This window comes from Neolamprologus brichardi, chromosome 1 (assembly GCF_056152115.1).
Source record: "Neolamprologus brichardi isolate AB-2024 chromosome 1, ASM5615211v1, whole genome shotgun sequence".
Lineage (NCBI taxonomy): Eukaryota > Metazoa > Chordata > Actinopteri > Cichliformes > Cichlidae > Neolamprologus > Neolamprologus brichardi.
In genome coordinates, this window is record NC_142104.1 from 16,611,455 (window position 1) to 16,683,543 (window position 72,089).

At 37.7% G+C, this 72,089-nt stretch overlaps 2 protein-coding genes across 8 annotated transcripts in view; both read left to right on the top strand.

Annotated features, from left to right (window-relative positions):
- syt9a (synaptotagmin IXa) overlaps positions 1-9,225 on the top strand; it is a 19,975-nt gene extending 10,750 nt beyond the window's left edge. The window contains exons 4-7 of the mRNA XM_006779999.3: positions 4,345-4,465; positions 4,562-4,733; positions 4,990-5,119; positions 8,591-9,225. Of these exons, the coding sequence (XP_006780062.1) occupies positions 4,345-4,465; positions 4,562-4,733; positions 4,990-5,119; positions 8,591-8,659 (492 nt within the window). The 3' untranslated portion in view covers positions 8,660-9,225. The remainder of the gene's footprint in view (positions 1-4,344; positions 4,466-4,561; positions 4,734-4,989; positions 5,120-8,590) is intronic.
- A 10,867-nt stretch (positions 9,226-20,092) lies between these two features.
- Positions 20,093-39,274, top strand: ppfibp2a (PPFIA binding protein 2a). 7 transcript variants are annotated; one of them, XM_035904813.2, is made up of 23 exons: positions 20,093-20,602; positions 22,683-22,769; positions 23,802-23,915; positions 25,562-25,693; positions 27,298-27,594; positions 27,887-27,979; positions 30,014-30,125; positions 30,319-30,351; positions 31,729-31,790; positions 32,424-32,502; positions 32,654-32,778; positions 32,904-32,971; positions 33,054-33,114; positions 33,361-33,499; positions 34,420-34,543; positions 35,842-35,970; positions 36,247-36,397; positions 36,594-36,705; positions 37,196-37,284; positions 37,466-37,588; positions 38,043-38,168; positions 38,298-38,486; positions 38,575-39,274. In XM_035904813.2, the coding sequence occupies exons 1-23, from the start codon at positions 20,555-20,557 to the stop codon at positions 38,794-38,796; spliced, it is 2,715 nt and encodes a 904-aa protein (XP_035760706.2). In that variant the 5' UTR covers positions 20,093-20,554; the 3' UTR covers positions 38,797-39,274. The 7 variants fall into 7 exon arrangements, with proteins under 7 accessions (XP_035760706.2, XP_035760708.2, XP_035760718.2 ...); XM_035904815.2 differs by lacking the exon at positions 30,319-30,351; XM_035904825.2 differs by lacking the exon at positions 27,298-27,594.
- Positions 39,275-72,089: the final 32,815 nt, after the last annotated feature.

Consider the following 72,089-nt stretch of genomic DNA (forward strand, 5'->3'; position numbering starts at 1 on the left):
TTTTCATTAAATATGGTTTTTGGAAGGAATACTAATTTAAAAAAATATGCATTTAGAACAGTGTTTAATACAATACCTTCCTTTTTCTTTAACAATCCTTGATGCTGCACATATTACAAATAGATGACACAAGTGAAGGACTGAGGCATTTTATTAGCAATTACTTTTACTGCATCTGCTCCCACCTATCTAAATTCAGTTTGCTCTGCTGGAACGACCTGTTTACCATGAGTAAATTAAATCCTTTGAGACTTTTTAAGGTCAACAGGATTACAGGCCTCTTGCCATGTTACCTTACTGACTGGGTGCTAGTAAATCTCATTTTGTTAGGACCTGTTTCTGTTAGACCTATAAAGTGAGCATACAGTTGCACAGAGAGTGTCTGTCAGTGTATGTACGTCCTTATAAGACCAAATGTGTGTGAGAGAGAAAGAAATGGAGAACAGGAGAAAAAAATATTTAAAAAAAACTGAGAAAAGACATACGTGCCATTTTTCTTTCTTACATTATTAGCTATTTAAGATCTTTATAATATTTTTCACTATTCCTGCTCATCTACTTTAGAGGTGAAAGATTTCAGACACTACAATACAGCACTGGTATTTATATGTTGGCCTGTTTTATTTACAGGCATTTCATTTATTGAGCTGAAACAGCTGTAACATGCAACTGATCCCTATATTCTGTTTGCAGTTGATTGCAGGAAACAGTTTAGGCAACAGAACTCAATAAAAAAGATCAGTAAAGCACAGCTGTGTAAAGGAAAACTATTGGTTGAATTTAGATGAGATCAATTCCCAGTCACTATGTTAGTTATGATTTTACTTGTGTAAGGGTATAAATCTTAGTTAAAACATTGCAACATTGCTTAATAAGCAATAAGACAGTCCAACAGGAACAGCCGTGGTGAGTCAGTCTGGAAACTGTAATAAATGTTTACTGTGGAACATAGTTAACCTTCTCAGCAAAAATATTTTAATAAGATGTGGAGTGTCTTTGCAACTGGGCTTACTTTAGCAGTGCTGCAGCTTTCTGAAATCTTTCAGCACAGTGTTGCTATAACCGAATGTACTGCGCTTTTCTTTAAAACAATATTTTGACCACTGCCGACCTTTAAGAATGAACTGTTTTACAGACTCATCTCATCTCAGTTAATTCTTCTCATCTTAAGAATTGACTTTTGAGCAAAACATGAAGCCAGTTCAACAGCAGACAAAAAAAAGCATGGCAGTATTTGACCGAGCAGCTGTATGTCTATGTTGTGCATATGTCTGTCTCTTGTTTATCTAATAAGCAAATCATCGTCTGCCTCTGTTGGTGTCCAGGCTTGTCTGCTACATCGCTACATCTTTTGCAAATGTCTGCACTGCAGCCATATCAGTTTTAATAAGGAGAGCACATTAGTTAGCAGAGTTTGTGTGCCTGATGCACTGGCCATTAGTAATGTAAAACAAATTGTTATGCTTTCATCTTTAATATAAGGAGCTTCATCGCTGGATTTAGATTTTCATTTCACAATTATACTTTCATTCAGATTAAGAACAGTAATACAGATGGGAGACAATCAACTAAATATTAAATCGAACACCACGCACTTGTTGTGGTTGTTTTTATTTGTTTGTTTTTTAATGCTCATTCTTTGTTAGAACTTCATTACATGCAACTGAAGATTGCATTATCACACATATTTGTTTATTCACAACAGCAATATGTAATTAAGTGCGTATTACTGCATATATACTTATAATCCCTGGTATTATTTCAAAAAAGCATGCTTTTATATTCTTCTCATCAAGGCTGCCACATTTATCCATGCATTTTATTGTCTATGGTAAAGGCACAGTAATCAGTTTTCTTTTGCCTTTTTGATCTTGTCTGTTTCACCTCATCGAAATTTAGATATGTGGTGTAATTTTGTGCTTTTTATTGCTGTGTCAGTTTAAATTATGACAACGCAGAGCTCAAATTTGTGGCATAGTCCACGCCTGTCTAATTTGCAGGCTACTGATAGCAGCTAAGGTTTTAGTGCATAAAGTCTCACATACAGTGTGCCAAAGACCATTAACGGCTTCCTACTCATGGCCTCTAAAAATACTGACAGAATCTGTCTCTTCTTTCTGTCTTTACTCTGTCTCTCTCTCTTTATCTATCTCTGCCTGCCTTTTATTTCTCAACATGTCTCGGTCTTTCTTCATCACACGCACAAATGCATAAACAGACACGGACGCACCTGTTTTAACCAGGCTGTGACGAAGTCATCAGCTGTGTCCAACTTTTAGTACGCAAACAAATTGTTTAAAGTAAAACAAAAAAGAAGTAGCTTACTCAGAAAAAGTAATTAGATGAGAATGCATATTACACGCATTCTGAATGTAGTGCTAATGGGTTCTATAGAGTGCTCAGAATGGCTGAGATATTCACAGACAGTAAAATAACAGCTTTTGAGGCAGAAGATACTGGAAAACATAAAAGTGAGAAATGAAGAGGGGGGAGGAGATGCAGAGAAAACAGCATGACGATACACTAGCATGCCAGATCGAGCCTTCAGGGGAAAATGCTCACAAAAAGTATTGGGATTGTTTTGATCCATCAACATATGGATGTTTACTGGATCAGTGCACTTTTGCCCTGTTTAACTGATTGCTAATCAATGTTGCCTGGCTGGAACAGAATGGTGTGTGACGGCTGGTTGATGGGAACCAGTGATTAACGGAATCTGGAATTCTCACATTTTCACACTGTTCAGTTTTTGTCAGTTTCACAGCACTCAGCTAATGCACACAAACAGAAAAAAAAAACACAGAGTACACACAGACTCTTACACTTGTACAAATGCTTTTTCTCAGAGATTGGTACAGATGCCCCACACATATATCCTCATAAATGAGCTAATTATCTTTGGACACCAGTACATAGACATGATATTCTGTAACCAGTGCAGAGAGCTTATTTGATAGAAAATAAAGAATTATCATTAAGTCTTGATTTCCAGTGGGACTGGCCATATTGATGTGTCATTGCCAGATTTTAGCTTGTTTAGCTCTGCTATAGAAGCAGATTGTAGATTAATGAAGAACATGTGTTATTTTTACTGGATTTAAGAATGACAGTCTCAGTATAAAAAAAGCTGTATAATACATTTGATGGTTTGAGTTTTTAAATACAGAATATACTTGTGGCATACCAGCCTGATTATCAGAAACGCTGAGCATGACATTCAACCTGCAGATGTTACATGCTATTTGATGCCTAAGAGGTTTTGCGGAGCACGTAAAACACAGTGCTAATCTCTTTCCCACCTGTATCACAACTATTAGACCATGAAGCATGTAAAACAGATAGTTCTGGGATGTGGGATGCATTTTCTGGAGGGTTTTTTGAGTTAATTCATCCTTCACATTTAAAAGCCTTGATGAGTACTTGATCATGATTGTAGTAAAATATACAAGTGCAATTCATGGGTGATCTCTCTCTCTGTCTCTCTCTCTCTCAGAAAAAAACAAAAAACAACACAGAAATACACACTCACAAAATGCCAAATCACAGAGTTTCTCTAGCTTAACCAAAAATAATAATAATAACTCAATAGTGTCCAAGTGTGTGTGACATTCCTAAGACATGCTGTAGAAATTGTTGCCAATTGTATGGATGTCCCTCTTGATAGATTTCCGCATCTCCCTTTTCACAGATACTTCTAAAACTAGCACTTAACATACATTATACTTTGGACACCAAATTAGTTATTTTGAATATCTTAATTTAAAAGGCAACTTAGGATACATAAGAGTTGTTTTGAGTTGTTTTCTTTTCATTGCCCTGCTGCTGCAAAAAACATTCCTACTTGGTCTTTGTTACTTTTAGTATGAGAGTTTCATGACAATATGGGGCAAATCTCAGTGCAGTTGAGTAATATGATGTCATTATCACAATTAATGGAGCAGCAAAGTCAGTTGATCCTAAGTTTTCAGTGTTGTTGTTTTTGCACTTCAGTTGAATTTACTGAGCTTACAGATAATGATGAGTTGATGACACGTGCTTTGAAATACCAGCACAATCTCACCAACATAGCAGCAGATCAGCAAGAGATTCTACTGTAGGTGTCTTTACCACACATATCTGTGTGCTTTCCTGGTTCGCACTTCTTTTGTGGAGTTATTTTAAGCACTAGCGATAAGTGAGCAGCAGCTGAACTGAAGCCTCTGTGCCGGGTGAAATATGGGAGGCTTTAATTGGAGCAATATGAAAGAAAATAGTATTTGTAGGAAAGTTGTACACTGTAAATAAATGACCAGAATAATACACAATCAAACTCATTTTAGAGTAAATATTTTTTGTGTCTTTTAGGATAATGTGGACCTTGGGGATCTGATGTTTTCACTTTGTTACTTGCCTACTGCGGGCAGATTGACCATTACCATGATAAAGGCTCGCAACCTCAAGGCCATGGATATCACTGGTGCATCTGGTAATTAAAATCTGATACTGACTGTGACTGCAGCACCCCACTGGTATCCCAAATGTAAATCAAGTTCATTTTTCTTGTTTGTGTCATTTTTTATAGATCCATATGTGAAAGTTTCACTGATGTGTGACGGTCGCAGATTGAAGAAGAGGAAGACGTCAACAAAGAGGAACACTCTGAATCCAGTCTATAATGAGGCCATTGTATTTGATGTCCCTCCAGAAAATATAGAGCAGATCAGCCTTTTGATTGCTGTGATGGATTATGACCGGTTCGAGAGTTTCTATAGAGTAGTTTCTACATCTTTTGCATGGGTCAATGTTTAACTTATACTTGCTGCATGGCAAAAGCGGATAAAATATATTCAAAGAACATTTGCAAATATTTCCTCAAACTCTTTGTCTCTGTAACATATTGTCTTGGGTGGTTTGCTTTTCACACACAATATGTAAGACATTATTATTTTTGGAAAGCATGGGAGGACTTATAATATTTTTTCTTTCTCCCTTATCCTCCTGGGTCTACAGAGTAGGCCATAATGAGGTCATTGGTGTGTGTCGAGTCGGCAATGATGCTGACAGCCTCGGTCGAGATCACTGGAGTGAAATGCTTACATATCCCCGAAAACCTGTCGCCCACTGGCATCCTCTCGTTGAGGTGAGATGGCATGTGTTGACACACACACACACACACACACACACACACACACACATATATATTAGGGGTGCAACAATACACAAAATTCATGGTTTGGTTTGGTTCGATACTTTGGTGTCACGGTTCGATATTTTTTCGATACAAAAAAATGTTCATGCTTTTTAATTTGTCATTTATTAAAATTATAAGTATATATTTTAACTCAAACGTACAGTTTTTAAATTTAATGTTGCTGAAACAACAAAGTAAAAAAAATAAATCTATCTGATCGAGAAATCACTCATCTTTGGAAAATAGAGTTTATTACAGAGAAATGGCTCTTTCCAAAATAAAAGCTATACTATACGCTTCTTCTGGGCTATATTCTCAGCAGCATATTAAACATATCAGGTCCCCATAAGGAGAATCATATGCTAACGGATGACTCGGGTAAGGTTTGTAGCATGCGTGCTTGTTGTTTTTATCTGCTTCCACTTGTCTTTGCACTAGGATGATGTCGGCGTAAATGTGCAGTTATATTCGTTGTGTTCCCACTAGTGCTGTCAGCGTTAATCTCGTTAAAATGACATTAACGGCATAACGCGGCAAATCTCCGTTAACGATTTACCGCGGAAAGCCCCATGCGTGGGGCTGGACGGCGTCAACAACCTAACTGGACTAACACACTAGTTCCCACCAATTGAGCATTGCGTGGCACATCCGACATACTGTTTTACTTTTGTCCATGACGCGCTTACCATCAGGGTCATACTTCACATGAAAACCAAAATAGTTCCAAACGCCAGATCTGAATGAGGGTGGGGGAGGTTCAATTTCGGGTAGCGTTGAGGCAGTTGCCATGTTGCAATGAGCTTAGCTTCTGTCTTGCTAGGTTGCGCTGCACTCAGTGGATCTGCGCTCGACAGTGCAGCCTAGGCGGGGAAGTCGAACGCAGATCCACTGAGCGCTCGACACAGACAGCATCGTCAGAAGAAAAGTTGATAAAATAGATTAAAAAAATTTGTATTGTTCGATACATATGCGTACCGCGAAAGCACTGTATTGAACGGTTCAATATCGATACATGTATTGTTGCACCCCTAAAAAAAAAAAAAAAAAAAAAAAAAAAAAAAAAAAAAAAAAAAAATTATATATATATATATATATATATATATATATATATATATATATATATATATATATATATATATATATATATATAAATATAAAATTCCCCTCCTCTTTCTTGGGTTTCTGGTGCTTGAGGTATTCAGGTCGGTTGGGCCATCTTCCTGAAGTTTAAGCAGTATAAAATATTTATAACATAAACATAATGATAAAAAAAAACATTTATCATTAATTGAGGTTAGAGTTGACAGATGAAAGAAAAAGAAAGTGTAAGTGGGTAGGAAGCTTATCACTGTCCAGTTATTAAGGCACACTGAGCTCATTACTATTCACTGATACTGAAGTGTGTTGTTACAATGCAGCTGTGAAAAGATTTCTGGTCAGTGGTAAAGGGAATATGGTTGTAAGCTATAACAACGTAAAAAAAAGAGAGGATGTCTGCCATTTCATGGAAATCACTTTATTGCCAGAATTGACAAGAAGCCTAGAAAGCTCAAAAACATTATATATCTGATTTAATCATTTTCAGTGAAAAAGAAAGTGGCTCTCTCCAAAAAGTCCACAGATGGTGATGCTATTTTATGTGAAATTGCATATCTGTGTGTGATGGCTAAAATATAACCTGCTCCACCACAGATCAAATTGGCTGCCAAAGTTTCCATAGCAATGTAGCGCCTTCTGTAAAATTGTTTATTTTTCTACAAATACAAGCTAGTTTAGAACTTGTAGTCATCTTTGTAATTTACCAGTATGACTTGGCCTTATACCATTGTCTCTGAGATTATGATATTCCTAATATTTATCCCAAATCTTTTTTTTTAGCTGTTGAAGAGGAAAGGTAGACATAGCGGACAAAGCACTGACACAATACAGCATGTTTTGTGAATGGCAAAATAGATATCCTTCAGGTTAAAGCCACCGATAAAACTCATGCACTAATTGCCGTACTTTATTCTAGTGTGGAGTGAAACTATTGTGAGTTTGAAATGTCTCAGCTACTTCTATTTAGTGAATGGTAAGGGTGTTCAGTTTCTTATATGTGAACTTATCCATAGAACTTCATAAACCAAGATAGTTCACTACATTCATACATACATTCACACTGCAAGTTCAGTGCTCCTCTATCCAGCAATATCAAAACACCTACTGAACCCTTGTTCAAGTGGATGCACTCAACATACAAGTCCTTTACTTGGAAAGTCTCCAAGCCTCTTGAAAATGTGCAGGAGCCATTGTGGGGCAGTAGGTTCAATTTTGACAAAAATATCTCCAGGCTTTATATTTTTCCTTCTTTGTTTCACTTTTGCCTCTTCTGCAGCAAAGGTAAGTATTCATGTACCCATCACTTTCTGCACACTGAACCTTCTCTCTATGGATACACATTATTTCTTGAATAGCCTAGTGGTAAGACCTGTTTACCTTTCATAAACTGAATATGATGTAGTTGTTGAGGTTATCTGACAATATTTTCTCAGATAGTAATACTGCTTTGACAAAACTGTGTTTTACAGGTTACAAATACATACCTGAACTGGGAATCTTTGGCCAACCTCCATGCAAATGACACTCTGTGCCCTCTCCACAGGAGATAGACATTGTAGCGGAGATCAAAGGGTTATAAAAAGTTAATAAACAGCATTTAAATGTCTAATTTGCAGCATTCCCTTAGTTGGTAACAGCAAGGGGAGTAAGATTGGTTTTCCCAAGGGATGAAACTCCCCAAGTGCCAATAAGCAGATTTCTGAAATATGGTGTCTGGCAAAAATTCTATTTTTTGCTTTCGATGTAACATTTATTGCTCTTAGTTAATGATCGGTCTTCAGTTTGTTCATTTACAATGATGGTCAACCTAATAAGTATCTATGCCAAATTCACTGAATGCTAAAGAAACCATAGTTATCCTGCCCAATTTTGAGTCAGTTTATTCTCATGCTACTCACAAAACAGTACTGTACTTTTTATGCTGTGAGGTTTCAAATGCAGGTCTGTTTATGTGTTTCTATGCTAAATGAACCACTTTATCTATAAAAGCTTTTATCCTTTCACCTGGACTTGGCAAGAAAAAGGTGCCATAGAAAAAACGTCTATGCTAATAAAATTTAGTGAATGCATAAATAAACTGACCTCCCAAAAATCAAAAAATGAAATGGCAGACATACAGTGTTTGTTTCACTGCCCAATTCATCGCTCTGTAGGTGGTGAGTACATTTGTTCCAAGATAAAAAGGTAGGATTGGCTCTAGATTTATTTGATATCATCGTACATCTGTTTATATGACTAATAGAGATGGAGTTTTTTTTGTTTGTTTGTTTGTTTGTTTTACACTAACTATCATTGCAATCTTTCTGCTTTATTCTCTTGCAGTACCAGGGGACCACAGGTAGTAGCCAGGGAGGATCCTGTAATTCTCTGAAGACACCTCCTTCACCGTAGCCATGAGCAACAATTCAAATAAGCCGAAGGCTGTGCTATATGTACCTTTGGGCAGATGTGATACAGAATTTTGCTCATATATGGTCCTAGCATAAAAAAATAAACACATGCATTAATACCTATGGAAAAGAAAGACACAAACTTTGGATCAGTTGCATGTTGAATGACTGCAAAGATGGATGTTTTTTTTCTATGATGTTCCATAAGAAAAAGAACCAGCACAGGCAGATATTTTAGGTCTGAGCTGTTCCTGAGTTTATAAACTCATTGCTCTTTTTTTAAATAGTCTTGTTACTTGTTTTAATGAGATGAGTCTGTAATTGCACAATGTACTTACAACCAGTTGAACTGCCATACTGTTCTCTTTTTTTTGGTTGTGAATTGGTGCATGAGGTCATGTTTTAATGGGATATCTTCTACTTGTTTGTTGGTTTTTGTTTCTATTTTTTTTTGAATAGGATGTATTGTTCTGTCAGTTGATGTGCAGTGACAGTTCATTTTTAGGCAAAATACCTGTAAGTAAAAGTATGTTAAATGTTACGAATAAAAATTATTCCATAGAAAAATGTTCACCAGTTTCAATTCAGTTAATTTGAATGTGAATTAGAATTTCATAATATGCTAGATTTCTATCACTTTAGCAACTATAGTACACAACACTAGCTCTTCAAGATAAAGTAAGTAAGTAAGTAAAGTTTATTTATTAAGCGCTTTTCGGAGACAGGCAGTCACAAAGTGCTGTACACGAAGATTAAAATAAACAGAACATTAAGTACCAAAATAGACAATATAAACAGTACAAAAGGTTAAAAAACCAAAACAAAGAAACATCTGGTTAACATGTTAAACAACAAAATAATGAAATTAAGAGCAAAACTGTGTTAAACAGTATACAGTAAAATATATATCTTTTTTATTACTGTTTAAGATTAGTGTTTTAGAGCACTAAATATAAGACAAAAAGCTAATGCAAACACATTAAAGTTTTGCATATTATTTTATTTCTAAGGTTTTACATATCAGGAAATAATAAACAATTATCTAGTCCTCATCGGGTCTTACTAGTAGATAAAGGCAACCAACAATCAATTAGATTGTTTATTATCATTCATCATTTATAAAAACAAATTACGCCAAAATGAAGATGCAGCACATAAATTTTTTTTTTACATTGTTTATCTATTAGTAGCTTGGCTAACACACTTACCTCTCATATTTTCTTTCCTCACAAAACCGATAGATCCTCCACTTCTTTTAAGTGTCTCCCAGCGCAATTCTTAGCATATAGGTAGCATATTATTGGTTCCTGCAACTGGTCCGTCGGCTTATTGTCTCCCCAGAAACACTTCCCTTGTACTTTTGGAAATCTGTTTTTCCCCATTGACAGCTGGTATGCAGTGTTTGCGCTGATATGCTGTCTCCAATTTGGTCTCATCTGTCCAAAGAACATTGTTCCAAAGCGCTTGTAGTTTGTTCAGATGCAGCTTAAGCCATGCTATGTTCTTTGTAGATAGCTTTCCTCTATGTAAAAGTTACCATGCTAATGGATGATGTAGCTCTTAAGATCACTGCTGATTTCACCCATGATGATGACTAGAAAGCTGTCAAAACTATATAGAGGTGCACCTGACTTCTACTTTTTTCTTAATTCCTATGGAAGCACAAAGCATGTATTTAGTTTTTCACACACTGCTTCTGCATTTTGTCTTATTTCTTATTAAATAAATAATGACATGTTTCGTAGTTCATCTTTGCCAGATTTCTAACTACTATGAATCTACTGAAATCTACTGAAAATATGTTTTTCACAAAGCACATCTGATGTTGTTCGCTTTGTAGTGAAAAGCTGATTTAATTTTACAATATTCACCGGATGTGTTGTCACAATTTAGTGCCATAACTTATCGGTGAGAAGTAAACAACAGTAAACTGCATCCAGGAAGTTGCCTGACTCACTCGGTGAGCTGGAACTTGAAAATCAAAGGAAACATAATTACCAGTTTCCAGACAGTCCCTTTAAGCTCCTTTCTCATTTCATTTGCTTAAATGGCTTATGACTGGCACTGTATCCAAAGTGCTTCAGTTATTTTCTTTACTTCACTCACTGGTAAAAGGTTAGCTCTGCCAGTCAACAGAAATTACAAGAAATATTTCTAAGAGCAAATAAACAATCTTTTATTGTCTTTTATTATTATGTATCCTTATTATTACATGCACTGAATATATTCTTCAGGCTGTATAAAGCAAAACACAGTTTTAATAGAGAAATCAAAGTGGTAGGCATAATCCTCAAAGCATTTTTAATTTCAAAACAGCCAGAAGGAAAGGACATTAATATTTTATCAAAATATTACAGCCACGTGAGAAAGGGAAAAAAAAAAAAAAAAGGGGGGGGGGGGGGGGATTTTTGGTAAGTAGGTTGGTAGGTAGATGTGAGAGTGAGAGAGTGAGCATGTTTTTCTTTTTTCTCCTTTAATGAAATTCCTCTTTAAGGCCATCGTTGAAATTGTGTGTCACCTGAAGGAGGTGAAGATGACAGTGTTTTTGTGTATTTACTATTAGCTGACAATCATGAGTGGTCTTTTGAAAAGAGTTTTTCAAACCATTCCCTTAGGAGAAGCAGTAATAAAATACTACAAAAACACTTGACTACATGCAAAACTGTATTCATGGAAAATTGTGCATCGAGTATTAATAATAATAATGTTTCCCATCCGGATTAAATGGATGGTTTGCAGCACCCCTGAGAACAGTATCTCAAAAACAAAAAAAGACAGTCATACATCACAGACCAAGACAGGCCATCAAGCGTGTGGCATGGTAAACTGTCAATAACCATATCAACAGGGCAGATTCAAAATATTTCAACAGGATATCTTTCATAGATGTTAATCCAAAGGTTCTGGCTGCACCTGGTCAACTGAAGCTGTCATATTAGACATATATTGTTATTGTTTCTTTTTCAAGATGCGAGGACAGTAAATTAAAAACAAAATTCAAAAATAAATTTCAGCTTAATCTAAAGTATGGAAACCTTCACTTGAAGTCAGTCCTCCTACTCCTTCCAAATGTAAAGAGGAAGTTTAAAAAAGAAACTTAACAAGAGGCTTACAAGTGCATGTTACATACTACAAACTACTGACTAGAAAACGAGTTCAGCCTGATAGAAAACCTGATCTTTACTTATCTTCATCTGGTAAGATGCTTCATTTTGTACAAATAGATGATAACCGAGTATACACCTACACACATTAACAATGAACCTATAATGCATTCGTTTGGATTTGAGAGGAAATCGAGTAACTACACAGTGTCATCCTCCCAGTTGGTTCATGCATTTAAAAGTATGTTGTAGCAGAATAAAAAGCGATTCAGTTGAAAAATCCCATATCTGATGTTGTCTTGATTTTTAGGGTCGCTAAACTCATTTTCTATCTAGCTTCATATTTATTTTTTTATTTTTATATAATTAAAACATTTGTACAGTTTGCTTAAGTCACTTAAAAAATATACATTTAAATCACTGCGGTTCGACTCTTCAAAGCCTTCATATTCTAATCCACAAATATTCAAAAGATTGTTACATACAATCACAGCCTTTTTTCCCATCTTTATTCTATAGCTAGGCAGCTTAGCTCAGTACCGCTTGTGTCCAGTGGCAGCCTTTGATAACATTTTATGCAGTCTCTGAGCATGAAAGGGAAAGAATGTAGTACTGTGCAGCTCATTCATCCACATTTCATGTCATGCTATGGTAGAGAATCGGTGATACAGAATGAAGCAATCACAACTGACTAAAAATTTTTAACACTAAAAAAATACAGCCACAGAAAAGTAACAGCTGATCTCTCAAGTGATTAAAACACTCTAAACACAAAAATGAAAACACATACAGACACTTTCTGAACATAATTTATTAAGAGCTAAATGGAAGCCTTGAGTGTGTGCACTTTTCTTGTGTGACCCTGAATCGTATTCTGGCTCCCTAAACTGGTACTCAGACATCAAAATCTTGAGAAACTCCTGATTTTATGTGAATTTCCAAGAACAAAAGTAAATTCAAACATATAAACTGTGTATTTTGTTTGAGGACAAAGGAAACACATTAACCCTTTAATAAAAACCTTTGTTACCATAAGATCTCAAGGTGAAGATAGAAATGCATTCAGAATATGGATACACTGTATTTGTGAGAATAGAAAGACAGATACATTTATTTGTCCCCAGTAGGGAATTTGGCTTGCAAGAGAAGTCACCTGACATTCATACAACCACATAAAAACAAGCACATCAACATAAAAAGACAGGCACACAATGTGCAGAGACTTTCCCTCTCCTTGGATCTTAGGGAGGATTTTCACCAATTTGGCAACGTATGTGTCACTCACGTTCAGAAATTTGATGGCTTGTGGAATAAAAGATCATTTGAACTTGTTTTGTGAACATAGTTGAATAACAATACAATACAATACAATACAACTTTATTTGTATAGCACATTTAAAAGACCAGTGGTACACCAAAGTGCTTTACAATAAAAACAGGAAAATTAAGACAATAAATAAAAGACTATTAACAAAGTACCACATATGTCATCAGGTTAAGGGCACTAATTATACAGCAATAAAAGGGAATATAAGAACAAAGTTACTAAGAACAGATATAGCTAAAAGATAAAGTACATAAATAAGAAATTGAACCAAATATAAAATAGGGACACTAACTAGATGGAAAAGCTATGTTGAATAAATTAGTTTTTAAACGGGATTTAAAAGATAAAACAGAGTCTGACACACGGATAGCGATAGGAAGGTTGTTCCACAGATTCGGTGCAACCAGGGCAAAAGCACGGTCACCCCTAGATTTAAGTCTAGATCTAGGCTGAGCCAGGAGTAATTGGGCTGAAGACCTGAGGGCTCGCCCAGGGACAGTGCTGTGCATGTGCATATGGTAATAGTTTAGAGGAGGCAAGTGGATGTTTCACATCACTGACAGTATGGGTAAGGGATCTAAAGCTTTGGGGCAAAGATAAGGCATAAATAAAAACCCATGTTTTATAAAAGGCAACAAAGTTATTACACATTTTTTAGTTTCTAATTGTTGCAGTTTCTTTTAGAAATTTTACTTTAAAATATATGAAAAAGTTATGATTTTTTTATACATAGGAAATAACATACAATAGGAAAAAGAGATTCGAAGTCAAATTATATAATTTACAAAACTTTAAATTACCAGCCTTTTGTCACATTTTAAGAAATAAGTGTATTGTCATAGTTGTGGGAAATCTGGACCCAAAATTCAGACTCCAGGACAGGATTTAATAGACTTGAACAAACCTATATTATATGAGGCAAATTCAGTTGACTGAAAAAAGCAGGGTTCAAAAGTAATCTAAGCAGGTAATACACAAGATAAACAATTAGGCACACACAACACACACAGAACAAGAGACTATCAAAATAAGACAGGAAACTAGCACTGAGACAGAGGCTACGATACATGAGCTTGGTAGGCCAAAGTAAACAGAAAGACAAAACTGACTAAATGCAGGAGACATCACAGAAACACAGACTAAGCATGGTGAATATAGGAAGACAAGAAAAACTTAACAACTAACAAGATCAGAATGATAACTTTTTTGACAACTTTTTTTCAAGTGCATGTTGTTAATGACATTTACAGACTTTTCCATCAGTTTAAATGTACAACTTTTCAGTGCCCTTTATACTTGAAGCTTTTAAATAGTACCCGAGTGCTTATTCTACCACTGAAACTGATACAATATCAGTTTCATGACATTACTTTAAAAATAACTAGAAATTGGATTATCGATAGATAACTAGTTATTTGAAACTTTTAAACCTACCAGTCCCTTAAGAAGACAGAACAGTCCATCGATTCTCCAGCTGTTCTCCTTGACATTTCTTATCTGGTGCTTCCTGGCTCATCTCTCCTCCCCTCTTTCTTACACACGGCTGGATTTGCACAGATTTGTCACCAGGGGTGGAAACCTCTTCCTCAGAGTCACACCACAGCTGATTTGGAGCAGTAGGTTTCTCAGTCTGTCCTGATTCTGGATGCTTGGAGTCCAGGACTGATTGTAGGATTAAAACGTCATTTTAATTTTAAATCACATGTACATCATTTGTATTTTTAAATCACTGACAAAAAATAAGAAAGAGACAGGACAGACAAAATACTGCAGAAATATTGGGATTGATAACAAAAGTGGGGTAAAACATTATAAAATAGCACAGTCACAGCAATAGCAAAGAAAAAGAACATTTATGGAAAAAAAATAGATATTGCAAATGTTTTTTCATTGCAGGTTCAGTGCAGGTTATCCATATATGCAACCTACATCTAGTAAGTTATCATAGTTTCTGCTCCTTAATCCTCTTTGATCACAACTGCATTGCTGGTAAGTAATTAACATAAAGGGAGAAATATGGAACAACTGAACAGAGAAGATGACAAAAAAACAAAAACAATAAACCTGAAAGATAGAAGTTTGGATTACTGAGAGAAAATGTCATGATCTCGCCCTCAGGAAACATTTTCAGTTTTGTGTTCTGTTTGTGTTTTAAGACTGGGTTAGATACGTATAAACAAAGCTCTAGTACAAGCTTTTATTCTGTGAATTTCCCATCTTCCTCTGTGCAATAATTGTGTTCATCTCCTGGGTTAAGACCCCACAAGCTGACTACGGCTTTGTAGTTGATCTTTAAGGCAATCAATTCTCTGCACTGTGAAAGAGAAACTGAAACCTAACTGGTGTTTTTCACTTGGTTAAGTGAGTCAACAGCACAAATTCAATGCTGCAGCTCCTCTGCATCTCTTTGTCATTGTCTAATAACTGGCAAATTAAGCATAAAGTTTGGACTCAAGTCAAATTTCTGTGAAGCAATTATTGAAAACCCATTCCAGTGTTCTTGTTACCAAAGCTGGGAATAAACAATCTGTATATTCCAGGGTTTCTTATACAACTGACCTGTTAAGGCACATAGAAACCAATAATCGTTTATTATCAATGAAATCTGAAATTAATTGTTTTTAAATCTACACAGAAACATTCTGTTTGCATACCCTACAAAAAAATTTAAGATGCAGAAAACTAGAAGGTTTAGAAATGAGAAGTTTTCACTTAATTTGCTGTGAAATTACATGATAATACTTCAAAGCTCAGCAAGTGATGCCTTTGTCCTCCAAAACAAAGCTTTCTATTATTTGGCAAGGTCTTGATGCCCATTCGAAATCATGAAACAAATTACTTTTAGGTCTTTGCCTTCATAACAGATTCATAAGAAGTAAGAGTGTGATTGTAGAAATCATTAAGATCTGTGTGAAAAAACAAAATAGAAACTTAAATTTCAATTTGTTCCTTATTTCTGTATTTCTATGTGGACTTGGATGGTGTTTTTGACCAGAGGCATTAACATGGTTTGTTAGGTTTTGCAACCTAAGGCAAGTTTTTCAAATCTCCAAGCATCTAATATCTACCTGAGGTCTGGGAACTTAGAAACTATGTAGTTCTACACTGTGAATAAAAGTGTGTAGGACATGTGTTTTCTCAAGATAGATGAATAGATTAATTAGGTGGTAATAGAGGTTTGTCTGTGAGCTGAATTTGGCATTTTTGTATTGCAAATGATAAAATACACAAATTTCAGAATACTTGCAATGAGTTTAATTTCATTTATACAGCACCAGTTCACAACAATAGCTATCTGTTTTATATTTTAAAGTAAACCTCCAACAATATTTAAGAAAGAACTCCAGTGATCCAATGATCCCATGAGCAAAGATGGTGGGAAAGAAGAACTCCAGTCGAACCAGGCTCAGGGAGGGGTAGCCATCTGCTTTGTTGGAGAGAGAGTGGAAAAAGAAGCGAGCATACACAGACCATGGACAACAGACTGCAGACTGCAGGAGTGACACAAAAGTCAAAGACATGCAATTATGGTATATAAAAGCACCAAGAGTGAAAAGACAAGAGTGGCAAACAAATGCTTAGTGCATTATAGCCTATAGCAGCATAACAGGGTCAACTAATCCAGACATCACAATAAGCTTCATCACAGGGTAAGCTTTGAAAATATTCTCAAAAGTATAGAGAGTGTCTGTCTCCTGAACCCAGACTGGGAGACTTAGATCTGGATTTGTGTTACATTCAGTGCAACAACTCGTCAATTCAACCAATTCAATTTGATTTGTTATTTCAGCGTTTTATTTTTATTTTTAAGTGCTGAATGTCTCCATATAAAGATATTTTCCTTGCCTAGTGACGCACCCTGTTGGCCATTTTGTATATAGCATTGCACAGTTTAAAAACAGAAATAAAATATGAAAGGCAGGTAGTAAGTAAATCGTAGTATCTGAATAAGCTAGATTATATCAGATATAATTATGGTGGTAATGATGTAGTTACCGACCATAGACAAAAAATAGCTATGGAAGAACAACATGATTTGTGGCAATATCAAATAAAATATAATAAAATAAATGCTGCAATATATGTAATCAGTGTAATTCAGCTGTAAGAGGCTCATAAATAACTTAGAGCACTTAACTTTAACATTGTTATTTATAGAGTTTAGTAAAACTGAAACAAAGGAACATTATTTTAAAATATAAAATCGGGTCACATGCGTGCAATAGCATTCCTGCACAAAGTCATGTTTTCTTTGGGTGTGAGATGGTCATTACCCCAGTAAAACCTGTCACTTCATCATAATATATGTGGTTATGAGCACATATTTTTAACAGGCTTGTGCTGTTGATGCTGGTTTGCTAGATGAAAGCGGCAATAAATCCTAATATTACATGTCAGATATCCCATGGGACTGTCAAAACTCTCTGACATCAAATAGTTAAATAAAATATAACCAAAACTGAAACTCCAAATGGTGCAATTGCTCACTCAGCTGCTGCTTTTTCCAGATTCACTGGCTTCATTGGGCCATGTGTGTAATTGTGAATCATATCGTCTGTTATTAATGTCAATCAAAACTAGTCACTATGATCCAAATTGCTGATGTGCTCAGCTGTGGCAAAACAAAAAAACAAAAAAACAAAACAAAAAACAAACTGTTTGAATTTGAACTTATTCAAATATTGGTGATTTTATACTTTTTATAGCACGATTGAAATAATTCACAGATATCTTTTGTAGAGCAAAAATATACACAAACAAACACTGAAAACAGAGCAACGAACTATTCTAAATATGACCTCTGTCTTTTTGTGGATAGCAGAACTGACAATGGGTAAGGCTCTGGTCACAAAATGAGAGGAAAGTTTAAACCCAAAAGCCACATTCAGGAGGTTATTTACTTGGAAGTCACTCAGCCGTTTGCTGTAAAAAGATCTAAGTGCAACAAGGAAGAGGAGTAGTCTGCAGCATTCTGCCATACTGCTGATCATCTCTCACCCTCAGTCATTCCAGTCATACCAGTGAGTGAGGATCTCCTGCTTCTTTATAAGACGGCGTGTTGCCATGGCATCGAATGCCAGCCATATGTTGGAGGCTGCCCTGGAGCAAATGGATGACATTATTGCTGGTAAGAGGTCCCTACTCATGTTATCTGAAATCCAAAAGACTGCCCAGTTTGTAATTGCAGGCTTGCATAAAACCAGATATATTCACATGATTTGAGTGTGAGCTCTTCACATCTCTGCATAGTAAGTAGAAAAACAAGTTAAAGATAAAGATAAAAGAGTTTTAAAGCATTTGTAGAGCATGAGAGACAAGTCTAGAGAATGTGAAAACAGTTTGTTTTTATGAGATAACAGCTTTGCCTCTTTTTGCAATTGTCTTCTTAATTCTTTCTCATTCTTATAGTACTTTTGCAATTTTAATATTTCTCATCGGTTTGAAAATCTCACAGCATACTAAATTCAAACACCACGACTTACATTTTGGCTTCTTCCCAACTGTGTTTTCTAACAGAGGTGATACATTTGAGTCGCTGCTCTTTGTCACAGCCACAGTGGTGCTGTTGCAAAGGGTCAAAAAACAAGGCTCTATTAATAGAGGTGACGGCTCGATCATTATCATGCTTCAGCGAAAAACCATTTCACGTGCAATAACTAATAATCACACTCTGTCAGCAGAAACCAATATTTACAAAGTATACATCTGGCCATGTCCGCCATATGTCCTGATGTATTATTGCCCTTTAATTTAACTTCAGATATTATATGTGGAAAGCAACTTTCTGCAGTTTAGACATGGTGATTACACTAACTGCTACTACATGCTGAACCTCTAATTTGTGGACTTAAGAAGCCACAGTCAAAGTATGATGCTATTTACATTCAGCAAGCTGCATGAGAGCATATTAGTGCCCTCAAGAGGTCATTTCTGGAACTATTCTTACTTGCGCTTCCTAGAAACTTTGACTTAATCAGTTGTGTACTAAGACAAATACCCAAGAAGTTGTAAGAAGTTAGTAGGATGGTTAAATAATTAAGCTGTGTGAATGTTACAGTATTGATTTCATGTGTTCCTAGGGAAAATGGGGGAAGGCCTGTTCAGTGCTCGTATGCAGTTACATGTCAAAGATTATCAGTCTCCAGAATGCAGTCAACAGTTGACCCTTCCCCCACCCTTGGATCCTGCCCTCAAGGCTCTTCAGCTGACTGAGGCCCTCAGGGCAGTGCTGGAGGGGCAGGGGAATGAGGAAGGACAGGATGCTCTCAGGAAACAAGTATCTGATGATACTGCAGATATTATATTAAAATGGTTGGGAAGAGGGGGGGTGAGTATGAATGATTCCCAGGTTTGTCACCCATCTATAACAGAGTTATATAACACCTCACCTAGCATGCAAATCCATACCTCAGTATAAAATATTTACAAGCTAATGTCTAATTCTAGTCCAACAAGAGAACTGAATTGATAAATATACTAATATTTTGGCATGGACTAGCGCTACAAAGAACTTGGATTTTATTAGCTGCATGATTTGGCTGTCTTTGATCCTGGCCATCAGTACCTGGAGGGCTTTTTCCTGTCTGTGAAGAAGTAGTGAGCTGGAAGCAGGATCTTTTGCAAACAGCACTGTTAATGAGATCCAGAGCTACTGGTTAAAGCACAAGCAGCTGCTCACCGTTTTTTGGTTGTTGTTTTCTTTTTTAATTCTCTCTTATCTCCTTCATTTCCTTTTCTGCAGTAGTTGTCTGTGTTGTCCTTCAACAGTTTTTGCCCTCTTTTACTATGCTTCTGCCCAAGTTCGATATTGTAAACTTTATGCTCTTGTTCCCCTTCAGTGTCCTATAGTGCCCCCTCCCCTTCTGCTTTGCCTGTACTGACTTCTTTCTCTCCACCACATCTGACAAGCATGTGTGGCAAAAAGTTTCCTCTCCCCTGTTCCCCTTTAGGAAGCCCCACAAAATTAGCTAGGCTGGAAGGTACTTAAGACAGTGCAAGAGAATACTGGAGAGTAGCAGAGAGAAGTCTAGAGAAAGGAAGTCAGGGCAGAAAAAGATGAATGATCATACATGAGATGCAGAGGAAATGCTGAGTTGTGGTAAACACTGTAGCAGTACATGTGTTAGAGAAACAGGAGAAAGAAAGAGGGGCAGTTAAAAAGAAGTACAAAAAGGGAAAAGAAGAAAGAAAGGGAGTACAGCCAACTGGCATAGTTTGACTTATTCAGCTCAGCTCTAAAAGTCTCAGGCAGCCCAGACTCCAAACCACACGGACCTAGATCCTCTCTGCACACTCTGCAACTGCAATGTGGAGGCTCTATAAAAGTAGGAGATAGAGAGTGCAGCACAGTAAAGAGCCATTCTTTTAAAACGCTATGGATTTTATGTTCTGGTTTCTACCAGGGGCTGAATTCTTTCAGTTTTTAACATTAAAAGTCAGACCTGCAGTGTAATGGGCCTGCAGAATGGAGTATGATATTGATTTCTACAAACATTTTGCCTGGCTCAGAAAGGTAAGATGTTTTCCACTTGCATGTCCACTCTTCTTACTTTCATACTGAACCAAAATTGCAGGGTCTTGTTTGTTTATTTTCTTGCAGTGTTGTTGCTTTTACAGTATAATTGCCGTTGCCATGGTAGATAATTTGAGGGAAGATGTGTTTAGCTTTTGTGCAGAACACATGCCGTCTTAAACACACAGGTCCCTTGTGGAGCAGAAAAGGGGGCAATGACTATGAAGCATCAAAAATACCAAATGTCTTTATCTGGTATGTGATTAGAAAAATGTTTTCCATTTAGTTTAAGTGCGACTGTTAGAAAATCTTTCAATTTTTCAATGTTCCGTTTAAAAAAAGTTGGTTGCAAAAAGTGTTTTTAAGAAGCTAAAAAACACTTTTACAGAATCATTAACAGTGAAGCAAACTGAGGTTGACTAGTGAGCTTACTTCTGCATCATATGTTAAACTATTTGAGAATAATAAATGGACAACCAGGGTGAGATCATTTCCTGACTCTTTAACCTATAGAGTCTTTGGATAGCACATACCATCTTGCTTCCATTAAAGTTATTACTTATCACTGCCCCCATTTGGTGAATTCTTACTGAATTCTTATAGGAATCCTTTTCATGCCAATCCTACAAGCCAATCATATGTTTGGTATTTTTTAAGAATCTGCAAGGGGAAAATTGGTGATCTAAAAATGTTTGTATAGATATTACTAACGTTTATAATACTGTGTGAAAATGCAATGTTACTTTCAGCTTGTTTATGCATAAAAAACAACATAACATAACATTTGTATCAAAACTATGAAAACACAAAGATTCAAAAACTAGAAATGACTGCTCACTTTTGAACACTGTTAAAAGAAATGATTATTTTTCCAGTTACTCCCAAGATAGCCTCAAAAAGTCTTTTTTCTGAATGTAGTAGTAATAATGCTAAGTAATGCTATTTTTTAAAGAACATATATGGACTTTTAACACCTGGAGATAAGTTTCAATGCTGTGTATAGATCTAAACAACATGGAGACAATTCATATCATTATAGCATTATTTGTATGTTGAGGCTGTGTGCAGGCAGTAGTGATGGCAAGGAGGATCCAATGTGCAGACACTCGGAGGAAGAAAGTTAACTCAAACTCAGATTTATTGCTAGATGGTAAACAGAGAACTGCCAAAACTGAGAATACAAATACTAAACTGAAAATAACAACAACCTGAACTGGCAGACAGCTTGCTAGAACAAACAGCATGAAATGCGGGTAGATCACAACACTGACGAAGAGAAACACAAGGCTTAAATACACAGAGGGGGCAATCAGGGAATGGGAAACAGGAGGGAAACACAGCTGGGGCAAATCAGGGCTAACGAGACCAAGGAAGCAAAACCTGATACAATAACATGAGACACAGACTTTCAAAGTAAAACAGGAAACATAACACAGAGATGCAGACTTTACATGGGGATACAGCAGAAGGGGAGACAGCGACTATGGATCACAGAGAGAAAATCAGAACACTAAAACTCTAGCCAAACCCACACACAGAACCTAAACTAAGAATAATCCTATAACCCATAAGACAAAGCTAGAATATAATGAAATAAACAAAATCAAAGAACCAAAAACACAAAACACTGGGTTGATGACCCAGGCACCCTAACAATTTGTTCCTGTCCCACATATGTTAGGAGAATGACCTGAATGTCAGGGTTGTATTGTTTTAACTTAACACAATTAATCAGGCCAGGAACCAAGAAGACTGTAAGCAACATGTTATTTTGCTCTTTACTGCCCTTGTACACTAAAGGTTCTGAATTATCCCTGACTAAACAGAACTCAGACGTCAGCCAACACTTCCCCCCAGTAATCAGCTGGTAAAAAAATGTTCTACACAAATGTTAATGCTAGATAAGAACTTTTAAACCTATTACAGTCTTTGCACACATTACACACATTAGACACAATACAAAGTGTGTGTGTGTGTGTGCGTGCGTGTTGTGTGCTAGAAGACAGATTTGACCCACTGTGCTGCTACTCTCAGTTAGCAGTGTAACTAGTGAGCCTAACTGCTGCCCTGTATTCTGAAGGTAAACCTCCATTCAAACGCTAACAGTGAGTCTTACCAGGAGCGTTTGTCCCGTCTGGAAGGAGACAAAGAATCACTAATTCTACAGGTACAGGCATTTCTCTGGATGCTTTTTACTTGCTTCATGCATCTTGAACACATCTCCATTGGGTTCTGTTTATAAAATGTATATGACCTATGAAAAGGTTGTTGCACTGGCAACATATGTAACAATAAAGTTGAATCACTTCCACACTGTATGATTCTGCATAAAAAAAGAAAAGAAAATGGGCACATGATACCGCACATTCAGTAGGAAGTAAATCTAATCAGCGCTCGTATCAGATAGCAGTGTTAGAGAAGAGAGGTGAGAGAAGGAAGGTGAAAGGACAAAGGTAGGTCTCAGTATTGTGTTGGAAATGTTGCGTAATTGTGTTTTTGTTCAACTTGTGGGTGAAGTAACAGTCTCAAAGTGGGTTTGGTGCCGTTACAACACTTGAATGTCTTGTTCTGTGTGATCTGTTTGTCAGTGTATGTGTAGGTGTGTTTAGCACTCAAGACTGCTCGGCAAGTGTGTCTTAGACAGGTTGAGGCTAGCACCTTTGTGTGCTGTAGCTGTGTGTGTGAGAGAAGTCAGATGCCTTGTTTGTTTCTTCAGCCTGCGCATGAAACATTTCTTTGGAAAATCCGTTCTAGTTGGCTGGTTGGGCCAGCTTTTTGGCATATGATTAGCTATTATGTGGCCTTAATAGTTTCTCTGCAGATTTAAATTTAACCTGGTTTCTGCTGAAATTGCTGGAGTCACTGAAGTGTGGCAAGCACCTACCCCGGCACAAAAAAACCTTCATTTCTTTGAAAAGGAAATGTTTACACAGTTTGATCTGGCACAGATGTGGAAATGTCAACAAAAATGAGCAGCAGTCATTAACTGAGAAAAGCTGATATTAATAAATAGTGCACCGTGAGAAACTTTGTAGTAAAAGAGAAAATATGAATCCTGAAGAATGCTAGGCCCAGGCTGTAATTGTGTGATAAAGTTCGCATCCAAGCAATGTTAAAACCATTTCATTCTCCAGCCTTTGCTTAGAAAACACATCCTCATGTCTAATATCTTTCCATCCACCTTCACAAAAACACACAGGTGAGTGTGCTGACAGACCAGGTGGAAGCGCAGGGGGTGAAGATCAGCGATTTAGAGAGTTCTTTGATGGAGCATCGGCACAAACTCAACTCCACAGAGGAAATGTTACAGCAGGTATTCAACTGGCCTTAAATCATGCTCATTTTTGTCAAATCCTTCTCTGTACTAAATACTTGACTTTTATTGCTTGAACAAAATAAGGTATGAAAAGTTATTATTTCAATACTGTTACCACTATATAATTAACCGGGACAGGGCATCAGACTGTCCCTCTATCATTTAATTAATTTTTTCTCATAAACTTCAGAATGTTATTTGGGATGAGTTCAGCATCATGGAAAGAAATTCCTTGCTCAGATTCCAGTGCATCTGGCTGCAGATTACCCCAGCAACCAAAATATTTAGGACGCTCAGACTCATTCCAGGACAGCGTCTCAGAATGTCTGTCTGGTTCATGCAGGGCCAGACTAGTCTGGCTGGGCAGGTGATTATAGCATGAGTAGCCACACCCCTAATCTATAACCACCAGAACTGCTTGCAAACAGGCATTAAAAGAGAAAGAAAGGGAGAGGAGACGAGAGAGAGAGAAAGAGAGAGAGAGAGAGAGAGAGAGAAAACAACAGAGGGAGGGTGGAAGGGACGAAGAAAGGAACAAATGAGGAAGGAGGAACAGCTGAAAAAGGTGGAGAGATGGGCTGGAGAAAAAAGAAAATGAGGTGGTGCTCCTTTAAGAGTTACAAGTGTACAAGTGTGTATACTTTCAAGGACTTTGTTAAACAGTGCAGAGAACGCTGAATGGAATAGACGTATGAAAATTTACTGAAACCACAGCATCCATGAAAGAAATACACTTTGGTTTCCTTTACTTCATGCCGACATTGGAAAATGAACAAGGTAGTATGTTTTATTCTTATAATCCAGTGCAAGCTCCATTCTACTGTTTCAGTCAGTTCTGACAAATTTCAAGAGTGCCAGAAGTGTTTCTTAGCTACCTGATTAGCTGTGAATTTGATTTGCAATGTCTACTGTCTGTGTCATGCTGCCCGAGTGTGCAGAGTATCAAAGGGCAGCCGGGAATGGTTTCTTGGAGACATGGTCATTATGAGGCTTTGGACCTGAGCCGCAAATCTCTTTCTGGTGACAAAGCTCTAATATTTTCCATGTGCACTCTGGAAGAATTTCAGATACTTTCCAAAGTCAGCCTTTTAAATGGACGTATCCATATGTACAGTTTGCCTGCCTCCGATGATTATTTCTAGGCTTTAAGTGATTTAGCACCTGCTTGACATCAACCAAATTAGTTATACATCTGCCCGCATAGTCTGGCTTGACTCTCAAGCCTGTCAGCCATTGAGCACAGACTTTCGCAGAACCATTTAGTGGCAGCCTCTCTTAGCACTGGGTTTGATAGGCAGCTGTTTACAGGACAAAAGCACCTGTTGAAGATATTAAGTTATTTTGATGTTGTTCAAGGATGTTTGGCATGCTTTAGCCACCTCTCTCTCACACACACTCTCTCCACCAGTGCTGTGTGTTTTGAGTGAGCTGTGAAATGGGCATTATAAATAGTGGTCATGGGTTGTGTATATTTAGCCTCTCAAACAGCTTCTAAAACCAGAAGGGACTGTCATTACAGAGCTGGTAGTTCGCTGTGTCTCATGCTTAATGTTGGCTTTGTTCAGTAAGTATTAAGGGGATAATGTATTTGTGTATGTCTGTTTGTGTTGCTTCATGCTCTTGCTGAATGTTGTTGATGACAGGAACTCCTGCATAGGGCGTCACTGGAGAACCAGAAGCTGAGTCTTATGGGGGAGGTGTCCTACCTGAAACTAAAGCTGGCAGACATGGAAGAAAAACAGGGCCATGGGGGTGAAAGGCATCACAAAGCAGAGGTATGGCTTCTCACTAAATTAAACAGGAGAATTCACCAGATATCACCAGATATTTACACTCCAATTAAATGTACTTTTTTAAGTCAACACTTTGTCATTTTCTCTTGGATAATATATACCCAAAAGCAAAAAGCAGCCATATTAAGCACTACCAAAAGTTGATTCACTTGTTCAATTTAATTGGTAAGCTATCAATCATTTCACCTTGTAAATGGTGGGGACAGGAGAAATTAGATTATCTAAAATCTTCATCAGCTTCTACTTTACTTCAGTCCTTGGAAATTTGAAGTCTTCCTGGTATGACGAGGTAAACACAAAAATCTGCTTTGTGTTCTGATGGATCTAGCCTTGAAGTCTGCTGCTGATTTTATGGAAGATCGTAAACACATTCTGGACAGATGAAAGGAAACATTTAACCAAACCCCAGCTCTGTTGTTCCTGGGAAAGGTATACAGGAAAAAAAAAAGTATCCAAGGAGTTTAATGTTTTTTTTGTCAGTCTCAACTGAATCCTGTATTTGCTTAAGGCTACTGTGTTAGGTTACCAATAGACCTCTGAGCATTCAGTGTCGACTTTAGAAAGAGAAAGCAGGGAAAGCAGGACTGTTACTAGACAGGATACTGTAATGTATGTAGTTACTGTCAAAACACTCCTGGTCAAAGACTCTTTGTGTCCTCAGGTTGGAAGACTTCAGGCATGGTGGATGACAGGCCAAATATGAGTGTGTGTAGGCTTCGGCCCAGAGAATTTTATTCTTGGTGGTGTCTACTGGTTGAGTAGGTCATTCTCCCCATATTGGAAAAAAGATCATTTGAAGACTTTTGAATTTTGTAAAGGTTGTTATTTCTAAGCAGGAAAAAAAAAACCCATAGTAAAGCTCTATGTGTTTTAACAGATTGCAGTTTTTAACTAATTTACAGTTACGTTTTTAATTCTCACTTGCTTTTCTAAATCCAACTTTCCCAGCTGCTTAGAATAAATAGAGTAGAAAAAAACATACTTTAATGGTCTCCCACGTGCTGCCTCTACTACACAAACATGCCCACACATATTCATGCTTCCACACATGCCTCCTTGCTGTAGAGCCAGCTAGCTCACAGTTAAATTTAGCCATCAAGGCGCTCTGGATCATCTGTCATATCCGCTGTACTGGACCTCAAATGAGACTTCCTCTGTCCACAGTCCCAGCATAACTTGGCTGCTTGGCTGCTTTCTGAAGGAACACTGACAGGCATCACCTCTGAATTATTCACCCCTACTGAAATGTATCATTGCAAATAACATTTTTTTTTTTTTTTGAAAATGGCGATATAGTTATGATCAACATAAATAGCTGCCCATGTTCATACACAACTGCTTAGCAATGCCCGTTTGAAAAGAGACTGACACTGGGAAACCAACCAATGACGTATGTTTTTCAAAGGTTTAAACGTGTATTTATTGAAGACTACATATCTACCTGAAATACATCAAAAAATGTTGAAAAGGTTAATTTCTACTAATATATATTCACACTCAGACAGACAGATACCTGCCCCACAATGTTTCATCTTTTCTTTCTAAACATTTCTCTCAATCTTTTTCTCTCCCACTGCATCTGGCAGACTGTAGTGAATTTCATTAGTGAGCTGCAGGAGCAAATATATCAGTTTCAGAAGGAAATCAATAGCAAGATCCAGGAGAAAAAGGCCCTGGAGATCCCAAATGACAGCAGACTTCCTGTGGAGTGCCCCGCTGAGTCTTCTGAAAGCCAGGATTCAAACCTGTGGGTGCCTTGTGACAAAACCTCGGGGATAATGAACAAACTGGAGGACACTCCAAACGGGGCCGATGGAAACACAACTACCCTGGAAGAGGGCAGTTCAGATGCAGAGCAAAAGTACTACTGCGGAGGAGAAAGTGTAGGCATAGCTTACTTGCATGACTTCTGTTGTTGCATACAGCATGCGTTGTCTTACTCTGGTGTGTGGGATCCTTAGGTTTAGATGCAAATGAAACAACCGCTCACCAAACATCCTCAACAGCATTTATGTCGCTATAGAAAAACCAGCAAAACGAATAAGTGCCTGACACGGTTAAGAGCTGCATTTAGTGTGCTGTGTCTTGTGTGAAAAAAAACAAAAAAATAAATAAATAAATAAATCCTTTTTTAAAAGTTGTTTTTTTTTCATTTTCTCACACATTCTGTTACAGGGCTTGCTTAAGGAACTCAGGATTCTCAAGGACAAAGTCGAACACCTGGAGGATCAGAAGTTACAGTACGAGAAGAAACTCAAAGCAACAAAGGTAAAAGAAAGTTCAGGTTTATGTGCTGTGTGGACATTGCACTACACCATCACTGCCCAAATTCCACCACTAACTGTCCACTCAGCTTTCCTAAAAGCTGTCCAATCTGATGTTCCTGCCAGTTAAGTGAGTCATTCCTTTTTGCATATGTTCTCCCATTCTCAGACACCTATGTTTATTTGGGAACTGCAAGCTATTTTACTTTCTAAGTTAAAGCATGATAGAAATATACCTAATAATAGCTCTTTAATCATTATTGTTGTAATTTGGAGTGATTTAATGATATTAACTTTTTAGACTTTTCCCATTTTTACTTGCTCTCACCATTTGTCCTCTATTATGATAAAATCTCTACCACTCCCATTATTTTTACATCTCTCCCTGTGTTTTTTTGCTATGTATGTTTACTATTAGGGGTGCAACGATATACAAAATTCACGGTTCGGTTCGGTTCGATACTTTGGTGTCACGGTACGATATTTTTTCGATACAAAAAAGAAAATGTTCATGCCTTTTTAATTTGTCATTTATTAAAATTATAAATATATATTTTAACTCAAAAGTACAGTTTTTAAATTTAATGTTGCTGAAACAACAAAGTAATAAAAAAAAGAAATCTATCTGATCAAGAAATCACTCATCTTTGGAAAAGAGAGTTTATTACAGAGAAATGGCTCTTTCCAAAATAAAAGCTATACTATATGCTTTTTCTGGACTATATTCTCAGCAGCATATTAAACATATCAGCTCCCCATGAGGAGAATCATGTGCTAACTGCTGTCTAAATGACTCGGGCGTGCGTTGGGCTGGACGGCCAACACGTTAACGAGCTAACTGCGCTAATGCAGTAGTTCCCACCCATGTACTTGAGCATTGCGTGGCACATCCAACATACTGTTTTACTTTTGTCCATGATGCGCTTACCTTCAGGGTCATACGTCACATGAAAACCAAAATAGTTCCAAACGCCAGATCTGAATGAGGGTGGGGGACGTTCAATTTGCCATGTTGCAAGGAGAGCTTAACTTCTGTCTCGCTAGCTTGCCCTGCGCTCAGTGAATCTGCGTTCGACTACTCCGCCAAGGCTGCACTGTCGAGCGCAGATCCACTGAGTGCTGAACACAGACAGCATCGTCAAAAGAAAAGTTGATAAAAATAAATTAAAAATTTTGTATTGTTCGATACATATGCGTACCGAACCGAAAGCACTGTATCGAATGGTTCAATATCGATACGAGTATCATTGCACCCCTAATAACTATACACGTCTAAATGCTAAATATGCCTTGTTATGGTGTCAACTTGTTTGGTCTCCTTGCAAATCTGGTTTCAAAGGGCACGTCTGCTCATTCCCTTATAGATCTATTTGTTCACAACAGACAAGCTGCTGTAAATGGTAATTGGCAAGCTGTATAGTTACACCTTGACTGACTTTAGGGTATTTATTTCTCAAGGGAGGCTGACAATAATTATTATAATTTAATATACTCTCTTATTCAAAAACATATTGCAATCTGCCGAATAGCATAATGAATAAATGCTACATTTTATAGAAACATTTTTCCTTACAGTTCTCAGGTGGAATCTTTGGTTACTAGCATCAGGGCCAAATGTCCTGATCAGTATTTGAGATATGAAGTTTATTTTCCACTGCTCGTTTGCTTCCACACGCATGCTGATAGAAAACACAGGCAAACAGATCAGCTTGAGTCAATTTCATTGCCATCTGTGTGTTCCTTCTGTAACTTGCTTCAAAACAACCTATAAACTCCAGATAGCAATGACCTAACATTTGGTACTCTAAACATCAGAGAAGTGATATTTACGTGCCTTCTTGTGGGTTTTCATATATAAGCAATGGTGGAAAAAGGTTTTGGGCTTCACTCGAGGACATGTGCTGACACTTAAACTTGAAATACATACATACATCTTATTTTTATGAATGTGGAAATGTTTTTAGGTGTCAATCTTTAAAGAGCACATACAGTACACGTCATCTACTGGCATTTATTTCTCGCTGTGTGTTACCCACAGGCAGAGATCAGCAGCCTTCAGCAGCTCCTGCACAGTAAGAACGCTGAGATTGAGAGCTTGCACTCTCAGCTGCTGGCCAGACCCTCTTTAACCACAGAGAGCACAGAGAGAGGTAAGCAAAGCTGCCAGCCTCAAGCCCTCAGCCGACCTGCCAACAACAGCGTCTCACTCAAAGTTACCCAACTTGATAGGTGACACAGTTAATGACTCTTGTTTGCACTTTCAGTTAAAGTAACAACTATGGAAAAAGCCAGTCTCAGCCCTAAGTAAACTGTCTTATGAGTTTCTGTCTCTCTCTCTCTCAGAGGAGTTGTACAGGAAGAGACTAAACACCAAATGTAAGCCTGAGCAGTACATAATGAAAATTGTTCTAAACCCACTGGCCATGTCTACTTTTGATCTCTCATTTATTTCCCTTCTTCAGACATGCTTCTCTGTTTCATTATCTTTCATTTCCTTCTGCTCTGAGGGGCGGTTTTGACAATCACCAGCTTGTTTCCTCAATAACTTGATGCATCTCTCCTCCCTTTCACTTCTTTGTTGTCTTTATCGATTCCTGAAGAAATAATATTTTTGTATATATATAATATATTTTTGTCTGTCATAGATAACTGCTTCTCTGGGCTACTTGCTTGGTACAATCATGGTCATAGTCTTGTCCATATGATTGCAAACGCTGCAGCAAAAGTGCCTGTGTTTGCGTGCCCAGATGTGTCTGTGACTAATAATAACAACAACAGCAACAATAATTATATCAATAACAATTTACTTCTTAATGTGCAACATCAAAAATAAGAATAGGAAATAGTGTGATTCCAGTGTAAAAAAAATAACTTCAAATGCAACATAAAAAAACAGAAGTTGAAAGAATAAGATGCAGCAAACCACTGATTATCAAAAAAATATAAACTATATACTAACAAGAAGCTATATTTCTCCATTATTCACAAGTGGGTGACACAATGGGGGGCTCTGCAGTTTTTAATTTGGCAGAGTTTTTACACTTGATGCCTTTCTTGAACGGGACCTGAAAGGGATAAAATTTATGAAAAAGCCTTACGCTATAAATCAGTCTTTAGAAGTGATTTAAAAGAAGACACGCTTGATAGCTTTTTGTCTTTGAGCGTGTGGTGGAAACAGGTTCTGCCTGAGGATCTGAGGCTGCGCACCGGTCGGCATGGGAAGAGCAATTTGAGTATAGATTCTGGGGTCAGGCCATGAAGGGCTTTAAAGCTAATAAGTAAAATCTTAAAATCAATACTGGGCAGTAGTGTGGAGTCATTAAGACTTATGCAATATGTTCAGTTTTCTGAGGTGAAAGAGGTGTGGCTGCTGCATTTTGCACTATCTGAAGTCTTTTTAATGCTTTCTGACTGAAGCCTGTTAACAGACCAATACAGTAAAAAGATCCAAGAGGAAATAAAAACATGAATGATAGTCTGAATGTCACTAAAACTCAGTATTAATCATATTCTCACAATAGGTGGTCACAGACTCAAACTATGATTGATGGCTAAAAAAGTCTTCGATGAATTTAAAAATAAATGGTTGGGAGAACTCTCGTGATGAATAAATCATTGATTTATGTGTTTGCGCCTTTCCTCGTTTTCTAAATAACTATATGCTACTAAAAAGATCTATTCATATCAAAATCTATATGACACGAGCAGAAGCCTATACAGATTTATAATCAGCGTTGGGGTTTCTCCTTATAGATCAAGAACTGCAGAGGCTCAGGAGTGGCATGAAATCACTGGCAGCTGCCAATGATGAAAAGGTACGTTACTGGTGACCTGTAAACCTGTCCTTTCCCAGCTGTGATTATAGAGTAAAAGCTACCATCTGTATTGTCATCAGTTTACAGTCCTACTGGCCTGTATATGGATATGCTAACATCACTGCTTCTTCGAAGCTTATAGTGTAACAGTTTTTGGGCTGTGTCATTTGAAAAGGCAACACCCCTTCAACCATTTATAGCACAGAGGGGCTTTTGTATTCTCCCTCCAAGTGTATTTTCGACTTTAAAGACCCACAGACATTGACTTACATGTGGCACACCAGCGAAGACACACACGTACCCACACCCTAAGGCAGGCCATTTCAGGAAAAGCCACACTTAAGCAGGCCTCATTCTGCCAAGCCTAATTTTGGAGTGAGCTACATTAAGAGAACCATAGCAAAACCGGGCATGGGCACCACTTCAAAAAACACACACTCCATGCAGCTGGTTACCACAATCTCTATCCATTACTTTGATCTAAAGGCCACATGGTGGAGGAAAAACATTTGTGCAGTATATCGGTCAGTAACTGAATGAAGCAGGTAGTCCATATGGGTGTTTCCTAACCTTAAATAAATATCTTAATTGTGTTTTATGGACTTTGGACACTTGTTACCTTGTTTTCTGCAGGACCGGCGTATTGAAGAGCTCACTCTGCTCCTGAACCAGTGCAGACAGTTCAGAGAGGTCTCTAGTAACGCAAGGCAAGGTAATCAGCTTACTCAGTGCTTTATCATTCCCTTGCAGTGCTTATATTATGACGTGTCAGTGTGATGAAGCCCATCATGCGTTATTGTTTTAAAGAGAAATGGATTCTACTGCTTGAGTGGAATACAAAATCCTTCTCTTTGCTACTGTAGCACCATCTGCTGTCCGCACATTGTCGAATGGCAGGAGCCTGTCAAGCAGCAGTGAAGAAGAAGAGCAGGGTCTGATGAAGAATGGTGACACCTCGAGTGCAAAATCGGAGGATGTGAAGTCTGAAGTGGGTGCAAAAAAATCAATTAATCTGCTGGTCTCAAAAGAGCTGATCGATTAGTTCCTTAAATATTTCAATATAAGCCCAGCCTAATTATTTTAATTGTATATTAAAATGTTTATTAACCGCAGGCTTCGACAAACAGTTCTGCATCCCAGCAGACATCGATTTCATCAGTCCAGAAAGACAGCGATTCCAGGTAGTGCAGCAGCTTTTCATTAAAGGATCGTTCCAATATTTCTTAGGAGGACGGAATTTATCGATAGTGATTGTCTTCACAGATCAGAAGTACAGACTTTATCAAGCAGCATGAATGACATAACAAATGGAACTGCGCAAAAGGTATATTTCTTAAAATGTGATACAATTCATATGAACAATGTTTTAGCTCACAATGCTTCCCTGCTTAGTTCTTTTATAGTTTAAGATCTGCTATACTGTTTCTGATGAACGCATAAGAGAATCACAATTAATTATTTATTTACAGATGTATTTATATTTATATTTACTCTATATTTATTTACATATTTCTTTTATCATTTAGAAAAGTCACTGTCTTTTCTGTTTGTATCTACTCTGTTCATCCAGACTGGCCCGAGTGAAATGAGAAGTCACACGCTGCCTGTGAATTCCTCTCTGTCAGAACAAAATGGGATCGGAGACAGCAGCAGTGAAATACAGAGTCAAAGGTCTCCAGCTGGGAGTGAAGACGGAGACTCAAGCCAAAGTAAATCCCAGCATATTAAATCAAGTTTTCCTGACTGCTGCTTATGGTTATTTATTATATATTGGCTGGTGTTCTGTAATGAACCTTGGTGTACTGCAGAATCCGTTCTCCATTTCTATGGAAAAGGCGATAGCCTTGTAATTCCCATGAGTAAAGGCGGTATTCATATTTGGAGGAAACCACTTTATGTCGACCAGGCTACTTTTGATCATAGCTAATTGCAGAGCCTCCTGACAGAGCAGATGGATCATGGTATAGACTTTCATACTGAGCACGCCCTCTCTCTTGCTCTGATTGACCACATTCATCCCAGCTCCACCCGTCCACAGCACGACTGACCAATTTTAACTTGAGCCCCACCCTGATTTCTCTTTGCTGCAGTCTGCTGGAGTGAGATGACTGTCTGTAGCCTCTACCTCTACCATAAAGATCAGACCTTGTAAAATTTTGCCTCTAATCCCTTTCTTTTTCATGGGGCATTAACTGATGAATTATTTGCTGAACTCAATGGCCTGTATTCTGAGTCTCTCTACTGAATAGAGCACTGTGTAGCAGCCGGCCACCCTGCATGCACCACTTTGCTCTTAATGTCCTCTTTGCTATGAAAATGTAGGAAAAAAACAAAAAGCTTTTTATGGGTTTTTACTCAGTCACCACGTTCATCATCAGGAGTTCAACGCTGATCGTGCCAAAATTACAGGAAACGGCTTAATCATCCATAGAGGCAATCAATCAAATATGATTTATTTGGCAGGACTACAGTGGAGCTTTGTCTGCTTATATTATCGGAATAAACTCAAATTTTCAAATGCATCTTTAATTTTTTTATGGTTTAACTGGCCATGTAGAAGACGCTTTGGATCATATTTTGACTTTGTAATTTACATAACATTTACTGTGGTTTTTGTATCCTCCCAAAGGAAAGCCGGAGAAAGGTGATGACAGCACCTCAAGTGACACTTCCCCTGTTCATTCTGGCCAGCGAGCTGTGGGCTCACCAGAATACATGAAGAATAACAGGAGCTTCAAGAGACTCTGGGGAAAGTGAGTTTGGGAGCATACATAAATACATCAAATACACAGTGCATTAACCTAAATGACTGCCAGATAGCCGGAAAAAAAACAACAACTAAGAAATGCAAATAAAGTTTGATTGATTGATTGTTTGATTGATTGATTGATATATTAACACATTCAATTATGTGAACATGGCATGTACCCAATGGTTTATAGGATGTATGTCTTAAATGTACATATATATTTATAAAAAATACTTGTATGCACTCTGCCTTATTTCTTTACTTTTAGACTTAGACTTTTTTAGCTGTTACTGGAAAAAGATGTTACTGAATTGATAAATTAAATTTACAATATATTCTGTTTTTGCTATTCTGTTTTCTTTTTTTGGATTAAAAAAAATACATGATAACTGTTTCCAGTCACATAAAAAAGATTGATCAAACTCTCGCAGTCCTGTGAAACCAAGTACACCCTGTGATTTGGTATATTATTTGAAACAAGAAACAATAACTTCACATTGTTGTTGAGGAATTTTGGCACATTCTTCTTTACAATGTTGCTTTAGTTCATTGAGTCTTGTGGGCACAGCTCTCTAAAGGTCTTACCACAGTATTTTAGTCAGGTTAAGGTCTGCACTTTGGCTGGGCCACTGCAACAACTTGATTTATTGTTCTTTTTCCAGAGGAGTTAAATAAATGCAAGTTCCTCAGGTCTTGTGGTTAAAAAGGTAAAATAATTATCCCTCCACTACCGTGCTTGACAGTTTTTATGAGCTGTTTGTGCTGATATGCTGTATTTGGCTTTAACATTGACCAAACATCTCCACTTTGGTCGGGTCTGTCCAAAGAACACAGCTCTTTTGGTTTGTTCAAATGAAACTTTGCAAACCTAAGCAGGTTTCTATGTTCTTTTTAGAAAGAAGACACTTGCTTCTATCAATTTTGATATGAATATTATGAATGGAGGACTGTAACATTGCATTGTCTGACTGCCATTGCTGGGTCATCTACTCCTGGGAAGATTTTGTGATCAATGCACTTGACTGCTGTAGACCAGCAAACTACCTAAACTTTTCCCTTTTACAGAGGTGCTCACACTTGTTGATGATCAACTAGTCCAGTCCATTTGATAAACAGCATCTGGCTGTTACTGGCCCTCTTAGTTTCTATGGAAGCAGTTGAGGTGTACTTACTCTTTCATAGGACTGCATAGAGTACCTTGAAAGCTTTCTTTTCAACATAACTGTATATTTTAAAAACATTACTTTGAGAATTAATACCTGGCAGTTTTTCTAGTCACATAATTTTCTCTTCTCCACACAGACTTAGAAGAACACAGTCTGGAGGCCTTCCCGCTACAGATCCAGATTCTGGGCAATTTAGAAGAGGGGGACTGCGTGCGACTGCTGGTCCCAGACTGACCCGAACCCCTGAATCATTTGACTCAGCACGGTAAAGCGCTATCTGATCTTGTAATACAGTATTTTAAGGGTTATGTATCTCTGAATTGACCCTTGTAATTTGCTGTTTTAAAATATTCTGCTGTGGTTTTCATGCCACATCCTCTTCATCACCATTTCCCAAATGGCTACAATGAAACACGACTATTGGCTAATTCGTTGTTTAATAAAATTACCATAAATACTTGAAAATATGGCAATTTGAAAAAACTTCTCCTAATAAAATAACAATTTTTAACATTCATTATTAAAACTTCTTTCCTATCAGTGATATGAATATTCCATTCAGCCAGTGGACCAAGGAGCAGGTGTGTGGCTGGCTAGAGGACTATGGATTGGGCCAGTACATTAGTCTCTCCAGACAGTGGGTTGAAAATGGACAAACACTTCTGTCTGCCACACCTCAGGATTTTGAGAAGGTCAGAATATAAACCCCTTACAAGCTATTTACATAAAAAAACAAATCTCAAATTTTGAAATCAGTTACACTCCATATCTTAAATTAAAATTCATTTTTATGTCTAAATATTAGACTTCATCAGAATTGCATGTGTAGAGAAAATGAGAATACCTCAGTATTTGTGTGATAAGACAAACTGTTCTTTGTAACCTCAGGAGATGGGTATGAAGAATCCACTGCACAGGAAGAAGTTGCAGCTCGCTCTGCGGGCATTCACCACTAAAGTTATAGAGAAGTCCTCAGAGCTGGACCACATCTGGGTCACCCGTAAGCCTATTTGTGTGGAATTATTTCAAATTCTCAGGCTTATGTGTTCACATGTAAATCAGATCTACAAATACCATACCAACAAGAATATTAAACCAAAGAAAACCAAAACAATTGTAACTGTAAATGCAATTTTAACCTTCCCTCTAAACCAGGGGTGTCGAACTCCAGGCCTCGAGGGCCGGTGTCCTGCAGGTTTTAGATATCACCCTAGGTCAACACACCAGAATCAAGTGATCAGTTCACTACCAGGCCTCTGGAGAACTTCAAGACATATTGAGGAGGTAACTTAGCCATTTAAATCAGCTGTGTTGGATCAAGGACACATCTAAAACCTGCAGGAGGCCTGGAGTTCGACACCTGCCCTCTAAACTCTTAAACGTCTTCTAACTAAGCAGCTCCAGTGAACATGCTTTAAACATGTGAAAAAACATTAAAGTGAATGAATGACGTTGACTGATTCTTTTTTTAATTTTACACATGAATTCAGGCTGGCTGGATGATATTGGATTGCCACAGTATAAAGACCAGTTCCATGAAGCTCGAATAGATGGTCGGATGATACAATATCTCACAGTGGTAAGGATTCATCTTACACATACTGCTTTAGATTTTCTGTAATTTGTGGCCAGCAAATACATTCATCTGGCTTTAAAATATAACTTAAAACCCTAAAAAGTGCATTATAATGAATTGACAGATTTTCTACTGTGCTCATGCTGATATTTCTTTTTTGTTTTTTGTTTTCCTGTTCGGACAGAATGATCTCTTGACTCTAAAGGTTACCAGCCAACTCCACCATCTTAGTATTAAGTGCGCAATTCATGTGCTTCATGCCAATAAATTCAACCCAAACTGTCTTCGACGTAGGCCAGTGGAGGAGGTAGGACTTTTGAAAGCTGTGTCCCTCAAATAGAGTTCCCGAGCGCTGTAGAATCAACACATTATGTTGTTTTGTTTTTTTGGTTTTCTTTTCACTTTCCTTTGTCACCTGAGTTTATGTAACAATTACTCTACTTTTTCATGTTATCCAGTATTCTTTGCAAAAAAAACTGTTGAAACCTTAACAGCTGAAGCTCAGATATAACAAGCTTCTATAGACATTTAGGAGGTGATGCTCTGGCTGATGTAATCGCATCCATTTCCCACAAGATGGCGACAAATATTTGTCAAATATTTGTCAAGATAAAGCATCTAATTTTATATCTGCTTTCAAAAGCCTTCAAGACTATTTGTTTATGTATTTCTTTAATGTGCTTAGAATAAGTTTTACACACGTACATGTATAATAGAAGGTGGTTTTTTTTTTTTCATTTCTTTTTTAATTTTGCTTTTAGAAACATCCTCCTCCTTCAGAAGTAGTGCAGTGGTCTAACCATTGTGTGATGGAGTGGCTGAGAGCAGTTGACCTAGCTGAGTATGCTCCTAATCTACGGGGCAGCGGTGTTCACGGTGGACTGATTGTAAGTCATGTAAATTTTGAGCTTGTCTACAAGCGTGATTTGTTTCTTTGCGATCGTACCAGTTGTATGTGCTTATACTAGATAGGAGCAGAGAGTTCATTATGTTGCCTTTATCTTTGGCAAACATAGATTCTGGAGCCTCGCTTCAGCTCAGAGACTTTGGCCCTGCTTTTAAATATTCCTCCGCAAAAGACTTTGCTCCGTCGTCATCTCGCAACTGCATTTTCTGCTCTGGTTGGGCTTCAGGCCATGCAGGAGAAACGGGAATATGGCAATGCTACGGGCCATGTGCCCCTCACTACAACCGCAAAAGTAAAGGTAAGATCACTATTTAAATCAGTGAAATACTATGCAGCCTATAATCAACATTATTTGTTAATACATTGGCCTTTTTGTGTGTTTTTAGCCGAAGAAGCTGGGCTTCACTCAATTCAGTCACCTCAGAAAGAGGAAGCCTGATGAATCTGCGGACTATATCTGCCCGATAGACAGTGGAGCACTAACAGTAAATGGAGTTTCTCGCCTGCCATCTTCAGCACAAAGAGGCCTCAGCCCCAGGTTGGACAGACAGGCTGAGAGGGAGGAACAAGTGGGGATCAAAGCTCAAACTAATGGCCCCAAACAATAATTAAAATAGAGCATGGAACGCCATGCTGTCCACCCCACATATATCTAAGTGAGTTCATAAATCCAGCGGAAATTCTAATGCAGACATTTACCCATGATGCATCTGCATTGTGATTTGCTGAAAGGGCTGTGATGCAGTATTTAGCAATTGTTAATTGTTGTTAATGTTTATCTAATTAGATAATATTCATCTTAAGAAGGTGATGATTAATGACAGTGTTTGAATTGTTTTAATAAAGCTACTCTGCATTCCTTATACAGTGGAATTCCAAGGCTTACAATTTTGCTTTTAAGCATTTTATCAACTATTTTGTATGTAGACTTCTTTAGCCTTAGTAAGAATAATGATGATCTTTTCTTGTTGCACATGTGGATTTTTGTACAGTGTAATAACGGATCAGCTACCTTCAAAATGTTTAAAGTTACCTTTAAGGCTTCTGTATAAATCTGATTAAACATTTTTTTGCAGCTTCAAATAAGGCTTGTTGGTTTATGGGAACCTAGAACCCCAATTTTGTCCTCATTTGCAGTAATTAAAACTTGTATTATATTAAAAAAAATAAAAAATAAAATCCATAACACTCGTTTCATTTGTGATGCCATCTGATAATTAAAGACTTAAAGAGACTAAAGACTGCCCACTAATAAGAAACAAAGAATTGATATCATGAGAAAGTCTGAATATTTGTTTTAATGGAGGTGATAATGGTGCAATAGTGCATGTTTTGATTTTGTTGACGATTTAACAAATTCATCAAAGAACTAATGTTCTCTATATTGGAGTAGTTTTATAGTTTTCACACAGTTAAAATATTTTTTCTAAAGCATCCTCTAAAGCATATATAGGGGTAAATATATGCAGTCATTGTGAAGTAACTGTTATCTGCAGAAAAATGTTCTGTGGCTTTATTGTAAAGTCAGAATAAAATAAAATGGAAACTCTGTAAAGTTTCCATGGCAACTATTTCTGACCCGACCCGATTCACAAACCACCCATCCCAAAACAATTGTAATAATACCTTAGGAAAAGGAAAATCCATTGTCTATTAATCTTGAAGATCAAGATGCTAACAATGTTTGACTTTGATGCAATAAAATTGAATTGAATGCATCTATGGATATGACTAAACAACATTTATGCCTTCATCTGTAGGTTCAACCAAACTAAGGCAGCTCACAGGTGATGAGTAACTGCCTAAATTCATCTAATGCTGTCTTTTTTCTAAATGAGACCTAGACAGTGACAGTGCTGGTCAGAGTTCTAAATAAAGGCTAAATAACTGACTCAGTGTTGGTGTGTTTGCACATGGTTGCAGAGCTAGGGAATTCACTAGGATTCTGCCACCATTTCTGGGGCAGCAGTCAGTTTCCCTCTTAACCTTCCTGCAGAAGCACACAGCCTCAATTAGACCAAACACAATAATTAGTGAATCTTTTACCTTTGCATATCATTAGTTCTCTAACAGAGAACACCCTGATCAATGATTATAAATGACAGGTTCATAAATAAATTAATCCTGCTGACAAGAGTGTAACACCACTCAATTGATCCATGTTAAATGGAAATTAGAGGGATGCAGGAGTGAGGACTAAGAAAGCAGGTATTGGAGATTTAAAGTTAAAGTGATAAAGAAACTTTTTTTTCATAATGATGCATATTAGGTATCTAATGTTTATGACATAAAGCTTTTTAGCATTCATGCTTAGAAAATGTTGAAATAAAGGTTTTTTTTTATTTGAGCTTTTTTTTAAACCAGCAGATGTCAGTGTTGCCTGTGCATGCTGCATTGTGGCAAACTTGGCAGCGCTGAAACTTCATGTTGACTCAGTGAGGTGCAGCACAGAGGATTCAGATAGAAAAAAAAAGAATTGTATTCAGTTTTCACATTTTGAGTTATAGGGATTTCTCAAGGTTGATATTGTTTTTTTAAATTCAGTGACACTGCCTCAGGTGATAGTTTACTATAAGAGCTATAGTATGTCTGTACTTCCCTACACTGGAAATGGCATGTAAAGTTGTATGAATTGTTATACCAATCCAAACAACATGTGAGGATATCACATCATCAATCAAATACTGGACCTGGTGTCCTGTGGAAGGTTAGAATCTCTGAGTTTTTGTCCAATGCTTACGTCAGTCATTTTATGCTACTTTCTCCACAGTATAGTGTGCGTGCATGCGTGTGAGCTTATCTGTAGTATGCATTCATGTGTTAAGAGAGGGTGGCATTGTTTATAATAGAGCATCTTAGGCTAATTTCAGTAATGTGATCCAGCCCGCACTAGCTGACAGTTTAATAGCTATTATTTGTGTCACCCTCCCTCATAATGTGTTAGCAGTAAATTGCCATGTGCAGGAGACTGTGGTATGACTGACATCTTACCTTGCAATATGATATCTATTGTTTTAATTAAGTGAAAGCGTCTGCGACATTTATTGGTTTCCAAGTTACTTGTTAATGGCAGTGTGGGGGGAAAGAAGTGTTAGTAAATTATCATGGTTTACATTACATAAATAATTTGCAAACCCTTTGCTAATGATTACACATTATTCTCCCACTGTGACTGTTAAGTTATCTGAATACATCACAAATATAACACTGTACTGGTGATGGAACTCCTCCTTGGCAATGCCTGAGCGTTCAGTCATCCATCTCAGCTTATTTCTGTGTGTGAGTGGCTCCGAGTAAGGTTTATTTATTCTGTGCCCCTTTTGTGGTAACATTTAACATTGAGATTAGAGAGGCAAACTTTTATTTTGTTGCCAAGTTCCCTGCTTAAAGTAATGCCAGTAGCCAGCGTATTAGTACTTTAAGTCATCACCCTGTCTGTTTGATCTATGGACTCACTAAGATCTCTTTAGTGGAACATAATCATGTTTTTATGTGATGTCACTGGTCGTTCCTGTCATTAACTTGCCACCAGCTTGCCAGTTTGGGGAACATATTCAATAGTAGGTTGGTGCATGTGTTGTATACTCTCCATCCAGCCACTAAAGCTGTATTTGTCTCCAGCATACCAGTTTGTTCTGACAGGCCTGCCACAATGATGACTACATCATCCAGACGAGGCAGAGCAGCTTGCGAGCCAACCATGACACGCCGTCAAAAGGAGCAGCCAGCCGTCTACATGAGCCTTCTTCTGCCCCATCAAACCTCAGAGCCCATCTCATCCTGTACAGCCAGTCACCATCAACCAGGCTGTTTCTCTCTGTTTGCTTTCCATGCTGAGTACATCCCATGGAAGAGTCCTATGTGGCTTATATTTTGCTTTATAATATTTACTCCCAAATTTCAGTGGCTATAAATCTTCTTGAATTATCTGCAGACGATCTGAACTTACCACAAAGAAATTATGACAGTAGTGGTCCAAAACAAACATGATGGGATGTGATTTGGGGAGCTGAAGTAGAAGAGCTTGGTTATGATCAGCCCCCTTGGCGCCAAAGGAGCCTTTTTATTGGTAGCCAAGACACCCACTGCCCATTCCTCCCCACCCACCCCACACCCAGCCCCCACAGAACGTCATGCCTAGTTGGTGGACTGTATTTTCATTGCCTGAAAAATATGGCTAGCCCATTGAGAGAAAGAAGAAAGATTAGACAATGATATTAGGCAATTATAAAGATAAGACCTAAGACCAATTAAGCATGGATTATGTTGCACTGTTAGATAAAGTTGAAATCATTTTTATTACAATAATTGATTGTTGTTAACCTGAATACTGCAGATATATGTGACCTGCTGAGTTTCAATCATATCAATTTCTATTGGCCTGAAGATATGGGAGTAAAGGACAAAATATACCAGTTTTGTTAAAACATAACATCAGCAATATAACATTTGTTTTGCAATACACTCTAGAATCATATCATAATGACTACTCTCATTTATTCCATGTTCTATAAACATTGCACATTGGTACAAATAAACTCCAGAACCTGTGGGACGATGACATGAATGACACAAGGGTCAACATGTAGGTTCAAATAAATGACTGCAGAGAAAAAGAAACAAGCATTTTAGAAATAGTCGCCCCCTTCTCTCTGTCTCTCGCTATCTTTCTCTCTTTCTGTCACTCTCTCTCTCACACACCCACGCACACACACAAAGACAGAGAGAGTGTGAGCAAAAATGAACCAGGTAAATCGGAGGTTAAACAAATGATTTAAAAGAGACCGAAAAGGGAGCGTTTAGAAACCATTCCGTTTCTAAATCTTTGTTCAAAACTGTTATAAAAGTGCTGAAACTCAGAAGACTTCCCATGACAGGGGAACAGACACAGTTTCCTAACCTCCAGCCATCATCATGGGTGATCAAGACTGACATGCATCACCAGAGGCTTTCATGTCCAATGAGAACACCTGTCTGACTCTTAGGGTGAAACTAGACAGAGGAATGCCATGGCAAATAACCTTTCACATGTACTTCAGACGACATAATGATAATGTGTTCCAAAGCAGGGACAGAGACACAGAAAATAATTCAGGAGAGGATGCTTGAGACTATGTCACTATAGATGTACAAGACAATCTCTGGATCATATTCTGAAACTCTTAAGGTTAGTTACATCTTTTCATCTGTTGTTCAAAGCTTCTGAAAAAAGCAAACTGGTTCAGAGCAAATGAGCTGTCCACAAGCTGGGATTCCCCATTGCAGGGAGCTGTCTTAGAAGTTATGTTAACTGATTTATTCTTGTACATAGTGGCTAATAACAAGGACACAAAGAAAAAAAAATCAGTCACCGGAGGTTAATGCTGACAATGTGCTGAAAGGAATGACAGTAAACACTCTTGGAAGTGTTGCGAACTGAAAGTGTCATGTCAGTAACAAAGTATGTGCGGTATGTATTGTACAATGCTGAGTACGCTCAACTGTGAAATTCAGATTTATGAAACTCAGCAGAGGTTGTTCAAAAATCAAATTTTAACTTTTAGTGAGTTGAAGCAATATATAATTCAAATTTAACTGGCATGAACACATTTTAATTACAGTGAGTCACCCAGATTCAACAGGGGACATATTTAGAGGGTTTTTTTTGTAAATGTAAAAATACAATTTAATACAACTTTATGTACATGGAAGGTTTTTCTTAAACAAAAAAACAAAACATGCCACATAGACATATGCAAGCCTGACTGCCTAATTCATGCTGGGTGAATTCATGAGGATGTAGTCACTATAGAAACATTTTTTGAATGGGTTTAATGCTCACATTATCAACAACCATGTCAATGGTTGAATAAACCAAACTTCTCAATGCTTTAAGATTTCATCAGCGAACCACTCCTTTGTGTAGGAGGGTTTCACATACAACATCATCATCTTTTACTATGAATGTGGTGGTTAGAGCCACAACTGCATTTGTTTTCTATTTGTGCATGAGTTTTCATTATGCTTTGAGTTTTTACGTTTAGATCTAGGAACCGTAGCTGTAGGGTTGATATGATTTATGTTATGGTGCAAGCTGTTGAAATTGGAGCGCTGCAGTTTGAGGAAAGTCCCACACTTGCTGCCTACCAGTATCAGTTTTCAGGTGGGGTGGACGTTATCATCAGGATCCGTGTGCCAGCCAGTCACTACATAAAATCCTATACATTAACACATAACAAAAATCATCTACTATCACTTAACATAATAAAATTCTTTTCCTTAATTAAAAAAAGAAAAATCTCTTTGTAATGTAGCCGTGTCATTAGAAATAAGATACATTACATCCTTCCTGTTTACAAACTTCAAAAACAGCAAAGGGGTTGTTAGATAAAATGAGAGAGCCTCATTTGGGCAATATTGTATAAAGATATATGCAGGAAAAAACAAACCCCAACAGCCGAGCTTGATGAAATTACAGACAAAAAATGGTCTCTGATGAATTGGCACTTAATTACTGCTTGATTAGCATAATTATGCATGTTAATAGCATCTCAAATGAATTGCAGTTGTCAAGAGGGAGGAAGCATCTGTAGTGGTGGCAGCCTGATACATATTTTCTCCTACCCATCAGCGTTGTCTAACTCTTCCCCTTAAGTGTTCACCATTAATCACTACACACTCCTCCTTTGGAGCGAAATTTGGCATTTTGGGATAATTGGGCTATTATGGTGTGCTTGTCACATCTGTAATAGTAGGCTAACGAGCCCCCTCGTGGGCTAGCATTCAGAGATGATGGCAGAGCATTGGCACTGAGTGGCATGGCAGGTAAAGATGTGGCTCAGTAAAGCTGAGACATAAGATCGAATTGTTTTAGTTATTACCATCCACATTTATATTAGTCTGATGCAGACTGATATAGATGGATGCATGGTTGTGCATGAGTTTATCATCTAAATGATATGAATTACTAAAAATAATGTATGCAAAACTATACAAGGTTTAAGGTTGAACACACACATTGTTAATAAACATTGGAAGCGCATAACCAGTCTCTGGTTAATAATCGCACAAGAAGTTAACCACTTAAGCCCCACGCCCCCGGTACCGGGGGCAAAGAGGAGGAGATCACGTTTAATCGGTTATAACACCGGATGAGAAATATAAGTCCAGACATGTGTGGTATCCACAGAAACCTCAGAATCTCAGCTAAAATGTCATACAAACCATTTCTACAACCGCCAAACACACCAAAAACAAGCCGTGATTAAATGAGCAGTTACATAAATGCGCAGAAGTCCGCTAAACAAACAAAACCGAACCAGAAATTCCTCAGACTTCATGTAACCGGTTAAAGATAAGCTAATAAGATAAGCTTCCAGGGCTATCACTGACTCCACACACCAAGTTTCACCACGATTAGACCAGAATTCACGGAATGAGCCGCAAAAGAAGACCACAAAAACACACAGCGGCGCAAATGCGCTAAGACAGAAATTGGCTTACCGTCCTGATTTCCTCTGTTATTTTCGCCGGTAGCCAGTAGCCACATGATTACCAGTAGTTGCCATGCCTACCTAGCCGCATCAGAGCCGTTTTCTGTCAACAACCGCCACATGCAGTAAATTTGGGCCCACGTGGGTTTTGGCATTGCAACGTCTGATTGGTTGAAGTGCCGTGAACGTGGTATCATTACTTTGAATCTATTGGCTCAAACGATTAAAAAGAGGTGTCAATAACGCAAATTGACCAAAAGAAACCAAAGTTACAGCCCCTCGGAGTTTAAAGGGCCAGAGGCCAATCAAACGCTCTATGCGCGCTGCAGAAAAGGGCCATTACCATGTAAATGTGTGGTTAATTCTTCAAAAATATCTTTTAAAAAAAGCATTATTAGGCCTGTTAATAACATTTATTAATTTCTGCTCTTTAATACCTAAAAAAATCAACTGGCATGGTGTCCAATTGTGTGCCAAAATTGGACATTTTTGTACAATGTCTGGATATTCATGTATTGACAGCGCTGTAATTTTTCACTGTTTCACTTTAGAAACATAAATCTTTGCACAGATGATGCTTATATGTTGGTTACTGGATTTCTGGAACCAAATATGATCTGAGGCATATTTTTAAAAGGGTTATATGCTAAAAAGTAAAAAGAAAAAAAAAATAGGCGAGGATAAAAATCTACTTACTTTTTCTGTGTTCCAGTCTCAGTAACTTTGACACAGTAATATCTGCTTCAATATTTACACCTCTGATGAAATTCTCAAGTGTTAGCTTTATTTTGATACCAAGATTGTAAGGATAGAGTTTGTAATTGCAGAGAAATAATCAATTAAATTTGGGCATTACATTTTCGAGCAGGAAGCTCAGAAACCCCCTTGGGGCTTAAGAGGTTAAGGCTTCCAGTGGCAGTTTCCAGTAAAAACAAATGGCTTTTCTTTTCTCCTGCTACTATTGTCCTTGGAGTATGCCATACATTAACCATGTCCTTTACAGTTTAAACTTCTAAAGGTTTAATTTTTTTTGTCTGTTGCCACAGATTTGAATCCACAAAGACTTTGACAATATGTCTCTGCAACACTCAATAATATCATGAATTACTTTGATATCAGTGTCTACAGATTCTAAAGTCAACACAACCATTTCTACTCTAAAATTTCCTCCTGCTGTCACATCGTCTGACTTCTTATTATTGGCAAACATTGAAAAGTAAGGAGAGGGACAGGGAAGAAAACCGGGAGTCTCAAGGTACCAGGTGGCAGCCACTAGCACAAAGGGCACGGTCTGCGATGAGCTCTGTCTATTTCAGTTGGAATTCTCTTCAGGTGTTTATGACATCTATAATAATCTTTAATTGCTTTCTATTTGCAACAGTGTCAGATTGTGTTACAAGTAACACAGTCACTTATGCTAAAGCTTGATAAAGTGGTATCAAGAAACTGAAGTACAAAGTTACAAAGTTAAAATATATTTTGTCTTTCATAATCCAACTGGACTGCCAAATATAACTGTAACAATCCAAAAAGCATGTTTCTAGCCCAGAAAAGGCAAGGCTTTAGGTAGGTATAATCGTTGTGTAGAATCAGACCAGCTGCTGGCCACTGGCCTGTGTAGCAGGAAGTGCTATATCGGATATTAACTCACTGACGCCTGGTGGTCTGTCTATCCCACAGACAGCCTCTTAATGCCCTAATGGCTCATTTACATTATTGATGAGGCAACCCTGCGTCACCTCAAACACAGACTATTTAAAGGAAATAATTTTATGCAAACTACATATTGATGCACTAATGATCAATTGGCCCTTGTTCTGTGTGTTAATGATATGCAACTGTTGCAGTGTGATGTACATCTTCAATTAGAGAGTTACCCTAAGTGCTGGCTGACTCAAACAAGTGGTGTGACTGCATCATTTGTTCTGCTGACTGGTTACAGAACTGATGAGGCCACAAGATATAACTTCTTCAACTTCAATTTCAACTAGAAAGGGATATAACAATGTCCTCCTCAAAACACAGTCCTACATCCATCTAGCCAGCCAGCCAGTGCCCAGAGGACATAGTCTGCACCTGCTTATCTTTAACTTCTTCTATCTAACTTCAATCTTTATACGATCACAGTATAATCTTGTTCTTTATTATGCCAGTATACGGTTAAAGAAGTCAAATGTATTATATAAATGTTTAGTGGTAACCAGTTTCCTTGTTGGTTTAGGACTTGTGTGATAAGATAAAAGATGTGTCATCCACAATGGCAACGGGTGTTAACTATTGTCCTAATGAAATAATTCACTTGCAATTTCAACATAATCCTTCTTCTTATAAAAAATGACTTGCTATTACTTCAGAGCCATGTCAATTTTCACTCCTCCTGCTACTCCGTCCTGCTTTAAAAATGTATATATCTTCAGAAAGGTCAAATAAGATAAATTTAAGGATGCAATTATTCAACAGCCTAAGAAGCTCTCTGGGGACATCTCTTTTCTCAAAACAAAATAATCAATATTGTGATCAATGACATTTGTTGTTCACACAGTGATGCAAATGGGTCTGCCAGGACTGTTATTGTGTTCCTGACAAATTGGGGACATTGTTTGCATGCAGGGAGATTGCCTGTCTCCCATAGAAAAGCACATGGCACAGTGTGACACAGAGGACTTGCCTTTCTGATTGATTGGTGTCATGCTCAAATGCCCATCAATCTCTTGATTTCTAAGAACCTTTTCTGAAAGAACCAACACCTGATTGACTGACTGCTCATGGCAATAAGGTGATGTCAACTTAAAAAAACAAATGGTTTTCTAGTCTCTCTGTGACTCAAAGATCAAATATTAGTTGCCATGTGGTCTATGAGAAGATATTAGGAACTTTCTTGTGTCATCATTTATGACCTATAAAATTCATGGATGTCACCATTCAAACGAAGACCTAAATATATGACTTATTTGTCATTTATATGTTGAATGTATTTTTCACACCTTTTTCAAAGATGCATGCAGATGTACATACATAGAAAACTGAAATTATTTACTCTGTGGTTATTTAAAGCCCCCGTAGAGGTTAGCCACTAAATACCCCCTGCCTCTTTTTTCTCTAACAAGGTGTCTGTGGCACTGCCTGCCTCTTTACATTAAGAGTCCCATAAAACAGCTCCATTTTCAGGATCTCAATCATTGAGCGAGGACCCATCACCACCCCTCAGGGCCTTTCTTACCCCTGTTGAGACACTTTTAAAATGAATTACTACCATCTCCTTAGTGTTCACAGATCCTGGTAAGATTGATGGTCAAGAATAAAATGTCCCTCTTCACTTTTGGCCTTTCCACATCTATCAGTCAGGAGAGCCATCGTTTATCAGGCCCAGTACTACTATTAGGTATGTTGACTGCTAACATTATGATAACATATAATAATGTAAGAAGGATTTAAAAGGATGTAATGCACTACGTACTGAGCATACAAGAGGACCTAACCTAGTAGTTAACTTGTTAATATTTCTTACAAGTTTTAAGCAGGATAAATTAACATTTAACAAAGGTTGCGGTGAGTGCTACGCTGAGAGTCCAGAGTTCAAAGTCCCGAGTGAGGAAAAAGTTGTGGACGTGAAATGGAAATTAGTGGCCTGGGCTTCTCAACATCTGGTGTCAACACGAGTACAGTAGAAGCAAAGAGAAGTGACAGAGGCTGAGACTGATCCTTAGATGAAAAAGTGTCACTCGCATACAGTCAAATAAAGTATTCCTCTCTTCACAGAAGGAACCTTTTCAATGCCTGTCTGTCAATCAAAGGCTTTTCTTAGGTGCAAGAAACCCAGTGCTGCAGCTGAAGACCAGCCTTAGTGTGTTGGTCAGTTTGGTTTTTCATAAGCAGCCCTTTCACTGTTATTACCAGATGTGTTCCCAAGATGTGCTGGGAGAAAGAGCCACCGCTTAAGGTAGAAGGCAAAAACATTTTGGTAAAAAAATAAAATAAAATAAAATAAAATAAACAGTGACCGCTTGGGAGATTTATTTGAGTCCAGCTAGGTACAACTGACTGTTTTATTGTAAGGAAAACAAGATGTGAAGTTGGGTAAATATGCAGATATTTTTGTCCTCTGCTATGGAACAATGCCACACTTCCTACCTCGCTGTTAGAGCTTAAAAAACTCATAAGAAAGAATGCAAAAGTGTCCACAATGCTCCAATATGCACAGAGATATTGTAGATATTCTGATTACTCTGATACAAGCAGCAGCATTGTAGCTTGACTGGTCAACTGATAGCAGAGGAGAAAAGGGACTTCATATAAATTGTAAATTAGCAGGGAGTGTCGTCAAAAGTAATTAACTCTCCTCCTTACCGCTGTCCATTAGCCCTGACATAATGACACAGGAGAAAAAAACGTTCATGTCAACTCTGGTAGCAGCCTGCATTGTTCAGATAAACATTTTTTTTTTGTTTTGTTTTGTTTTGACGCTTGATTACAAAATGATTAGGCAGCGTGCCTGTCTCCTCCTTACCCTTCACCTCCCCTGTGGCTTGATTGGCAGATGAGGTGATATGCTGTTGGGTCTGTGTAAGCTGCCTACCACCCTTTTTGCTACAAACACACGCATGCAGGCACACGCGCACGCACACGTGCATGTATGCACGCACACACACCCCCACACACACACACACACAAAGAGAGAGAGAAAGAAAGCAAGAGCAAAGAAGACTTGCCCTTTGCAAGTAAACATGACGCTGGAGTTCTTGCAGTTATATCTGTGACATTATAGTTATTAGTATAGTATTATGTACTAAAAAAGATTAAGAGAATATGTTTACTCTGGTTTGTCAAAAGTATTTACTATATATATTCTGACAAATGAGGTCTAATCACTGAATTAATTTCTTGGTATTGGTGCAGGTACTAGTTGCTCTTGAGTACAACTAATAGCTTTTTAATTAAAACGTATATGCATTCATTCAGACACTTGGGTGAACTGATTTATATACATAGGCTGTAGTAAGAAGCATATCATAAAATAAAAGTACAAAATAGATGGTTTGATTTCACAGAATTTTAATACATTTACATAAAATAAAAGTTTCTCTATGGTTGTTTACCAGTTTGACTACACTGTCCACTCCCTCTGGTTGATCATTTACCAGAATCCCATGATTGACATCAGCTTTAAATAGCTTCAGATAAGACACAAACAGGTTCTTCGCAGAACAGTGTCATAGAGTACAATATAGTGTAGTACAGTGATAATACAGTGTATGGAGTACAAATATTTAGTACAGTTTTTGTGCCTAATTTTTTATCACTGCTAGCAATAGCTTGATTTAATTGCAATGTTACTTGCGTTAATAATACTGGTCATTAATATTTCAGAAAAATGTCAGGGTTTTCCAATTCAAAGACAGCATTTCTTTTCGATTGCTGACCAAATAAATGGTTAATGACCATGTGATAACTTGTTAAGATAACAGCAGAAAGAACACAGAATGCCCTTGTGTTTATTTCAGTAGCAGTAAGGATGTTCATTGATCACCCATGAGGCTTTAGGAGCTCATATTTTGATAAGAATGTGATAAAAGCATGATAAGGAGAGTATCTTAAATCTTGGGCTGCATTAATTTACAGCTGGCCAGTCTACACATGACATATCACTATCTCCTTCATACCTTAACAACACACTCATTTGTAATCTGCTTAACACTGGAATTACAAATACATATAATGCGCATAAATTTATTAAAACATTTTTGTTGATTCTATATGATTTAATTAGATATAACCGCAATTCCTCAAAAATGTACATAAAAACAGAATGTAATGATTTTCAAATCTCACAAATCCATAGTTTATTCACAATAGAACACAGGAAAATGTATCGGATGTTTAAATACCAAATTTTAAAACTGAGACATTTTACTGTTTCATAAAGAATATTAGCTTATATTGATGACAGCAACAGTTGGGATGGGACAGCAAAAAGTGGTACTGAAAAGAAACAGCTGGAGGAACATTTTGCAGCTGATTAGATCAGGTCAGTAACAGAACTGGATATAAAAAGAATATAGGCAGTTACACAGAAATAAAGATGGGCAGTGGTTCGCCAATCTGCAAAAATGCTGTCTACAGATTGTGGAACAAATTCAGAATAATATATTCCTCAACATAAAACTGTAAACACTTTGGATAGTTTGTCATCTATAGAACATAATATCTTCAAAGGATTCTGAGAATCTGGAGAAATCTCTGTGTGCATGGGACATGGGACATGCCTGTGCCTAAAAACACAATTCACCATGCTATCCACTCATGGATGTTAAAGCTGTATCATGCAAAGAATAAACCATATATGAACATAATTCAAAAATGTCACCGGATTCTCTGAGCCAAATTTAAAATAGACTGAAAAAAAACTGGAAAATGGTTCTGTGGTCAGATAAATCAGAGTAACATATCCTTCAATCCAAAATACTTACTTTTCCGCATATTTCAGCAAGACATTGCTAAGCTGCATATTGCATATATTAAAATAGTAGGGCATTGTAGTATAGTCTGTGTGTTAAAGAGCCTGCAGTCTATAGCTTTCACCAACTGCAAACATTTGGTGCCTCATAAAATGAAATATGTCACAAAGAAGGACTTTTGAGGCACTAGAATCCTACATCAAACAAAAAAGAGAAAACATTTGCTGGACTTTCTATCCCAAGTCCAGCAAATGGTCTTCTCAGTTCCCAGACATTTGTGGATTGTTCTAAAAAGAATAAGGGATGCATTGGTCAACATGGTTAAGTCCCAACTTTTTTTAGACATGGTGCTGCCATGAAATTTAAAATGAGATTATTTTCTTAAAATTGTACATTTTCTCAGTTTAAGTATTTGATAATTTTTTATGTTCTGCTATGGATAAAATATGGGTTTAAGAGATTTGAAAATAACTGCAATCTGCTTTTAGTCACATTTTACAGTGTACATCCTAAGTGTTTTTGTGGGATGTACACTGTAAAAAGGGATTTGGGGTTTTAGTCAGATGGGCAACCAATGTAATTATGCTGGTTGAACTCATTGCCCATTACAACTAAGTAAGACGCATTACAACAGCTAAAACTTGAACAAATACTTTAAAACTCATAATAATTCGTTCAGTTTACTTCAGAAAATGTGTCAGCATCCAACTTTTATGTAACATACACGGTCACATGATGCTCAATGTCAAGGGTCACATCTGAAATCCAGTGAAGGTGCTGTCAGCCATTTTTTTTAATATAATACTGCACATTGTTATCAAGTAAGTATTTCTAGGTAGTTTATTTCAAAGCAGTAAACATTCTGCCTCTGCCTGAGTGAGTCAGCACAACTTTTAATGCATATTTCATATTTACATCCATGGGATTATCTGTAATACATATTTGAGTGCTACTAAGCTAGCTTTGAGTTGCGAAAACCTTCGACTTAGCTAACGTCAGCAGATATTTAGCTAGCATACACCATTGCTACTCCACCTCGTGCCGCAGAAATTGTTCTTTTGCATTTTGAGCCAGCTGAAATGCAATTGTTGTAAATGTATCTGGTTTTTGCTCACTTCACAGCAAAACTTGATTTCTCTTCCCAGTCCATGAATTTTGACAAGAATCTGTCTGTGGTGACAGATCGCTGGCTCAGGTTTTGTAATGCTAAAGTTTTATGTTAAATTTTTATATGCAATGTGCCTTGTTATAAAGGTTTGGTGAACGTCTCTCGGTAGAACTATGCTACCAGGATCACTACCACTTTGTCGTATCCTCCTCCAGTCTGCTTTCAGGGGCAGGCAGGAGTGAGAAAGTGAATGTCCCAATGGTAATGGTGAAGCTTTGTTTTTGTCCACTGCTTTCAAAACTTCTAAACTGCATTATGTGAGATAGTTCAAATAAGATGTCATAGTCCGGAGTCTTGTGACTGCTTGTTTATGTTTTGTGTTTATTCATTTTTAGAGTTTTCTGGAGGGGGGGGTTCTCTGTGGTCCCCTTGTGTTCATGTCATTTTACTTTGACGGTCCCTTGTCTCATGTCTGTATCTCTAACCTCGTCTCCCCTTAGTCAGGTCAAGTGTTATTAGTCCCAGCTGTGCTCTCCTCCTGTGTCCCATTCCCTCGTTATCCCTTAGTGTATTTTAGCACTGTGTTTCTCTCTGTCAATGTCGCGGCATCCCCTCATGCTGTGTGGGTTTCTCTTGTTGTGCTCCCTGAGGTCGCTGTCTCTAGTTTCCCAGTGTGTTGTGATTGGTTCAATGTTTCTAGGTTTTGGTTTGGTCTTGTAAGTATTTTTTTGTGTAAGTTATGCCACTGCAATAAAGCAGCCTCCTTCAGTTCATCCCCGTGTTTTGAGTTCTGCTTTTGGGTCCTTCCTCCTGCCTGCCACAGCCGTTTCATGACATAAGACTATATGCCCGGTTAATAAATGGTGAAGTGATAGTTATTTTACTTTTTTATAAACAATGATATTAACCTTTTAAAGCCGGTTGGAGCGGGCACGCTCTGTTTTGCGTAACTACTTTTAAATCCCGGTAGCTCTGCAACCACGTGAGCTAGCGCAAAAATTTTTTTTGCATATGAAACCGGAGGAGTTGTACTTACATCTTATGCCATCAGCTTGTCCTCGGTCACAGTTTCCTTCCACATAAAGCTTTGCAAAAACTGCATAAAAAGCACTTGCAGCAACAAAAACATAATATTCCAGAAACACGCTTTGCCGATCCAATCAGCTGTTCGTAACACTTCCTACGTTGGGATAGACGTCAGCGCGAACTTTTGCATGTCCGCCATGACCTGCCTGAAACCGGAAGTGATGTCATTTTTGCAGAAATGTAGTTTTTTACCTTCAGGGCCTCATGAGCCTATACTGGTGTTTTTAAAAGTTATCTTTGACTTTATGACTTTCTGTGTCGTTTCTGGGATGCTTAGGACTCATCGCACTGCTGGAAATAGTTTATTTTGATGCATATGCTGCTTTTTTGCAAATTTGCATTATAATATTTATTTTCGTTTTTCCTGCAGTTTATAAAAATTGGTGTATTTCAAAAATAAAACTATGAAGACACTCAAAATAAATTTCCTGTGGTGGGAAACTATTTTGTGCAACTTTTTTGTATTTACAGTTTTGAGGGATAAGCCTCTTAAATTTCTCTAACAAGAAATATATGTTAAAAAAACAAAAACGATTTTCAATTTTTTTGTAGTTTATTGCACTTTTTTGCAATTTATGTAATTACTATGCACTTAATGCAGACATATTATTAAAATCTGGGCTATAATGGTTGTATTGATGTATAGCAACTTGAAATGCTCCCAAAAGTGGCTCCACAGCATGTAAAAATATAATATAAGCTCTGGGGACTTGGTTCTATGGTAGGTCTTAAAGGGTTAAATAGTAACAGAAATATTTTACCTTCGTTTTTTGTCAATACATTTTGTCAAAAGGACTTATACATTATATAAATGTAACCAAATACACAAAATATTATACTGTATTTCCTAAAGCAATTTATATTTTTTAAAAAAATTCTCCACTTGCCCCCTGCAAGCGGTGTATGCTTCACACTTGGGTCCTCTACCAGAGGCCTGGGAGCTTGAGGGCCCTGCGCAGTATCTTAGCTGTTCCTAGGACTGCACTCTGCTGGACAGAGATCTCCGATGTTATTCCTGGGATCTGCTGGAGCCACTCGCCTACCCTGGGAGTCCTAGGTCCTAGGAGGCCTAGTGCTCCAATTACCACTGAGACCACTGTTGTCTTCACCCTCCACATCTCACAAGCTCTTCTGTGAGCCCTCGATACCTTGCCATCTTCTCGTGTTCCTTCTTCCAGATGTTGATGTCATTCAGTATCGCTCCGTCTATCACTACGGTCGTCTTCCTCTGCTCTCTACCACCACTATGTCTGGTTGGTTAGCCATAACCATTTTCTCCATCTGAATTCCACAGGATCTCAGCTCGGTCATTTTCGACCACCCTAGGGGGCGTCTCCCATTTTGACCTAAGCACTTCTAGGCCATATTCGGCACAGATGTTTCTGTATACTACGCTGGCCACCTGGTTATGGCATTCCATGTATGCCCTGCCTGCTAGCATCTTGCACCCTGCTGTTATGTGCTGGATTGTCTCAGAGGCATCTTTACACAGCCTGCACCTGAGGTCTTGCCTGGTGTGATAGATCCCGGCCTTTACAGATCTTGTGCTCAGAGCAAGGTACCTGATCACGGACAGGGCATAGGTGTTGGTAGCCCGGATCTTTTTCTTCCCATCCCATCTTCCCCTCTTTGTGGTTGCCATTTGCCTGTGGAATTCCCAGGTACTTGTAGCTGTTCTCGATGTCTGCAATGTTGCCTTCTGGCAGTGTGCTCTTTGTTATCATCCGATTACACACCTCTTGTCCAAATGACATTCCGATGTCATTGCGGCTGGTGGTGTGGATTAGTGAATTAATGTCTCATTCACTCTTGGCATACAGCTTGATGTCATCCATGTAGAGAAGGTGGCTGACAATTGCTCCATTCTGTAGTTGGTATCCACAGCCAGTCTTTCCAATAATCTCACTGAGGGGGTTCAGGCCTATGCAGAACAGTAGTGGGAACAGAGCATCTTCTTGTTAAATCCTGTACTTGCTGGTGACTTGTGCTACTGGCTTGAAGTTGGCCTCTTGTGTTGTACGCCACATCCCCATTGAGTTCCTGATGAAGGCTCTTGAGGTCCTGTTGGTCTTTTACAATTGTAGGCATTCCAGGGCCTTAAGTCATAGGCCTTTTTGTAATCAATCCAGGCAGTGGACAGACTGGTCAGTCTGGCCTTGCAGTCTTGGGTGACTGTTTTGTCTATCAGGAACTAGTGTTACGCTCCTCTGGTATTCTTGCCAATTCCTTTGTGTGCCCTTTCATATATTGAGCCATGTGCCTATTCATCTTAGCCGCTATGATACCTGACAGGAGCTTGACTGTTCAGCCTTCAGTTAGCCATTCTGATTCATCAACTAGTAGTTGGTTCATTTACATGTTTAAAGAACAATTTTTATTGTTTTCTTTTTAAGAATCAAGCTGCCCTCATCACACACAAGCAAAAGCTACTGAGCTAAAGCTAAAATTTACTTTATATTCATTTTTTTCTGTTCACACATATTTTTTTTTCTTGAGTAAAGATCCATTAGTTTTTCTCCATTCTTCGCAATGTCATTCAGTGTCCTTTCTAATAGTGTCTTCATGTCTGCTTACATTTAAATCTGGAAAGCAAATATCTTTTTATCCTTAGCAAAAAGTATTTTTACTGTTTTTTGTGGTGATAACCATACAAATTAAAGGTTTTGTTTTTCTTATTTCTTCACAGAATCACTTCAGTGAAGGCTGTGTAGCGCAGTCACTGCCGTGCATCTCCATGTATGGTAGTTAACGCGTAAACGCACTCAAATTGTCCATTGCAAACTGAAGCACTGTGATCAGGAAAGGAACTGTCCTTTTCCCCTTGTCAACTTGAGTCAACAAATTGATTTTTACAGTGTACACAGGAACCCATCTAGGGTTCAGAGATAAGTTGAAACCCTAAACAGATCTGAATAGAAAAGAACCCACATTGCAGGAAATCCAAAACATGATTTGCAAAACCAAAGCCTTAGCTTCCAGCTCCAAGTTTAATACCTTATAAAATGTTTATAGATAGGAAATGGTTTCTTCATAATCACTCAATTTAGGACAATCTCCCTGCTAGATTTAGAATGTAAAATATTTTTTTCCTGTGCTCACAATAAGGCACCCTTATGATGCAAAAGTACTGTATTAATTTATCCATCCAGAAAGTCTGTAATAATTAGCCAACTGTTGGTTTAGGTGAACCAACTAGATGAACTAGATTCCGGTCAACAGCAAGAGTTCATAGATGATATAAACCGTAGCCATCACAGGCACTCAGATAAGCATGTCCTTAAGGTTAGGAAAATCAAGAATATTGTATCTTTTCAGTTCTTAAATACCGAAGTTCTTGAACAGTCATAAATTAGGACAAAAAAATCCCCCCAAACAACAATAACAACAATAAACTGCTTCAGAGAACTTTGAGTTTCTCCGACTTGCTAAGTTTGTCTACATTGTGTCTCAACATACACTTGAAGTAAGTAGTCTGTGTCTTTCATCTGCTATTAAAAAAGAATTTCCGTCCTTTCATCATCTTTTCTGACCCATCCAATTCAATACTGCCTATCCCAAATATCACAGGGTGAACTGTGTCACCTTGAACATGTCTGTAATTTATCCCAACACAGAGACAGACAAAAATTTATGCTCACATTCACATCTATGGTCAATTTGGAATTGCGAGTTAACCTAAACCCACACATATTTTGGAATGTGGGAAAATTCTGTTTAAGCTGAGAGTGAAAAAATGAACATTTAACAGTATAGCCCAAAACCCCTCTTTTGTCTGATCATTTCCTAATAACATTTAAATTTAGAATAATAGGCTACGCAGTGGGGGATACATTTCATCACAGTAGATGTCTTTAAGAAAGTGCTGTAACTAGGTGTAAGGATATAATTCCTTCACTATTATTTTCTTCAATACCATGCGACAACATAGTGCAGAGTAGCTACATGAACTCTACTCCCACAGAGGTTGATTATCTTGTTAATAATTTTACTTCTTCACTGTGCATAACTCTGGATACTGTGGAAAGCAGATAACTTGTAAGAGGAAATTGCATCACACTCATTTGAAAATCTTCATTTTGCCTGGTAAATAGTTTGTTGCTCACTTAAAAAAAAGCCCTCTGTAAAGCTAAAACATTTTGAAAGAAAAAAAATGACCCCAGGTTTCTCTTTAGTACTGTAGACATGCTGACAAAAAGTCACAGGTGTGTTGGGCCGAGCATTCTTTTAACCTTAACTCATACATTTCTTCACAAATAAAATTTTAATGATTAGACAATTACTCATCTCACAGCTATAACATTATGTACAGCTACTTTCAATACCATTTACATTTATTTAGACTCCTTCTCTCCAATTGATGTTCATGAGTTAATTTCAATAATTGCGTCCTCTAAACCACCAGTGTGTCTTTTAGACCCCATTCCTACAAGACTGCTCAACTAACTCCTATCATTAATTAATGCTTCAGTCTTAAATATGGTCAAACTATCTCTATTAATTGGCTGTAATGAAGGTTACAAATGATACTCTTATGGCCTCTGACAGTGAAGTTATCTCTGTGCTTGTCCTGCTAGACCTCAGCGCGTTCGACACTGTTAACCATAATATTTTATTACAGCAATTAGGGCATGCTGTAGGTATTACAGGTACTGTGCTGCAGTTATTTGAATCATATCTATCTAATAGATTCCAATTTGTTCATATAAAAGAAAAGTACTTTTCACATAAGTTAATTATGGAGTTCCACAGGGTTACGTGCTAGGACCGATTCTGTTTACATTATTCGTGATTTCCTTAGACAGGATCATTTGAAGGCATAGCATACATTTTCATGCAGATGATACCCAAATTCATCTATCCATGAAGCCAGATAACGCATACCAATTAGTTAAACTGCAGAGAAGACATAAAGACCTGGGTGACATCTAATTTCCTGCTTTTAAATTCAGATAAAACTCAGGTTATTGTCCTAAACATCTGACCATCGGAAATATAATATCTAACCAGATACTTAGTCTAGATAGCATTACTTTGGCCTCCAGGAATACTGTGAGAACTCTTTGACAATTTGACAGTCTCAGTTAATGAGTATAAGGAAAGGGGATGCCAGGCATGGGTGTTTACTGCAAAAGACTGCTGCAGAAGTTTTCAACATGTTGGTTGCTGTCATGGGCCTGGATGAAAGCACCAAGAAAGAGTTAGGATGGAAAGAAGTAGCCTAAGTGCATTTTATTGTACAATATATATTTAGTTTTTTGGGAAATAAAACCACAGTGATGATGTAGAGGTCTCAAAAGCTCACAAAACCCATGTTTCAAATATCATACACTTTAGGTTACATAAATAGGGGTTGAAACAATCTGTAAAAGTTGGATACCACCCTGTAACATCTGCTCCTCCATGAAGGCTACACACCTCAACAAGTCCATACAACTAATCCATCAGCCTTTTTCAGTGATTTAAAATTTTGATGCTCAGAGACAAAGGTTGATGGGAGTTTCTTATCAAATCTTCTTTAAAAGTTTCTAAGAAACTGTACACTAAGGTATTTTTTAGAGTTGTTTTTTTTTAACTGTAAATCTGATTGTCTAAAAAACAAAGCAAGCCATTAAACTATAAAGTCTGGGTAACTACTGTCCATTGCTGCAATGATATAAATGCCTATCTTAATTACCCTCAATTAAGATGATAAAAGGGGATGTTTCACCTTTGGACTTAATTCGTAGAAACAGTATCCTCTTTGATGGCTGCCAGAGCTGTTGAATCCTGCAAAGAAATTTACTGCTAAATTGTTCTCTCATTACACAGTATAATTGGCGATGGTTAAAAACCATGGATAGATTAACGTCATTAAAATCATAGGTATAAAATTGTAGTAACTCAAAATGTTTTCCTTTGCTTTTCTTTTTCAGTTTAAATGAAGAAACAACACCCAGAAACAAAAACATATCTTGATGTCCTTTTCCTTAACACAATCTAGCTATCAAGTGCTTTAACTGCTGTGCAATCACATGGATGTTTATGTTCTTTACTCCCTTACCTGCAATAGAATCATGTGCTCAACCACATGGTGATGTGCCTTGGCCTTTGATCACTGGGTGGCTCTGGAACAGCAGTCACATTTTAAGCCATGCTCTTGGTCCTGCTAAAAATAATTAACTAAGTCACTCCAGAAAAAAAAGAAGGACAGACTGCATGAGAAATCATCCTCTAACTAGAAAACACCTAATTGAAAAGCAGTGCACAATGTCATGAATAAAAGAAGCATGGGGGACAAAATGTGCATAAGGGAGAATGGAAATAGTGATGGTTAATGGCATTTGCTTAAGTAGCATAGAAAACAATAACCTACTTGAGCTTAGTTCCTAATTAGTATATCATCTTAATTTAAGACATGGAAATACTTACCTATGAATGAAGCTCTGCTTCTTGTAATTGTTGCGTATTTTAAAGAATTTGTCTACAAAGAGAAAGCACTCACATGTATAGTGCACTTACTACACATGTGGGTAATTTTTTCCAATGTACCAAAGATAAAGTGAGGACTTTATTGTAAGAAGGAAAAATTGTAATTGTAATAGCTAAAGATTACTGTACAATGTGTTATTACAATCTTAAACTGGTTCTCGTTTGGAGACTCTGTGAGATCTTCAATATTCATGTGGAAATGTGATGAAGTCATAGCTTGGTTCAAGACCTTCCATTATGCTACAATGGAGATTGGATGCTTGGCTGATTATAAATCACCTTGGAAACACACAGTGATGCAAAATCCATAATGTGAACATCATGGTTAGAACCATATTTAAGCATTCAGGAGCACTGCTACAATTGCCTGTTAGCATGCGTTTTGCATTTATTTACCAATTAAAAATGCATTTGGTATGGATTTGAAAGTACTATGCAAAGCTGCAGTGTTCCTGTAAACAGATTATGGTCCCAGGGGACAGTGTGGTATTGAATGACTAAATAGGCCTACTATGATTTATGATAATACAAAAGAAAAACAGGGTGCCTAACCTTAGTCCCTCAACTTCATTGGGGGTTTGGAATAATATACTGCCAGTACTACTTCATTTCTTCAATTCACAATAAACCTAACTGTAATCTTTCATTATGGCAATTTTTTCTGAAGCTATTTCACATGTTTTGCATACACTATCCAATATGGTAAATTTAATGCAACCACTTGAGAGTGCCATTTCAATAGAGGAACTTACACTCTACTCATTGAGAATGTGCCTAACACACAAACAGAGACACACATAAAAAGCAAAATAATGCAAGTTTTTTTTCTTTTCTTTAAAGGAATACAAGAATCACTCTACACCTCAGCGGACTCAGATTTCCCAGTTTTAGTGCACACGCCATCAGCATGAGCTACACAGCCCATGTTAAACAGTAAGTGGATGTGAGTGCTCCATGAGTGGGAGAGGTGTTCGTTAAGGCTTCTTTCATTTCAACTGACGGGTTGAATGCTCCTTAGAGCAAGGGGAGATTTGGGGCTTCACAATATGTGACAGAAGAGATTACAGCAGTAATCCAGCCTGCTCACCGGGGAATCATCTTGTTCTTATTAACTGGTTCACATTCACAGTTAATTAAGAAATCTCTTAATTTACACCTTTTTGATTTACGTAGCTTCTGTATTCAGCAGAGCAATTGGACTAAATATCTTTTATTCCATGGCTAAGCTATGTTTCATTCTAAGGCCGAGCTATTATCCTTTTAGCTGTGGGTTTGATAGACTTTGGAATAAGTAGTCATGTAGTTTTGTATTACAATAGACCTATCCAGCAGTACACGTAATTACAAGGGTTCCTGGCTAAGTCAAAGGTTCTTTACCCCATAGCCTCATTAGACAGTGTTACAATAAAACGTTAGCCAAAATGTTTCAATGAGACATTCATATGTCAGATTTGAGGCCACATTTTGCTGATACATTTCTTTTGGCCATTGTGGCCTTCCATCCACAAAGAGCCTGTCTTAAGTGTTTGAACTGATGACACTGGCCCTACTGTCTATGGTGGTTGGGAGATGCTTGGCAACAGTCCAGATATATCAATAATTTATGATGCTAGACAAAAGTATTTAAGCTTACAAATTAAAGGAAGGGAATGTTCTCTGAAAATTGATATGAAGAATGATTTATGGTAGGGTGAAACATTTTTTTTCTTATCAATGCAGTTTCTTCTAATATGGCGATGCCATGGGACTTCCATGGGGCAAAAATGATCATATACTATAGTGTTTTTTATTAGCTTTCAACACAGGTGAACATCAATGCAAGAATTTGCAGATGTGTTAGACAGTGCTTTCCTTCACCATCACCAAAATATTACATTAAAGAATATCATTAAAGGATCATGTTTAATTCTCATTCTCAGAGACAAATTGTGTGAAACACAGTGAAGCTTTTCTAACAGTAGATGGTGGTTTTTCCTTTAATTGTCATCCCTGCTTATGAACTGTCTACTGAAAGGCAGCTACACGCTGCAATATCGTGATTGTAATGGGGTGTTTCCTCGTGCTGTACCTGCTTTGGGAACCTTTGAAATGTAATTAGATTTTATCAGTCAATAAAAAAAACTTCTTGACCGGGTCAAGTGTGTGCATCATGTGATAAATGCACTGTACACTGATAAGATGCATTTCAGTCTGAATGAAGATGTGGCATTTGGCCTTGAGTAGGTAGTGTGTCTCATATAAAATACAATTTTCTTCACATATATACATATTTAATTCCATATAATAACAGATTATCAATATTATTCATTTCAAAACATGTGCAGAAGCCATTCTGATTGCTAAGGGATAGATTTTGTGGTGTGGCTTTTTTTCGTCTAAGTTGCATGGGGTTAATTTAATGATCAGAAGATTATTCGTCATTGTAGACTTTATTGTCGTAGGCCTTTTTAAATAAAGTTTCATGTTGTCATGAACACTTGAGGTCTGTACGCATGTGAAATTCCTCCTTCTACATGACTTAACACACAGACAAACATATTGTTCATTGAAAAACAACAAGTAAGCCAGTAAAAAAAAAAAAAAAAACAGTGGAAGTGAATCTGGGGTCCACAGAAGCAATATCCAATGTTCAGGGTGAAACCACCCTGCTGTCCCTTTGTGAGTGGATTAGAGTTGGTCCAACATTCCTGCCAGCTACAAGAAAACCCCAGTTTGTTCCTGTGGCCTGCTCTTGGAGTTCTTTGACATTTGTATTTTTTTATGGACCAGGATTTATTTATTTTTCCGTTATCTGAATCATAGGGATCAAGGAAAATCTGTACAGACTCAAGAACAAATGCACTAAAAACACACAAAATGGATCTGTAAAAGTTTTATATTTTTAATGTGTTTTCATGCAGATATTTCATCAAACAAAAAGTAAGGCCAAATAATAAACTACTTTCCTTTCTGTGTGCACCATAGTAGGCTATAGTACATTTATACAGGAATATTGCTAGATTAATAACATTCCAATTATCTTGTAAGTGATATTGATTGTCTACACAGAAATTAATGTTTTCCAACTAAGTGAATGTAAATTGGAGATGTTACTGGTTACTCTTTCTTCAGTCTGCTGCCTACAACACAATGACTAGATGGAGACTCAGAGGTTTTCATGTTGCAATAACTATGTTCACCAAAATCAATAGCTCAGGAGAAGAGGCAATAATGCAGACTAAGTGAAAGGAATGAAATCAGACAAAACAAGAGGGGACAGAAGAAGTAAATAAGGTGATTTGTATTGAAGAGTAGGCTTTTCATTAAACACAGACCTTCTGAGTGTTGGCCTGCAACATTCAATTCTGGACCAAGTATTCTTTTAAATCCCAACCGTAAATTAAATATTCTGTGTCAGCACTATTTCATTATTGCTATTTCTCTCAGGAAAATAAGCAAATCATTAAGAATTTAGCTGTGTGTTTTACATCCGCAGTAAGAAATTTACTTTGTATAAAGGTCTCACATAAATGCATCTCAACCATTGTATGTATATGCAGTTATAAATTTCACAGTGTGCGAGCACTGGCAACTTTTCTCAGAAACATATTCCTTTTATCAAGTTACTTAAATTTCTCAACTTGCCTTTTCAGATTTTAATTAAAGCACACCACCCTACCCTACTTCCTTCCTGCAGTCCTGAGACCCCTGTGCAGGAGGATTATGGGATTACATCAATAGGGTCCTAGCTTGTGAAAGCCCTCTGTAGCAACTAGTGTACAGCTAGAAGCCCTGTGGCACAAAGGAATTCTAGGTGGAATTCTTCAGGATGACTAACAGAGCCGTGGCCTTTGTAAGCACTAAAGCACCTCTGCCAGCATCTGATGGCAAGTTTCCATAGTGGCCCAATAGTGAGAATAACAGCAACTGATTATAAAAATGATTATCCATGCATTCAGCAAATTTGAATTCCCTCAACTTGTAATGCCAAAAATTAACTCTAAGGTGGTATTTGTGTGTGTGTGTGTGTGTGCGTGTGTGTGTGTGTGTGTGCGTGTGTGTGTGTGTGTGTGTGTGCGTGTGTGTGTGTGTGTGTGTGTATTTGTGTATTTGTGTATTTGTGTGTGTGTGTGTTGGTGGAGGTGTGGTGAGGCTAGCTGCTGTTTGCCCCTGTAAGTGTGGCAGAATTAATAAGACTATTACCTCAACAATTACTGCTCTGTGCAGCACCCAGGATTCATTTCTGTGGAAACTCAATGCTACTAATTAAAACTGTTGCCATTGCTCTAGCATTAGAGTGATTGTTTCAGAAGATACATTCCCCACCAAATTACAAAGGCAATTTTATGAGTTGGAAAACTGAGGGCAATTATTTTAACAAGCATAAAGCATTTTCTATCGAGCAGCAGTCTTGGCTGATCTAATATTAGTGCCCATACTAAAAAGAGAAAAATAAAGAGTGAAGCCAACATCAGGAGAAAATGAGGCTCCCTTTCTCAGAAATCTGTTAGGCAGCGACGTGTAGGCCTCCTGCTGTTACTCTCTGTGTGGTCACAGACTGCCTGGCCATTTTTACAGGATGCACAAAGACACACACAGAGTAGTTTGTAAGGACGCAATATGTTATGAATGGCACACACTGGACAGAAAGACAGTGGCTTTACTGCATGTGTGTGTGTGTGTGTGTGTAAAGTTTATACTACAGAAACTGCAGCTAATTGCTACTGACGGTATCATAATGACTCACTTATACCAAGAATTTATTTGCACGAATCTGGTTTAAAGCAAGTTTGCCATTATATTCAAAACTGGAAAACTGCCAGCCAATTACATTCGCAGATGAACACCACAAATGGGTTTGTGTCATCATGTTTGAAAGTGTACTCTGTGTATGTAATATGAGACTGTGGGAAGGATTTTCATGAACTTCAAAACTCCACATCCAGGGTAAAGAAACGCTAAGGATTACATTTATATCCAAATTACTAGTTGGTTGGATGGGACACCTTTTAACAAAGAGTGTACTCTAGTGTCTAATTTTTCAAAAGGCAGAGTTTATATTGGTAATGGGTCTCCTTTAACCTTAGTCATAATCATTTCATAAGCTAACCAGTTAGCTTTTGCTAGTGAATTGAGTTAGTTAGTGAAGGCAACATAACGGCTGATGAACATAACTCTAAAAAACAGAAAACAAAGTTCAAGGCACCAAGAGCCTCATTAACACGCTTCTTATTTATGCCAACACCACTACCTTGTTATGCACACTTGTGCTCTTTCCAAGAAAAAAAAAAAAGTTGGCTCTCTGAGTCCATTATTGCTAAATAAGACCTTTCAAGTATGTACAATGCCAGAGGCATCCGACAAAAAAATCAGCATTTGATAGCCTGGGATAAGAAAGTGTTTGACTGCCAACAACACTAACATATTAACACAGCATTATGATTATTGTCATAATCGCTAGAGGTGAGTCACTATGTGAAATATTGATCAGTTTTTACGTATGTCAATGGTTGGGGCCTGTACGAAACAAGTTCATTATTCCCAGAATGTATTTTCCTTATTTGGCTTCACTTACCCTAACATGGTCAATAAAGCTAAGCAGTCACTTGAAGGTGGCTACAAATTTGATGAGTCAACCCCAATCTAGCTATAAGAACATTCTGATAAAGGGGCAGTACTGGCAGCATATGACCAACCTAAACATAAACATGTCTATTGGCAGAAGAGCTGCTTATTTTTCTGAGTCAAAGCCATTATACGCTGAGCGTGTTGCAAACGAAACACAACCAAAATTCTGAATTTTTCTGATTCAAACGTGTTATGCACAGTGTGCACATGCTGAAAATGTTGCGCTTTTGCTGAAAATGTGTTATTAAAAACTGCCCTGTGAAAAAAATGAAATTGATGTCAAGTCATGACGAGATGATCCTGATGTTTCTAAACAAGAAAAAAAGGAAACTAAGATTCTGGTTTCCATGGAATTCTTACAAGAAGATTTGATAGTTTGATCCCAGAGTTGAAGCTGTATCACCACCACTTTCATATTTCAGGATGTCAATGGGGCAGTTTGAGCTCTTGTCAACACAGTTGGGACCACATCTGAGGATGCAGAGAAATAATTTTAGAGAGCTGATTGACCCAAAGCAAAAATGTGTCACACACAGACACTGCCATAAAAGATGAAACATTGAGCCAAAAAATAAATTGGGAAAATTACTCCAGTGAAATTATGTGGTCTGTGTGAAGAGCTGCATTAGGAATAGGTGAATCCAGAAAATATTTTTAAAGCATGAAATATTTGCACAGATTTTACTGGTATACTGGTGCTTGTCCTTGCAGCACTCAAAAAGTCTCATAATCAGAATCAGAATCAGAATGTTTGTCAGTGCTAATCCAGTGCAACTGAATCAGCAAAGATGTGACATGTGATAAAAGTAAGAGCAAACCAGAGATTTAACGGTACAATGCAAAGTGAAAGCTCAGTCAAAAGGTAGCCCACTGCTCAAGGATGATTTAGGTAGCGTTTTCATTGCCTTAAGCACAAATCTGTCGGGTGAACAATCAAGGACTTGTCAGTCATTCAACTTTTAATAAAGTCTAAAAAATAAATAGAAATTTATATGTATTTTCATATTAGCATACTTTAGAGCTGAGAAATATGCATACCTTCCCCCTGTGTTTACTTGCTCAGATCCACAATGTTCCATAACCTGCAGCACCATGTCCTGACCTCATCACACTAACTTATAAAATGTGACTTTTCACACAAGGCTTGAACAGTATGCTGTCTCTCCTTGCCAAAACACATGAAAGATTCCCCTACATATTCAGTCTACACACATTCGTCAGGCCTCCCACTTAGTTCAGCGGTGTCCCTTCATTCTCCATTATATTCCCAATTAGGGTGGAGTTTCTGGATTTAACAATATTTTCCCTGGTAACACCCACTGTTTACAATACCAGTGTCTCTATGGATGTCACAGGGAATTTGTCAGATCTAGGAAACTGAGACCATTAGTGGAAGGAGAATGCTCTGTCAGTGAAGGGGCCTCTTTAATAATAGTCATGACACAAGATTTTGTTGGTGAAAGTTTGTGTTCTCCTATTGACATGTCAGTGGTGTGCTTTAAGTCCCAACACATGCGAAACTATGTATTTTCCAGCAAGTTAAAAAAATCTCTAGATGCTTAGATCCATAAATAAATATCACCAGCTAAATCAGGCAGAGCATGGATTTTGCTTTGTAAAAAGGCACTAACTCAGACATCAAGTGATATAATGCAAGATAAATACGACATGCATTATATTACATAGCAGACTGTCCTGTGGGTACTGCATGTCAACATGAGATCTGGACAGAAAAGAAATTTGCTACTACCAAAACAAATTCACTGTGGTATATGGATATCCATGTAAAACAGTATACATGGTAAAGAAATATGTAACAAGCTGTTTATCTGGCTCTGTCCTCAGTCTCCTGTACATCTGGCCCTTAAATTACAGCTGCTGAAAACAGGGAGAAATTTACAGTGATCTTGACAGGGCTTCAGACTGGGCACAGAGCCCAGACCCCTGCCTCACACAGGCTTGGAGCCCTGAGCACACATGGGGGCCATTATTTGTAAAGTAGCTGCGGTGGCACCAGGGAATGATTTGAAAGTAGCTCGTGTGTGTGTGTGTGTGTGTGTGTGTGTGTGTGCGCGCGTGTCTGTCTGCATGTGTGTGCTGGAACATGCAGCCCGAGTATGTTTACTTTTAGTTATCACATCCCCACATCTCCAGTAAGTGGCAGGGAAAAAGTGTGTCGTGTAGAGAGGCAGATATGGAGAGATTATTGTGCTGTTTAAACCCTAAACTCTCCCACCCACTCTTTTCTCCTTAAAAATGGATTATCTTTTCAAGTATTGTAAAGCACTTGAGTGAAATATTCACACACACATTTATCTCACTTGCCATTTGGCAGTGAAACTCTGCCAGATGTGTTATTACAGCACTAGACAAAGCACAACCTAGAAAGTGTGCCTGGATAGCAAAGAGATCTGGAGGTTTATAAGTGCTACTACATTTAATTTAAAAATAGAATATTAAATAACACATAAACCTGGGAAAAAAACCCAACATAAATGAGAGCGAAAAGAACGAGGGGTGGTGGCTAAACGAGGGGTGATATAATAATAAGGGAAAGGGGATAATATCTCTGGCGTGCAGCCCCTCAGTAAAGCCACTGGTTGGTCATGGCTCTGGGCTGCAGACGGACCGTCTCCTCGCAGCGCTGGGTGAATTAGGCTGTGGTTCCTCAGCAAACCTCAGCCAGCCTCAGCAATGTGCTAAACCCAGACGTGACTTATGGCTACCCACCAGAGATTTGGCCTTTGGACCCAGGACCTACACCACAAAACAGAAAGCCAAAATAAGTTTTATCACAAATACTGCATTACCAAAGAAAGGACGATGCATGACATATGCACTGCTACAGTGTGGTAAGCTTCATACGGTATAATTGTTCTAACTTAGTCAAATGCAGAAAGGCTGGGTTCTGACCAGCCACTGCCTGGCTGTGTTCGTGGTCTGCTGGTCAGTAAAAGCCACAGGGCAGAGATGTTCTTCTGAGACTTCATGACCACAGCTCATAGGGATACTCCCAAGTGGGACAGCTCTGAGTAACAGTGGTTTAAAAAACATGATTTCTTCCACTTTATTATTTTCGGTTGGATTTTTCCTAAATAAAGGTTTTTCAAATCCTTGAAAGGGAATTTTTGTCTTTCTAGGAAGAGCAAAAAATGGATTAAAGTCCCTCTCAGCATGGATATCTTGCAAAATGAGAGCCTGCTTCATGTCTGTATTTAATATGCACCACCAAAGGTATAGTAGAAACCTAAAACTTTTTTGTTTCCTTTCCAGTCACAATTAAGTCATTACATAACAAGAAAAACCGCAACGTCAGTGCTGTCTTAAGGGTAAGCTCCATGTGTGTCAGAGTGACTTTAAAGTTTTCGCCTTGTTAGAACATGTTCTGATAGTTTAATACACAACTCTCATTGTCATTCAATATGGGACTCTTTCTCTTTTCATATATAGCGAGGCGAGTAGCGCTTGATTAATCAGACTCATGTATCAAGCATCTTGCTTTTCTGCTTGCCATAGAATCTGTTTTTCATGCTTCAGCTAATAGACGCCATGCCCTGCTATCAAGATAGAGTTTCCCTAAATAAAGTGACTATTCATTTATTTGTCAAAGCTTCCACGGGGGAAACTTCAGCACAAACTTGTACCATATTTTGTCATTTTAATGCAATCATATAAGTTAGAATTGTGTTATTATACTACCCTTAGCCTTGGCCCATATTTAATATGCATGAGGTTACGATAAGCAGCAAGCACGTTAGCTAGCATGTGCGCTTGACATAAGAATTATGAACTACCATTGATGAGATTTACAGTTTCATTTGCAGCATGCAGTCATTTATTGATCTGGAGGAGCTTATTAGCGATCCCTTCCACATGCTTTATCAACAACATGTATCTGTCATCCCTCCTAAGCAGCAGGTTCCTGTGAGAAATCTATGGCTTTGTCACTCACTCTAGGGAGTTAAAGAATGCCCTGTCACAATACACAGCTGTCTATTTTATACAATATACATCATGACACAGCCTCAGGCTATGCTCTCACTATTCTACATTTTGGGGCAAGGACATCCTTTAACTCGTTGGTCTTTATATATATATATAGATTGGCCCAAAACACTTCACAACATTGTCAGTTCTTTCTAGTTTGAGGTAGTAAATATTCTACTTCTGCTTCTATCGTTTTTGTTCATTTGATTGCATTTTTTTAAGTAGATGTTTTGTTTTGTTTTTTAAAGTGGTCAGTGTCACTCAAGTCTGACACTATTTTGCATGTAGGTTTTGTATTTCATATATGTGTACAAGACAAGTTCATAAAAAGAGCAGCTGGTCAGCTATGCAAAATGTTAAATGGACTGGTTCTTATATAGCGCTTTTCTACTCTTTCTGAGCACTCAAATCACTTTACACAACTTGCCTCATTCACCCAAGGACTTTTTTCTATGCTCTTTCTATGCAAGTGCTTTCTGTCCAACATTTGCGTGCATTTATACTCTTATAGACAGACTGGAGAGAAACCTGTGATTAATATCTTAGCCAAGATTATACTCTTTGCATGCAGACAGGAGCAGACAGGGATCGAACCACCAACCTTCCAATTGGTGGTTCTGATGCACTTGAGCTACAGCCACTATTGAGGCAAAAGTGGGCATGTCTTCACTTCACCACAAGGAAAAGGCATACTCACATGAATTCTGTCTACAGCTAAGACTTAGCTTGTAAAGCAGTGACTCAAATGTTTACAACTTGTGAACTTCAAGTTGATTAAAATCTGATATTGATAAATCATATATTGGTTATCCCAACTATGTTTGTGATGATTCAGCGCCCAGAGCTTGACCAAATATACACGTAAGACACGTAATGTCAGTGGCTTGAAGCCTCATCTTTGCTCCATGTTTGAATTTTAAAACACGCATTTATCCCAGATAATTTATACAGCTTCGCTCTAACACATTTATTGGCCATCATCAGTCTTGCTTAAAGTATCCATGCATTAGAGATGGGGTTGCTGGGGGGGAAATTGCCCTAGTTTGATAATGAGGCCTGCAAGAGGTAGGCTGATGGCGGTGGGTGGGCTTGGGGAAAGAGACTCAGTAATTAAAGTGTACAGGTGATTCATTCAAAGAGAAGGCAGAGTATGGGAATGTGACAACATTGCAGTGAAGATGAAGCTTAATTGCAAATGTTGGCTATCTCTGAAATGAATTATTCTTACTGGGGTGTCCGTCTTAGCAGAAGCCGTGCTGTGAGGATGAGTTTATCTATGAGAGTTTTACTTTACTTTGTTTGTAAGTATAAATATAAAATATGTCTAAATTGTTTTTTTCCCCTAATTTTTTCATACATGTAAATGATTCACATAATGTTCATCAGACTTGTTTACTGGCCAACGGTCATGATATAAGATTGTAAATATGATTTAAATAAATATTTCTTTATTTTATATGCAGTTACATACAGTAGAGCACATCCTCACTCATGTTTATTAAAGCTGAAACATAAAGCTTAACTTAATATCAGTAAACACTCATATTTTACTAAATATCCCAATGATTTCTTTATAGCTTACCACCATTAAGGACAACCTTAACAAGAGTGTGCAATGTATTTAATTGAAATAGCATTTACAAGGAAGAATGTAGCCTTGAATGCCATAATAGCATGGCCTAAACCAGTGCACGTAACTGAACACTAATCTTAAATAG

Excerpts from the sequence above, each read along its gene's own strand:
- ppfibp2a (XM_035904813.2), top strand. The coding sequence starts at position 20,555 with ATGGAGTATGATATTGATTTCTACAAACATTTTGCCTGGCTCAGAAAG. Across the intron at positions 27,980-30,013 it reads AGAAACTCAAAGCAACAAAG|GCAGAGATCAGCAGCCTTCA; the intron begins GTAAAAGAAAGT and ends TGTTACCCACAG. Across the intron at positions 32,503-32,653 it reads CTCTAGTAACGCAAGGCAAG|CACCATCTGCTGTCCGCACA; the intron begins GTAATCAGCTTA and ends TTGCTACTGTAG.